We start from the raw sequence: 70,092 nt of genomic DNA on the forward strand, positions 1-70,092 counted from the left end.
TGGAGCCTCTTGTGGAGGAACTTCAACAGCTATGGAAGGGTGTTCTCACTCGAGACCTATATAGCAGCACACTAGCCGATTTCTTTCTGCGTGCTGTTATAATTTGGTGCATCCATGATTATCCGGCTTTGCGCACTATATCAGGGCGAACAACACATGGTTACAATGCATGTGTTCGCTGTGACAGGAATCCGCTGTCATACGCAATACTTAGCAAGATCTGTTACATTAGACACCGTCGTTTCCTTTTCAAGGACAAGCCGCATCCTAGAAAATACCGAAGACATGTGTTCAAGGCAAAGCATGAAAACCGTGATGCGCCAAAGAGGCTCACCGCCGATGAGTTGCAAGTGGAATTAGAGAAGGTCAGGCATATTACACCAGGAAACCATCCTGGTAATGGTAGCGGGAAAAGGAAGCGTGGCAGGGTAGAAGAGAGATTATTGTTTACCCACAGGTCCACTTTGTGGGACTTGGAGTATTGGAAAGATTTGGATCTGAGGCATAATCTTGATGTGATGCACATCGAGAAAAATATATGTGACAACATTATCGGCACACTTCTTAATATTGAAGGCAAGACGAAAGATACCTTAAAATCTAGGATTGATTTGACACACCTGGGTATCAGAAAGGATTTGCAGGTGCAAGATGAAGATAAACCACGGGATATGGCACCAGCTGTGTACGTCTTGGACAAGGTAAAAAGAAAAGAATTCTGCGAGGTCATGTCACGTGTGAGATTCCCACATGGATTTGCTTCCAACCTTGAAAGGAGACTCAGTGCAGATGGAAACAAGGTACAAGGGTTGAAAACTCATGACTACCACGTCCTACTTCAAAGGGTTTTACCTGTTATCCTTATAGGATTGGGCCGCCCTGACTTATACAGAGCAGTTGCAGAGTTGGGACAATTCTTCAGGGAACTCTACAGTAGGAATATCAGGATAGATGCTTTGGAGCGTCTTAGAGACAAGATACCAACTATCCTATGCGACCTTGAGAAGATATATCCTCCAGCATTCTTTGATGTGATGGTGCATTTGGTTGTTCATCTACCTGATGAGGCACTACTTAGAGGTCTAGTACAGTATGGCTGGATGTACCCTATTGAAAGGCGGCTAGGCACTTTCGAGGGCTATGTTAGGAACAGAGCTAGACCCGAGGGTTCCATTACAGAGGCCTACATTGCTACAGAAGCGTTGACATTCTGCTCAAAATACATTGAAACAGCTGATCAGCTTAGCAAACAGGTGGGTGAAGACAATTCCGGGCTCAATGTTTTCGATTATTGTGTTCGAGTTACAGGGAAGAGTCGACAAGAGGACAAACCTAAAGATTTGGACAAAATGGTTTGGTATGTGTTGAATAACTGTCCTGAGATACTACCTTATATCAAGTAAGTGCAGTACTGTAGCTTATACATCGTAATCTACTAAACTTGCAGCACATTCTTATATATTTAGATGTTTGACGCGATCACTATGTTGTGCAGCATCTACAAAGAGGAGTTACTGCCGCAAAATCCAAGAAACATTGACAAACTGGTTATGGCAGGATTTGTGAAATGGTTCAAGAACCATGTAAGCTTTTGAAGTGCACTGTCAGTTTTTTTAATATATTGAGTACATAAGATGATCAACTTGTCTATTTTCTAACCATAGGTTAAGAAGATGCAGGAGGATGGGCAGGCAGTTGATGATTCCCTTTTACTCACTAGCAATGGGTCCTGATACTCGGGTAAGACATTATGAATCTTGCGTTGTTGGAGATGTGCGCTACAACACCCTTGCACGAGACGAAGGCAGGAAGACACAAAACAGTGCCATCATGAGCACGGATACGTATGATAAAGAGACAACTGAAATGTATGCTAACATAACAGACATTATTCAGTTGCAGTATATCTCTAGTTTCGAGGATCATCGGTGTGTGGTTCTGTTGTGTTGTCGTTGGTATAACCTGTTTTCCAGGATCGCAAAACCCAGAGCTGATGATTATTTCAAATCCATCAATGTCAAGGCGGCGTACCAGACCAACGAGCCTTTTATTTTGGCAAATCAAGCAACACAGATATTTTTCTTGGAAGACACATTTGCACGTAGCGATGACTCGAGGGTATTGCAAAGGTTTGAGCAGAGGAATTCATTTAATGAAGTTGCACAACAAGATGATGCTTACACTGCTCCTGATGTACAAGATAACACAGATGTTCCTAATATCTTTGAGAACCATCACGTCAATGACGTCGGCGAAAAGATTGCCTGTCGTGCTGTGGACATACAAGAGTTGATCAAGAAGAAGCCAACGTTCGAGGACGTTGAGGACGAAGAAGAAGATGACACCGTGGGGAATTACGATTCAGACTGATACACATGGCGAAGATGTTGACGCTGCTGCTGCGGATGATGATTACATTGCTTTTGTCGTATTTGCCTGTCAGAAGACGTTTTTTTATCTACTATGTGAAATTGTGTTTGCTATGACAACTGAAACCTGATAAACATGTTATTTAGTATTTTGCTGTGAGAACATCACTTGTTATGTATGCTGATTTGTGTTTGGTGATTGTATGACAATTAAAACATAATGACATTGTTGTTTAGTTGTACTCATATTTGGCTGTGAAACTTGAATTTGATGACATAGTTTGCTGTTGGACTGCAATTTGCTCGACGTCTTCGAATGAGAACAAAGATGACCCGACAGGGCCTCTGCTATTTATTTATTTATATGAGCAAAAGGGGATAACCCATGATTTTCGTTAATAGAAATCATTAGATGTTCACAACACTACACCCAGCCTGCTACACAGGTTTCATTCATTACTAATTTCAGCAAAGTGCTCATGTCGTAGCCTCTGAATACATCACGAGTGCTACATACACTGCAAATAAAGAGACAATCATCCTACAGAGCACATCGATTTTGCCCATTATCTTCACAAGCTCTTTCATCTCCTCATTGCTGTCAAGGCCGTTCAGCAGCTGTTGCTTGGCCATGATTAGAGGAACTGCATCTTTAAGCTTCTGCTCTGCATCTTCCTCTTCTGTCGTTCCTTCAGTTACTTGTCCAACACCCCAACCTGCTGATATTGGGATTCCTCGGCTAACCAAATAATCAGCTTAGTTGCATTCCCCCACATCAGCAACTTCCCACAAATACAAATCACACGAATCTTCCCTTTTCTGCACGAATCAAATTGGCAGATCATCAACCAAACTATTAAAAAAATCAGCAACTAAAAGCAGCAGAACAACACTTAAACATATTATTACCCCATGATTCGGGCATTTGTAGAAGACTCGGACAGGGTTGTGGATTGTGGTTGAGACGCGATAGATGACTCTGCGTGATTTGCAGCAGTGGCACCACACCAACGGCAGCGGGTTGCGATGAGTAATCGGCTGCGGTGCGCGTGCCGGCGAGGGTGTGATGAGACCCACAGGCGATGGTACGGGTTGCGACTTGGCGCATATCTGGTTGTTGCCTGCTGAAGAGCAGGTGGACGAGCAGCCAGCGGACATGGTTGCTGCGGCCAGAGCTTCTTATGCTAGGCAGAGTAAGTAGAGAAGAGGAGAAGCGAATGTTGGATATGTCAGTTTCATTACTTGTAGAGTAGCATAGCACCATATATAGTCATAGTCTAGGTTTGGATTCGAACTAGCTACAGGAGCACGTCTTTCTTTTTTCTAAAACTCGGCAACGTCTCATTACTGGTACACTAGCTTGTCCTGTATGCCTTCCCAAGTCTTTGATTTTCTTTCCCTTTTTTTGCGAGGAAGGAAGGAGGACAAAATTGAGAGTTCCTAGGACTCGAACCCAAGACCTCTCAGTTGAAAACCAAGGGTGCTAGTCACTTATGTGGCGAACGTTCCCTGTGAGAAGGACGATAGACGAACGCATTTTCCTCGCAGTTTTCTTCCTATATATAAAAAAGTATGCTACTTGGTGTCCGCTTAGTCAACAAAACGATTGTGCCAACCTTGACCGTTGGATTGACATTCAATGTTTGTCGCGTTTCTTCAGTCTCTTCTTCCTCGAGACGCCAAAGCCAAACCAGCGCCGGCGGGACCGCCTGCACCCGCCTCCCACGACTGGTTGTGATCTGCCCCGGCTCCTGTTCGTTTCCGTCCGAGGCCTCACCATCGTCCTCCGCCTTGGTTCGCTCGCCGCCGCGCCGCCCTCCGGTGTTGTCAACATGGTCAACAACCGAGAGGAATAAGGAGATGACTGTACATGGTGAGGATGACAGTAGGGACCCAGCAGCGCGCGCAGTAATTTTGTTTTTTTGGGACGGAGAAGGGTATCAACTGGGTTGTGCGGGACCCGTGGCCCGTCTAGCCCAGGCTTTTATTTCACATGTTTAGCACATGACTAGCCCAATTTATTTTTTCCTTTCTGAAAATTGCTAGCCAGCTATTTTGTTTTTTTGCAGAATAACCAACGTAGGCCTACTTGCTTTTCTACGCCCTACTGGACCGGAAATCTTTCAAGACGAGGAGGGATGCATTTTGCCCAGAAAATGGGCTATAAGTAATAAGAAATGGGCTATATGTAATAATAAATGGGCTGTAAAATGAAAAGGTACAACAAACAGACAATTAGTTCCAAAATACTGTTTTCTTTCGGATTTTGATATTTTAAATTTCATTTGTTTTTGTGTGGGTAAAATTTCATTGAATTTAAATTAAGGTATATTTAGATTTAAAATTAATTTGAATCTGGCTAGAAATTTCGGGCTGTATGCTGTTTGGGACAGACTTGGAGGCTGACTTGTGGGTCTACTAGGTTGACGTGTACTTTGGCTTTGTCAACTTAGTCCACAAACGATTCTAGCAGCAGTGACCGTTGGATGTTAATCCAACGGCCGTGCTGCTTCTTCAATATCTGATCTTCTTGCTTCAGCCTCCCAAACCAGCTCCGGTGGGACTGCCTGCTCCCGCCTCCCGTGGCCGGCTGCGCTGCCACAGAGGCCGCACCGCCCCACCCTACTTCATTGCTGGCCAAGCCATTCCTCTACTCACCCACACCTCCTGTTATTTTCCGGCGACGGCAGCCGGACCAATAAACCCTCGTACTCCCCACCACGTGGGCAACCATTGCCGAGTCTTCCCCGGCTCCGTGTCGTTCCCTTCCTAGGCCTCGCCGTCGTCCACCGCCATGGTGCTCTCGGCGCGGCCTGGTCAACTTGGTTAATGAACGACATCCATCGGCCGTGGACTGTACGCGCAAAATAATGATTCCTCCACCTGACAGCTGGGACCCACCGGAAGGGCCTCTGTATTTCGTAAAAAAAACGTTTCCCCCGCTGCCATGTCGGACCCACCAGCTATATCTTCGCACGCAAGGAAGTGCCTCCTTATTACGCACAAAAAATGAATACCCCCTGCTAGTTGGGACCCACCATAGTGGGAGGATGACTTGTGGGCCAACAAAGTTGACGGGGACGGAGGGCTTTGTCAAGTTAGTCAATATGAACGATTCTAGCTCCAGTGACCATACGATGTCCATCCAACGGCCGTAGTGCTTTTTCAACCTCTCGTCTTCTTGCTCCAGCCGTCCAAAGCAGCGCCGGTCGTGTCGCATGCTCCTGCCTCCCGTGGCCGGCTGTGCTGTCACAGAGGCCTCACCGCCCCTACTATTCCCACCGCTGGCCAGGCCCTGCGGCGACGGCAGCCTCACACCGTAGCCGAACCAGTGAACCCTCGTACTCCTCTCTGTGCGGGCTTCCATTGCCGCGTCTTCCCCGGCTCCGTGTCGTCCCCTTTCTAGGCCTCGCCGTCGTCCACCGCCGTGGTGCTCTCCGCGAGGCGTGGTCAACGTGGTTAAGGAACAACTTTTATCGGAAGAGTATTGTACGTGAACAGACTGACAACTGGGTCCATGGCCACAGCCCAGTTTTTTTGTGATTTGCCAAGTAAATCGCTTTGTCAGGCCTGTTGGGCTGCAAATCTTTCAAGACGAGGAGAGCTTTCATTCGGCTGGCCGAAAAAATGGCCCATCAGTAATGAGAAATGGGTTGTACATTTTTAAAACACATCAGACCGACAATAGTTTCAAATATATTTTTTTCATTTCAAGATTTTAAATTACATTAATTTTTATGCGTGGAGAATTTGTTAGATTTTATATTGATATACATTTATTTCTAAAATCAGTTTGAATGTGAGTCGAAATTTCGGGATTAAAAACAGTTCGGACCGCACCGAAATATGCAAAATTTCGTATAATTTTTTAACCGTGGCCACAATTTGGGTTGTAATGCTAACAAAAAGAATATGGGCTTCAAAAAACCTTAAGAATTAGCAAATTGGCTGAAAATTATTAGAAATAATGGCAGATGGGTTGTATGTTGTTTTCCACAGATTTGAGGCTTTCCTAAAAAAATATTGACGCACAAGCAGTGACTGTTGGATGTCCATCCAACGGCCGTCGTGCTTCTTCAATCTCTGCTCTTCCCGCTCCAGCCGCTCAAACAAGCGCCGGCGGGACTGCCTGCTCCCTCCTCCCCGTGGCCGGCTGTGCTGCCGCGCAGGCCTCACCGCCCCATCGTACTCCCATCGCTGGCCTAGCCATCCCTCTACTCACCCACACCTACTGTTATTCTCCGGCGACGGCAGACGAATCAGTAAACCTCGTACAGTCGTACTCCCCTCTGCGTGGGAAACAACTATCGAGTCTTCCCTGCCTCCGTGTCGTTCCCTTTCTAGGCCTCGCGTCGTCCACCGCCTTGGTGCTCTCGGCGCGGCCTGGTCAACGTGGTCAACGACCGACATGCATCTGAAGTGGACTGTACGTGGAGAGGCCGACAACTGGGTCCACGGCCGCACGCAAGGAAATGCCTCCTTATTACGCGCAAAATAATGATTCCTCCACCTGACATCAGGGACCCACCGAAAGGGCCTCTGTATTTCGCAAAAAAATGTTACCGCCGCTGACAGCTCGGACCCACCAGCTATATCTTCGCACGCAAGGAAGTGCCTCCTTATTACGCACAAAAAAATGAATACTCCCCCTGTTAGCTGGGATCCAGTATAGTGGCAGGCTGACTTGTGGGCCTACTAAGTTGACGGGGACGGAGGGCTTTGTCAACTTAGTCAATATGCACGATTCTAACTCCAGTGACCGTATGATGTCCATCCAACGGTCGTAGTGCTTCTTCAACCTCTGGTCTTCTTGCTCCAGCCGCCCAAACCAGCGCTGGTCGTGCCTCGTGCTCTTGCTTCCCGTGGCCGGCTACGATGCGGCGGAGGCCTCCCCGCACCCTACTACTCCCACCGCTGGCCAAGCCATCCCTCTACTCACCCACACCCCCTGTTACTCTGCGGCGACGGCAGCCTCACACCGCAGCGAACCAGTGCCCTCGTACTCCTCTACGTGTGGGCATCCACTGCTGCGTCTTCCCCGGCTCCGTATGTCCCCTTCCTAGGCCTCGCCGTTGTCCACCGCCCTAGTGCTCTCGGTGCGGCGTGGTCAACGTGGTCAAGGAACGGCTTCCATCGTACGTGGATTGTATGTGGAGAGGCTGACAGTTGGGTCCACGGCCGCAGCAAGGAAGTGCCTCCTTATTACGTGCAAAATAATTATTCCTCCACCTGACAGCGGGGACCCACCGGATGGGCCACCGTATTTCGCCCCCCCCTGACTGCTGGGACCCACCAGCTACATCTTCGCACGCAACGAAGTGCCTGACAGTCGGGACCCATCTGGTCGAAGCGTACGTAGCGTTGTCATTCTGGTCGCGAACGTGTACGTACATATATACTGGTGGATGTAGAGGCGCGCACGTGTCATAGTAGAGGCGGCCAGGGTGCAAGAAAGAAAATACGGCCACGTATGTGTACATACGGGCGGGGTCTCGAATGCCTACTCGCGCATACGTATGGCGAGGGCTCGTTGACATGGCTGGGTCGGAACGGAGAAACATCGTCGTCGTCATGTTCATGGGGAGGCAACGGAATGCGTCGTTTTCATGGGGAGGCAACGGAATGCGTCGTGTTCATGGGGAGGCAACGGAACTCGTGGGAGCCAACCGGCTGGGTCGGAACGGAATGTGTGGTCGTATTCATCGGGAGGGCTTAGACGGAACAGGCGATGGAAACGAGGCCTGGCGTACCGCACAACGGAGGAAACGGACCTCCTACGTTCGGAACGGGGTCCTGTTGATCGGGAGGGGTCTGGCGTACTGCAAAACGGAGGAAACGGACCTCCTACGGTCGAAACGGGGGTCCTGTTCATCGGGAGGGGTGTGGCGTACCGCAAAACGGACGAAACGGACTTGTGTTGGAGCGCTACGGTCGAAACGGGGGTCCTGTTCATTCGGAGGGGTGTGGCGTACCGCAAAACGGGACTCCACGGGATACTGTTCATCTCCACCGTCGACCCCCTCCAGCCTCCATGAGCTACTGTTCATCCACCGCCGACCTCCTCCAGCCTCCACCTGCGACTGTTCATCCACGGGCTCCTGTTCATCCAGCCTCCACCGCGCGCTACTCCACCGGCTACTGTTCAACCAGCCCTCTCCACGGGCTCCTGTTCAACCACCCCTCCACGGGCTACTGTTCATCCTGCCCTCCACCGTCTATTGTTCATCATGCCCTCCACGGGGTGGTCATGTTCATCCAGCCCTCCACGGGGTCCTGTTCATCCAGCCCCAACCGGCTCGATCGATCGGGGTCCTGTTCATCCAGAGGCAACACCACGGGGTCCTGTTCATCCACCCCCATCGGGAACTGTTCATCCAACCCCCCTGCAACACTCACTGTTCATCCAGAGGCAGCATCGATCGGCTTCAGTTAGCAGCAGTAGCGAAGGAATCGCTTGATCGGGTTCAGTTAACAGCCATCGATCGATTGCTCGGGTTCAGTAACGCGTAGCCTGCAGTGCAATCGCTCGGATTCAGTTAGAGCCCAACACGTCGCTCGGGTTCAGTTAGAGCCAACGCCTCGCACACACGCGCGTACGTGTACAAGAGAAACGCGCATCGCTCAGCCCCTGACCTCCCACCGTAACCGGGAACTCCCCAAAATTTTCCTCGCCCTCGGTTCTACCATGGTTTTTTCCATCATGGACGGCCCAAAGAATGTCATGCAGCTGCGTCTCCGGCCCGCCTAGGACGAAAAGCCCATTTTCTGTCATGATTTTTTGTCATAGAAGTAGGAGCCCACCACATCTATGATGATACCGAGTTTTGTCATAATTATCGTCATAGAAGTGTCATATGTATGACAGAAAAAAAATTCGTTCGGCCCAAAATGTCACGGATGTGTCTTTTTTTGTAGTGCATATATAACCGAGGTGGAAGGAAAGAGGAGGGGATAGGGAAGGAAGTAGGAATCCTAATCCACACTTTCCTTGCCCTCCCTTCTTTCCTTCTCCTCCTCATAGGGCTGGCCTCTATAGGGGTGCACCAGGGCTGGTGTGTTCCCTCACTTGGCCCATAAGGCCCATATCTTTGCCGGGGGTGCCCGAAACTCCTTTTTCAGTGACCCGATAAGTACCCGGTACCATGCAGAACACTTCCGGTGTCCGAATACCATCGTCCTATATATCAATCTTTACCTCTCGACCATTTCAAGACTCCTCATCATGTTCGTGATCTCATCTGGGATTCTGAACAACATTCGGTCACCAAATTACATAACTCATATAATACTATATCGTCATCGAACGTTAAGCGTGCGGACCCTACGGGTTCGAGAACTATGTAGATATGACCGAGACACCTCTCCGGTCAGTAACCAATAGCGGAACCTGGATGCCCATATTGGCTCCTACATATTCTACGAAGATCTTTATCGGTCGAATCGTTATGACAACATACGTTATTCCTTTTGTCCATCAGTATGTTACTTGCTTGAGATTCGATCGTCGGTATCTACATACCTAGTTCAATCTCATTACCAGAAAATCTCTTTACTCGTTCCATAATACATCATCCTGTAACTAACTTATTAGTTACTTTTCTTGCAAGGCTTCTTATGATGTGTATTACCGAGAGGGCCCAGAGATACCTCTCCGATACTCGGAGTGACAAATCCTAATCTCGATATATGCCAACCCAACAAACTCCTTTGGAGATACCTGTAGAGCATCTTTATAATCACTCAGTTACGTTGTGACGTTTGATAGCACACAAGGTATTCCTCCGGTATCCGGGAGTTGCATAATCTCATAGTCGAAGGCATATGTATTTGACATGAAGAAAATAATAGCAATAAAACTGAACGATCAATATGCTAAGCTAACGGATGGGTCTAGTCCATCACATCATTCTCCTAATGATGTGATCCCGTTCATCAAATGACAACACATGTCTATGGTTAGGAAACTTAACCATCTGAACGAGCTAGTCTAGTAGAGGTTTACTGGGGACACAGTGTTTTGTCTATGTATCCACACATGTATCAAGTTTCCAGTTAATACAATTCTATCATGAATAATAAACATTTATCATGATATAAGGAAATATAAAACAATAAATTTATTATTGCCTTTAGGTCATATTTCCTTAAGGGGGGGGGGGGGCTGGTTTTCTGGATCCTTGGTGCGTGGGTGGGGGGGAGGGGGCGAAGGAACATTATGGCAGAAAAACCCTTAATAAAGAATCAAAAACGGGTTTGCGGGTATTTGCTTGAAGAACGTTGGGGCATGGAATGCGAAGATGCAGCGGTGGATACCTAGAGGGGACGAAAGCACGTATGGAGTCCCCTCAATAGTAGAGATGTTGGATGGGCATATTATATTATGAACGTCTCATGTAGATTGGATGCACGCCAATACCACTTGTATTTTTTAATACAGGCTTCATCTATATTCTGTTTTAGAAAATGGGCAACAACGGGTTGTTAAAGATGCACAATGGCACTAGCAAAAAGAATAGAGGACAAAATATATGAAATAAATGGTCAGATTGAGTAAGAGAAATCACTTTGTATAATATGAAAGATAAGATAGAAGGACAAAATAGGGGAATTTAGAGTCGCAAAATTTATATTTTTCATATCTATAATACCTAAATAAATAGTTCACCCTCACTATCTTATTTCTCTAAACATGCAAGTTATCCACATCATCATTCCTGCCACATCAGCAACGTACCTCCCACTATTAAATTTTTCTCGCATATGGTAAAGCCACATCATTCGTTGTTGTCCTCACCAGCGCTGCAGTTACTGCCACTGTAGCTTCGTACTACTTCCCACAAGCCACCAGTTGCATGCAGAGTTGACCTTTCGTCTCTCACAGTGCATGTAGACAAAACCGGCGAGGCAGACGGCCAGTTGGCTACTGATCTAAGCAGGCAACAGGCCACCCTCAAGCATGCTTTGTCCCTTCCTCTCCCCTCGGCACTGATGTTATCAAGTCATCCCAATGTTTCATATTCAACTCACATATACAAGATGCGGTATCCTTTGTTATTTCTTTGAGAATTTCCTTATAGACAACCTAACATGCTACATCATCAACAACGCATGCAGCTTCTTACAAACTAGACTACAGATTCTACCAAAAATTAGTAATTATAGGTTGCCTAAAATTAGAATTGCTTTATCACTGGAGCGACTGCCTTCATTTGTAATCAAGAAAAATGTCATTAGTACTCTTCGGCCAGCATCTACTCGCAATTGTGCCATACCAAATCCTTAACATATTTGTTCTGGTTTATAGGGTAATCACTTTGATCCATATATTTTTAATTTTCTACACTGTTTGCAACTATGAATTAACGTTTGCGCTGATATAAAATTTTCGCAGCAACGTGCAGGGTATCATCTAGTTGTACAAAATAGTCTGCACCTAATAGCCAATACAATTTTCTGTTCTATATAGGGACCTTTCTAGTAGGGAACTATTTCACCCAACAAGGTGTATACATAAAAGAAGCTTCAATACGTCCACGTTGGCCAGTAATATCATCGTAATCCTTTGGGCATAAGTTACCCAAGTCTTCAATCTTCGAGGTATTCAAATGGTATGCCAATCCCCTGCTCAAATTTCTGCTCAACTTTCTACTCAGAAAAACGATCTCTTTGAAAGGATGAAATCCAAGAATTGAATCATAGCCACCCTTGTTGATCGTATCTTCTGTATCTAAGACATCATTTTCAGAGTTCCATTCAAAATCCTCTTCTATTCCATTGGTTTCATCGTAATGCTGAATGTTCTTTTCTTCATTGTAGTTAACATCTTCTAGAATCCATGGACCATTGTTTAGACATGGCGATGGTAACTTGAGGTCCCTATCATGTTCTAGGATCTACTTCTTATGTCCATGTGATTCGTTAAGAACCCACACCTGCAACTTGCATCCATTTTCAAGTAGCAAGGCATAATACACCCCTTTCTTCGAATTCCCAAGATAACAATTCGGGAAACTCTCGGATTCAAGACTTTTTGGTGGTTTAATGACATGATATGTGTTACCTGATAATGACAACCTGCAAGAAATCATATCATTAGCTAACACGCTGGCAAATCAAATAAGTGAAAAAAGAACTACAATGAAATATTTGGACTAATAATGATGCTTAAGAAGTAGTTACCTTATAACAAAATATTTTTCGCAATGCACATATAATGCACCACACCAATAGACGGCGTGACGCTTATCCCATGAATAGTCTGTTGCCAAGTCAGACACAATCCCCGCAGCCTCCCCTTGTCGCATGAATATTCTTTCCTCCCATTGCCCATTCAACGATGAGAAGACCCGCAGGGTCCATGAAGTAGGTGGCCATTCCGATTCTAACACCACGGGGTCAATCTCAACCATGGGGTCTTCAAATGGCTCTATGTCAAGCTCGATATACGGAATACGAGGTATCAAGAACACATGATAGTCCGATGACACCGTAGGATCAAACACAAGATAGGAATCCTCGAAGAAGCACTCCGCCCATAGGCTTTGGGGCGGTGGCAATGGTGCCTCCCATCGTCTTATTGGGTTAGCCACCGCATCATAAAGCAAGAGAAGACCGTTGCAGCGATCCTTCACACGGTTGGCGAGCCTTTCACCGACACCAACAATCTTGGTGGGCGATGGGCGGGAGAAGAATTCTGAATGCGTTAGCTCATTGAAGTTGATGAAGATACCGGTCAATGAATTCGGGAGGAAGATGTTGCGCAACGCGCGGGAGCCGTCGGTGATGCCCCGCCACGTCTTGCAAACGCACCGGGACGTGGCAAGGCTGCGTGGAGCGAGGCGGGCGAGGACATCCGCGAGCACATCGTCGGGCAGCACTTTTGTCCGGTCGCTCTCCTGCTCCATCGCTTGACCGTTCCTATGCGTAGTCGCTAGGTTCTTTCTTCGAGGGGAAAACTGTGAGGCTTCTGTTGGAAAGTTGCTAAGCTTCTCGGAGCGTGGGCTCTTATAACGGAGGGACCCGTGCCGCTCGCGACTTTTTTTTTTTAGGAAAAGCCGCTCGCGACTGTTTTCCGAGTCGGGGAGCCGCAATATTTTTCCGTTGTTGTGGAGGAGGTCCAGATGGAGTCGGACTGGGCCGGCCACGGAGAAAAGCTTGGGCCACCAAGACACGCGGGCCGGATGCGAGAGCGAAGTCTAGGGGGAAGAAAAACCACCCGGGCAACCAGACAAAGCCCACCTTTCTTCCCCTAAACCCAGAACCCAAAGAATGGCGCAGTGTCTCCGGGGCAAGGGCGGCGCCGCCGCCGTCGGGGAGGCGCTCCGCAAGGCGGCCCCGTGGCGGCGGGAGGCCTCGGCGTCCTACCACCACACGATCCAGGCGGTGCCGCGGGAGACGGCCGGACCCCGCGCGGCGGCGCGCGAGCGTCGCAACGGCAATGTCCCGGCCGTGCTGCTCACCCTGGCCGGCGCCGGACCCGGAGAAGGGGTCGCCCACCGGAAGCTCCTCACCACCGACAAGAAGCAGCTCGCGGAGATGCTGAAGCAGTCGCCGTACTTCCTATCCACCCCGGTCCGCCTCCAGGTCCGCGCCGGCGAGCGGTCCACCGCCGTCGTGCACTCTGGCACCGTACTCCCAATCAAGGTATACCAGCTTTTCTCGCCTTTCCGGCTGAGATTGCATCCATTTGTTGAGCACGCACGCAGGATCTGCATCTTTGTGCTCCTTCCTGGCGGGGATGTTCTTCGCCCACCTTATGTTCGATGAAATGCACATTAGGGTAATGCTGCTCGTAGTTTGCTGATTGCGAAATGATAGGTAGTCAAAACCAGTGTGTACTTAATTGTACTTCCTTAGCAGAAATTGCTCGGACATACCCACTCACCTGATCATATCCCTCTCATTTATTTGTTGGATGGTCAAACAACGAGTACTTTTCATCTTTTTGTCTTGTGATGATCATAAGTGTAGTTCAACTTTGTAAGGTATCTTGCATCCCTTTTTAGCTTACTTGTTTCCTGCTCATAATGTATTCCTATCTCAGGGAATCTCTTGTGGAGATCAGTTTTAAGCCTGTCCCTATTATGTGTGTCGAGAACCTTTGGAGAAATTGGTTGGATCGGTTGTTAGTGAAGGTTTGTACCATTAATGCATTGTGGGTGATGTTTGTGCTCTTGCGTATGCAGGTGCAGACAGATGAATCCACAGGGAATATATTGAACTTGGTGATGGTGGAAGCAGATGAAGGAACGATGCTGAAGGTGAATTTGCCCGTAGTGTTCAAAGGGGAGGATGTCTGCCCTGGGTTAAAGAAAGGTGCGACCCTTCTCTTTTCTATTTTTTGGTAACATTCCTTTGGAATACTCGGTAGTTATGAACCGATGGTAGCTACACCCTCTGTTCACTAATGTAGGAGTTAACAGAGGGTGTAGAATGTAAGATGACATATGAACCGAAGCATGTTCATTTCTCATCAAAACTGAAATAGTTACGAAATAATTCAAGTTCTGGATTTATTGGCCAAGTCTATAGAAAAGTATATTAACAGAACACTAAATTAGTCTCTTGAGATTCTTTTTGAAATATATTTTGATACTATTTGTATTTGATGTTGTAGATCTTAGCACATTTTTCTAGAGTTTGTCAATTAAGCAAGTTTGACTTAGAACAAACCTAGAACTTTAAATATTTTGGAACGGAGGGAGTACATCCTAAGAATAATCATCTTGGTAGCTACTAGATGCAAATTACCACACATGTGCGGATCATATATTCATATTAGTTATAGTAGTAAGCACTTGGTGTGCATATATGATTCAATCCTATTTTATATAGCAACATAACCAGTTAAAGCTCAATCTGGCCATATTCAGCTTAATTCAAATGGTTTATTTCCTATTGCCCTAACATATACTCCCTCCGTTCCTAAATATAAGTCTTTTTAGAGATTCCACTATGGACTACATACAGAGCAAAATGAGTGAATCTACACTCTAAAGTACGTCTATGTCTGCACTGAAATCTCTAAAAAGACTTATATTTAGGAACAGAGGGAGTATGTGTTTAAATCACTATTCCACTGTTAAGTGCTTAAGTATGGATAAGTACAAATGTCTGGTATCCTGTAATCTCCTTATTTATTTAGTTTGTTGAGATGTTTGCCTATAAATACTAAATTGGTCCCTCCTTATCTGAATAGATATCCTTTAGGACATTGAGACAATTCAATCCACACGTTTGTGACCTTTAGGACATTGTTATGGAGCATGTCTTGTCGAAAATCATAAAAATATTATGGCATTGAGTTCCTTTGATGAAAATTCTGTTAATATCATTACCAGTTGAAAAATCTGAATAATTTCTAAAGTTTGATTTGACATTTTTTAATATAAATGGATCGATTTCTGGATATAAACAGATGCTGTCTTTATAGTTACGGTTAGTGAGAAATGACTATGGAAGTTCCATTATAACCATCATTTTCCATGGGCATTCCAGCAAATGAATGTTGAACAGTCTGGAAGTTCCATAACAATGTATTACTATGTGTAGGCACTCTAATAACACAGTACGCTTTTGGGATTCTCATTCTTTTTATCACAACAAGGGGCACATGTGTTCTCTATCATTTACTAGGCATCAACCGTGGATATGTGGTCCTGACCTGGCACTGTTTGTATTGAAACCTCTGATCTAAGGAAACAACCATGACTTTGGTACTTGTGCAATGATAAATGACACATTCAACATGTGTTTCCAGTTCAGCAAGTGTGGTCAGTTTAAGAGAGCAGCAAGTTTCTACTCAACTTCCACTTGCCTAAATACCAACTTCAATTATCTCATATTGCTTCAAAAGCCACTAAGCTGGCATTTTGAAGAAGTTTGGCCCTTGTCTTACGGCCGTTAGGAATTTGGCTCGAAGTTCCTATAGAAACCATTACATTAGCAATCTGGTTATATTTTATAAGTTTACAGCGAGCAGCTTATGCTTATGCTTGAAGATCTCCTGCCAAACTGACAGTAGTTGCAGAAAACATGCCAGCACTCCTTTTGTTGTAGATCGACCATTTAGCTCTCGCTTTGGTGTTCTTTGATGTACTTTTGTCTTGATGAACTAATTCTATTGCTGACCTAACTCTCAAATCCAATCGAAAAAGCAGGTGGCTTCTTGCAGAAAATCAGGACCAGCTTGGTGTATCTCTGCCCGGCCGAGCACATCCCTCCAAAAATCGAGGTGGACCTGACAAATGTTGACATTGGGGATAGAGTGTTAATGCAAGATATCCATGTCCATCCATCGCTCAAGTTACTGAGTAAAAACGAGACGATGCCCGTCTGCAAGGTCCTGTCCTCCAAGCCAGCCGAGTAGGAAGGCCGTGCAGCCGTCTAGAGCTGGAGACACCTACCTACCATAGGTGGTACGTCGGCCTAAGAATTTAATCCCTCTGTGTGCTTGCTTTTGGTATCTACTTGCTAGGCTCCATTTTGCTCATAGTAGATTCAAACAAGTTTATTGTGTTCAAGATACGATCAATCTTTGCTGTAATGTCATGAAATAATATCTTGGTTTTCTTGGCTCTGGGACATAGGCGACATTCTTGTAGGTTCTTGGTTGCTGTGTGCTGGGTGATGATTTTTAACTGCTAGAATGCTAGGGTTGGCCCATTCATGGCCTCTTGCTGCCAATCATGGCTGTTACAGACAGCTCTGCGTCATGATCAATCTTTGCGCGTCTGCACGTATTGAATGCTTGAACCACTGGAGTGAGAAGATGATGAGCACAGCGGGGAAGATCATGGTGGTGTCACTGAATCATTGGTGGCTGTGGTTGTTTCTTCTTTGCCTGTACGGCCACCTTTTCGAATTTATCTGGTCCTGGGTGGGATTCGGATTGAATGGGCTGGGTTTGGTTCTCCAGCAGGCCAGGTGCTTCACGATCGACATGTGTGGGATCTACAGTCACCGACCCTATTCTGCATTCTGGGCCTGCTGCCATTTGGACCACTGCGTTATATGATCATGCTGAGCCTCCTTCACAGGTTGATACTAGCATCTTCAGGCGTTTGGTCATGTTAAAAATATAGCTAGAGACATTCACAGGGCAATGCATAGCAACACAAAGTACCTAATACTACTACGCAGGCTCATCAAACAGTTCGGCAGATTACCACGCGTTACGCACCACTTTGTTCTCAACTATTCATGTTTCAGCAATCAGAGGCTGGTAGGTCAAAGCCGTAGTTTGCGCCCTGTAATTTTGAATCAGGTCAAGACAACTTTAGCTAGGAGCCTCTTTTCTTTCTAACCAACTTTAGGACATCTCCTTCACCGACCCAAAAATCTCTGCATCCGTCTGGACCATGAAAGCCATCCAATGGGTACTGTATCGGTCCGCGGTGCGGTTCGGACGTACTTTCTCGTGCAAACTGGAGACAAACGTGGGGGGTTTGGGAGAGTTCGGACCGTTGCCACGCCCGCTTCTGACCGCCCTGGCCTACCAAAAACCCCTCATCCCCTCACGCGCGCTTCTTGCCCGGCGCCAGCTACCCACATTCATGCCGCTGTAGAGCGCCTCACTCCACATTGAAGATGACTCAGGACGGACGCGATCTCTCACTGTCTCCGCCATTGAAGCGGCGCGCCTGCATGCCCGACTGAACATGCCTCCTCACCGCATTCAAACGCCTCCATTAAGCCAACATGGAAGCCGAGAAACCTACTCCGACCACATGTCCTTTCACGAGTGGGCCGATATTAAACGCAACGTTGGGCAAGCTCCTCCCGTCTGCCCTCTATTTAAACGAGACCAGACGCTGAGCAAGAATTGCACCACTCCGCCGCTTCCCATCTGCTCCTTCCACCATTTTCTCCACCCTTTCGATGGCATCTGATGAGGAGGAAGAGCAGTTCTCCGGCATAAAAGCCAGCTGGGTCGCAAACCGAGCCGGCGGGGTAAGAACGAGGCAGCTCGCTGCTCCACCTTCCTCGCGTGGTTCAGCAACTCACCGCTCCAAGCCAGCGCGTGGTTCAGCAACTCACCGCTCCAAGCCAACTCGTGGAGGAGTGGCGAGTTGTTCCAAGTTGGCATGGCGGGGAGCACGGTGGCACGGGCAGCATCGCCGCCGTCGACGACGCCGCTCGTACCACGCCACCCCCCCCCCCCCCCCCCCCGATACCTGCGACTGTGCCATTCGCCGTCAAAACACACGTAACCGCGCCAGCCAGCAGAGAAAGAAGACAGTTGCACGGAGATCGACGAGTCAGTGGCCAGCGTGCCCCGTGTCCACGCAACATCGAGGGAAAGTAGAACATGGGAGGCCGCCGCTGCTTGGCTCCAGGAAGGCCACCGCTGGCGCGTCGCCGGCTTGCACAGACGGTGACTTGCCTGGTTCTTCAGCGTAGACCATTGTCGACCCCTGCTTGGGCTCCACGGATGCAGAGGCGCGCCACTTCCCCTCCGGCCAAAGCATCAGCCGACGGTTTCACTCCGATGAGTGGTGGGGAAGTGAGCCGCCCTTTTCATTGAATCACATACCTTCAGGGCTCCCGGTAGTCCGGTGAGTGGGCTACCGACCGGGCATGGGGAAGACAAAGGGATCCGCCGCGGCCGGCCGTAGACTAGTGTAGTGTATCCGTGTTGTGGGAGTGGAGCTCCGCGCGACCGTGCGTGCACATAGTTTTACCTTTTTAGTTAAAATATGTCCAGAATGTAAATGTTTTCGTCCGGTTTGTACGAAATCCGTCATGTTTATATAAAATCCGGTGATGTTTGCATGAATTTCATCCGGTTTATTGAAAAGTGTTTGGAATGCATGCGTCTACGGTGGCGGCCTCTCGCATTAAACCAGTACGTAGGCTGGACCCTTCACTACTCTCTTGCTATGTTCCCTTCAAAGCAAGTCCCCGTGAGATTAGTTCAGAAGGCATAATATGTTTTCTTTGCTCTCACGGGAATCCAACGGTTTGGTGTGAGTTTCAGACAATCAGGTATCAGGTAAGTACTTTGGACTCAGGTGAATGCATGGTGTGGCGTCAAAAGCAAGGCAGGGGGGCGGCGGGAAAGAGCGCTGCTTTGTCTCTTTGGACGAGTGAGTCCAATGATTGACGTACGCGGCACTGAAATCTTGAATGCTTGGAATTTACCATCCATCCATCCATTCCACACACACACGCACAGGCGTGAGTCAGATGAGATCTCGACGCCATTGCCATGCAGGCAGGACAAGGGGGGCGAAGAAAGCGAGACAATTCCGACTGCCTCGGCGGTCGCGCAAGGTTGGTGCTGGTAGTGGTAGGAGTAGCTCGCAATAACTCCAAGCCGCGGGCAGGGCCGAGGAGGAGGACCAGGAGCTAGCAGCGACCACAATGCTCCACGTTCAGGCAGAGGTCCCCGGCTCTGTTACCATGGATTGGCAGATAGAGATAGAGCTACGCGCTAGCTCGGCATTCAAGATTCATCGGATTGCTCCAGCCCAGCCAGCGTACGTACGTGGGCGAAGAATTTCTTTCTCCTCCCCACTGGATTTGCTCGCCGGTCGGTCGAGCGAGCCCCCACCCCACGCCGGACGGTCGGAGCTTGGGGATAGATCGGGAGAGGGCGGTGGCCGGCCAGCGCCGGAGCTAGCTCGCGTGGGGGCCTTGCCCGGCCGGCTGGCCCCTCTGGTGCAGTGCTGTTCGAGTGGCTTCACCAGGACCTCAGGTAGATTGTCCGGGTGATGCATGCGTAATTCAGCTGCCGCGGCTGGTGAGGGGCGCAGTGAAGACGGGGGTGTGGATCCCGCCAGACCGCTGAGCCATCGAGAGAGGGAGCCGTGGTGGACTGGACGGTGGCCGGACCACGCGCCGGAGGCGACCAAGCTAGCCGGTCCTAGTCGTATCAATTCATTTCGCGGATTTTGCAACCAGTATTTCTTTACTGCGCATAGTGTGTCATGCATCGCCAAAATGCCAGCCAGCCACTCGCACATCTCTAGACCTGTACTACTTTCTGGTATAGATATAGAATTAGCGTTCAAAGTCATCTGACGTAGAGGCAACGGTTTCTAGCTAGTCAACAGATGCTACACGTTTTCGCAAAAAATAAATAAATCTAGATATGATAATACTCCCTCCGTTTATTTTTTATAAAACGTTTCGGACAGCTAAGATTGAACTGTTTTACGCACTGTCTGAAATGTCTACAACATTTTATAAAAGTGAATTAAGGGAGTAGCTTTTTTTGGCGAACAAAACAAAGACAGTATATTGAGTAACACATACCTTTACAAATACACTTTTACAGTTTTTTTATGTGTTGAAGTCTTATTCCTCCTGCATCCTTGTTGCCGCCTCTGGACCTCCGTCTCAACAGAGCAACCTTGTTGAAGCACAGGAATTTGTAAAGAGTAAAATGCATCATAAGTCCTAAAACTATTCGAGGTGTGTCACTTTAGTCATATAACTTCGAGACTGCAGTTTATGTCATAAAACTATTGGAGGTGTGTCGGTTAGTCCTATAACTTCAAAACTGCAGTTTTATGTCCTAAAACTTATGGAGGTGTGTCGGTTTAGTCCTATAACTTCAAAACTGTAGTTTTAGGTCTTAAAACTATTAAAGGTGTGTTAGTTTAGTCATATAAATTTGAAACCGCAGGCCATGAATGGCATAATGGTTTGAGCTCCAGCGAGGAGAGTAGACTGGTCATCTCAGCCTCACCCTGTAGTAACAGAATGATACGTAGCACAACGTCCAATTGCTACCCACATGTGGCTGCTATTGGGGCTGCATCACTCTCATCGACCTGTGCGCCAGCTTTGCGGTTTTTGCACACTCCTTCGCATCGTCGACATCAGCGATAATTCCCCCACCTGTGGCCATGCTCATGCCCAAACATGAGACAGAGTCATGAGAAGAGAGAGACAGAGAGGTGGGATGGCGTCCTCCATCCCGGTTGGCTTGGGGTCTCCTCGGCGGCCGCATCAAACCTCGACGAGGCTACACTGCAGCTCATGGCCACACAGGTGATGGGCGTGCAGGTTGCAACACTGCAACGTGGAAGCGTATGGACCACTTTTGGGGAAGTAAACACATATGAAGGAACTCATTTGAAAAAATGCAGCATAGATGCTAGCCATGCAACATTAGGACTTGAGATGGACAGACTTACATAGTTTTGGGACCGAAAACTGCAGTTTCTAAGTTATAGGACTAAACTGATACATCTCCAATACTTTCAGGATCCAAAACTGCAATTTTAAAGTTATAGGACTGAACTGACACACCACCAATAGTTTTAGGATTTATGATGCATTTTACTCATTTGTAAAAGCAACTGTAAATAAATCGTCAATGTAAATCAGAAGACGGCGATGGCCGCGGTTTGCTTAGCAAATCATCGTCTCAAAGAAGAAAACATTGAAGAAGGCTTGTAGACCGCCCAGGTCCGGCCAGACAGAGTCAAGAAACACAAATCTGACTAGGCCTAGGCACGCCAATCCTCGTTGGTTAGAATTGAAGCCGAAGAATCAAGATGTACAACCATGTTATCCGCTCTGCATGATAGTGTCACACCAAGAGAACTAGATTTGAGGACACATGATCCTCCACATCTCATATTGTTTTAGGATTCTTCTTTTTGGGGGGGCTATCTGTGGCATGCAGGAAGAGCACGAGCGTGCTGCAACAAGGGTTAGCCGGAGAGACCTTATTCCAGGTTGTTGTCGCCAATGCTACAACAAATCGTCTGATCCCTTTATGCCTCCCCTAGAGTGTGTAGGTGCTTAGATGAGATGCTATGTGTATGGAAGAGTTTAACAACTAAAGTTTTCAGTGCATAGACGTTTAGCTTCTTGTAGCTAAGCTTTCTTCGTTTAATTGTTTAGCAACCAAACTTTCCCATGCGTAGTTGTTCTGCATAGGTCTACATGCTTATGCTTGACAACATTTCCTTGTGGGATCATGCGATCATTCTCCTAAATTACTTTGCCAGCTTTCGCCCATGTAATATTCTTAGCATCTTTACACCTTGGAGCACTGTAAATTTTCCCTTCCATGCAAATCGAGCCGTACTGCCCGCCGTGGTACCTGATCCTGCTCGGTTGATGCCACGCATATATTGGCAATGCCAATTAATTGGTGCTGATAGTACTGTGCCGCCTCATGCGTTGTTTGCACCAGCCTTTCCCTGCTTCCGAGCTCTGAGGATTTCTGCACGTACGACCACACCACAGCGCTATAATGGGTCAAACGAGCCCATCACAGCTAGCTGAAGGCCTTACATGGGGACACCTGATTTTAATATGATTGCACGTACATACACCCAAAATAAATAAATAAATAACTCTTCATTGGTCCGCACACTACAGATAGTAGATAATTTATTTTTATTTATTTGAGAAGAGATAGTAGCTAGATGAAATTAAGCTTGCATACATGCCCCACGGGTCACGTACGAGATGTGCATGCATTGGGTAGATCTAGGAGTAGTTGATTGTTGTATGGGATCATTGAACAACGAAACACGCCACATGAGATATTTTTCATTAATATATAGTTTTTTACTAGGATACTAATTAATACTATATAGTTAAGAAAACTATGACTAGGTTGGGACAGACGAGAACTCATCCTAGTTGATGGAAAATGCATAGGTTTCAGCGCAATGCACAGAATTATGCAAGCCAAATTCTATCATGTGAATATCCCAAGTTCCCAACTACTCCTTCCGTTCTTTTTTTTGCGGGGAAACTTTTGATCTATTCATGTTCAATAAGGACGTATGTAGTCTTTATTGAAATCTCTACAAAGGCTTATATTTAGGAACAGAAGGCGTAGTACAAAATCATGGCCTTTCGCTTCGTTTTATAGACAAGGCCTAACGAAACTAAAGGAGGAGCCAGGGACAAGACCCCAAATGGGAGTAACAATACTGAGGAGCACGCATACAAGGCCACACTTATAAAAGGCTATGCGCAAAAAAGAGACGATTCTCGACAACGATGAAGTTGTTGTACATTGAAGCACCGTCTAATCTAGGTAGATGCGAATGCAATGCATATAGGTGGAAGAAAGCAAACTCACGAGGAAGGCCTTATTCTGCATTGCAAATGGTGGAGCTCGTCGTGGTACCATCCGTCCATTGCCGAAGAGGGCCTTCTGTGCCTTCGCCCTAGCTCGAAGGGCACTGATCCATCGGGCGATAGAAAGCTAGAACACAAATGGTAACTGGAAACCAGACCATCGAGGAAGAAGAGACTCCGAGCATGACCATCTTCTCAAGCCATGCCATGCCATGAGAACCGCCTCACTGATACACGAACCACACCCACACGACAACTCGCTGAAGAGGCCAAGGTTTAGAAGATCGAACCAAGGGTTTTCACCCAGAACCAAAGGTAGTGGTGGTGTGTGTGTGAGATGCACGGTGGCGCTGAGGGGAACAACGTTGGCCAACGTCATCATCACAATAAACAACATCATCTAGCACACCAGCCGCCGCACATCGGGTAGGGGAGGGGGAAGGGTCAAGATGATGCCTAGATCTAAACTGTGTCATCAGCGACGACTTATGATATTGTATACCTCGTCGCCCTCACGATCGAGATTGCATAACCATACCCATACAATGGCACCGTCCGCTTTGCCGTCACGGTGCACACCACCTAGAGCCATTGCACCGGACCAGAAGACCAACCATGCCAGCCTCCGGTACTATCAATAAGCACAAAAATAGTATGAACCTAGTTTTGTGAATGTAATGCCTGCAGTAGTACAATACCATTACATTGGTGATGAGTAATAAATATTTTTATGCATGTATTCTATAAAAGAATTAGTAGTCCAAGATTCACATATTGGACATTGTTCTAGAATGTGGATTGCCTAATTCTTTAGTGGGAGCTTTTATACGTGGAGTAAGATAGAGACATGCCCCTAAAAAAATGAGATATATACGTATATGAGACTAGACGACGAGATTGAGATTACGAGATATACCTTATTTCTCTACAAGATGGGAAAAAAAATGGAAGAATACTTATACTACGTAGTTATCTATGGAAGAATAAACTTGGGCGTAGCCACAACTTTCCCATGCTAAAAGAGATGTTTTTGAGAGGGTTGAGGGTCTTGTGTATTGATGACTGAACAGGCTGGGTGGGCATGTGTAATGAAAGTGGTCTGACTAGCTATGATCAGTAGGCTTTGGATTGTGGCGAAGAGGGGCACACACAAACACTCATGCATGCGATGCTTAACATTGGTTGTACGTTGCATGGTCATGATTTCAACAGCACAGCTAGCTAGAGATATATGCGTATGTAGCTAGACACAATCTCTGGCTTGGTTAATTTGTATCTTTCTGAAAAAGGGACTCGATCACCTATAGAATCATGCCATCCATAACAGCCGTGCTAGCTATCTTATGATATTCAAAGGAAACTGCATATAATTAACATAGGCATGAGCCGCATGAGCCTACGCAACACTACGTATACTCCACACAGTATTAAATCAGTAATATAATACCTCCTCTCTTCCTAAATACATGTCTTTTTAGAGATTCCACTACGGACTATATACAAAGTAAAATAGGTGAGTCCACACTCTATACTATGCAAGATTCCGTATGTAGTTTGTATTGAAATTCTAGAAAGACGTATATTAGAAACAGAGGGAGTATAAGATAAAATGGCTAACTGACCCCACTCTTTAGCTCAGGTAATGGTTCGCAAATATTTACCACTCAAAGAATATATCCTAGAACAAACGAACCAAGCAAAAAATCGAAGCGCAAAACGAAACAGCATGCTATATAGTGAATAGAAACAAATCGGCCGGAAGAGAAGAAATGTATGTAAGGAAGTAGCCACTATACTAGTCGAAAAGCATAATGCAGAAGAACTAGAAATCCTTTGCTGTTTTTCTTCCTGAACTCTGTGGTCTAGTAAAAAAAAACTTATGCTTGCTGGCTGCTAATTCTCCCCTGACTTTGCCCCAGCTGCATGCATGCTGCTCGCTTCACTATTTGCTTCCCTTTGCACACACACCTTGCATGCATGTTTCACTGTCTCTATCTGCACCTCCCTTCATAAGTTTCTCTTTGCTACCTCTGTTTCTGGTCTGCATTTATTTGGCTGTCACTCTTGTGAGGGATAAAGGCAGCTGATGAAGAGCCTGACAAAGCACATTTCCAGGAGTATGATATGTCAGTGGCTGAAATCGATACTAGAGTTTAGCAGTTATGCATATGCTCATGTCAAAATCTCTGAGATGTGCAGAGCTGGGCTTTTGTGTGTGCGCGCGCGTGCGTGGGTCATAGCTACAGGCTACAGCCAGCCCGAGAGATCATTTGTTTGATACAGTTATGCCAATCGTACTACTACTTGTTTGCATGCATTCTTATTTTTAAAACATGCATGCACTCTTATTATTTATTTAAGATGTCAGAGTGAATTACTTGGTACTTTGACAACTTGTCTACTTCTAATTTGACAGAAACACACAAACCAGCATGTGCAAATTCAGAGTCTGACAGTCAAAATATATAAATAAGAGATGCAATTCTAGATCTTGCAGATTTTTAACATGGCAACTACATTGTGCGTGTTCTCCAGTGCCTGTCAATTGCTGACTAATTAAAAACACAAGCATGCATGATTCTGTGACAAAACCTAGACCAGGAAATGATTATCGTGTAGATGCAGTAAATGAGTATATTAGCATCCAACAATCCAAATCTTAATACATCATCGAAATCACCATTAATTTCTGGTACATACATAATTTTTTATCCAGTGATGAATCGCCACCTCCATGTTCAATATAATCACGCTAATAATATATTTTCCCACCAAAAATCAAGGGTAACTTTTTTTAATGCACTCATAAATCATAATTTCCTGACCCAGATCTCTGAACGGTGGTAGTAAGGATTATCAGCGCTATAGGACTAGCTATACTACGCTCCTTGTTTACTGCTAAACCAATTTGGCAGGTGAAGCATTTGTATAACATTAGGGCATAGTAGGAAGTTAATTAGGGACTAGACTATTTTCTTCTCAAAATTTCTGCCATCCTGTGGAGTTGACTAGCACACCACATGTACAGGTCAGAGCAGTAATCTAAGCATATATATACTATGTGCAGTAACTTTGGAATTAGCACACAAGTAAACAAAGTAACTGGCGTGCGCGCACACAACCAACTCGATCGATCGAGAGTACTAGTAGTACTTTGACTAACAAATAACGAACCACGAAAATTGCATCGTTATCTTTCGAGAATCCGCATTTCTTTCTGCTATTTTATGGAGTAATGAATCGTTTCAAGGAAATTAACATGGTTGCAATAATGAATCCAAACACAAACTAATGCAACAGTGACATCGTTCTGAGTGTGCTATGTATAAGAAGAAATACCTTGAGCAAGATCACCAGCTTGTCCGCCTCCGGGAGCCATGGATATGCTTTCCGGGGAGCCATGGCGATGCCAGTTCGATATCATATGATCAAGAAGACGAAAAGACTCGTGCCCAACAAACGAACATCAAAGAAACCGTGGAAAAAAAGCTAGGGGGAAAATATCGACACAGGGAGGCGAAGGAGGCGGGAGCATGGCCATCAGGCCGTCGGGGCGCCCCCGCTCCCCTCGTCGCTGCCGTCCGTGTGCTGATGACGCTGCTGCTGCGGCGCGTGGGACATGTCGACGTGGGAGTGGCCCGAGGACTGCGGCGGCGGGGACGGCTCCTCCATGCGGTAGGTCAGGGCGGAAGGCGACGCTTGCTGCTGGATGAGGAACGGGGCGGTGCCGTCGTAGGCCGCGGCCTGCTGGGGAGGCTCGACGGCCACCGTTGGCCCGGCGGCGGCCCCGCCGTGGACGTTGGCGTAGGTCTGGCGCATCATCATCATCTCGTGCTGCTGGTGCTGGTGGTGATGCTGCTGCTGCTGCTGCTGCTGCCCGGCGCGCGCCACCTCGACGACGGCCGCCAGGTGCTGCGCCTCGGCGATCTGCTGCTGGTGGTACGGGTGCTGCTGCTGCTGCATCGCCATCTGCTGGTGCGGGTGCGGGTGGGGCTGGACGAGGCCCATGCCGGCGGCGGCGTACTGCGCGTGGGGGTGCTGCACGGGGACGACGGGCGCGTAGGCGGCCTGGCCGATGTAGCCGGCGAGCTCCTTGCGCGCGTTGGCGATCTCCTCGCGCACCTGCTTGATCTTGAGCTGGAGGACGGAGATGTAGGCGACGCAGCCGTAGACGGGGTCGCGCAGGCGCGCCTCGGCCTCGTAGGCGAGCGAGTTGACGGCGTCCTCCCGCTGCGCCACGGGGATCTCGTTGAGCAGCTTGGAGACGTTGCTGGCGCCGAACACCTTGTGCACGTTGGCGAACTTGGCCGGCTGGTCCGGCGGGAAGTAGGGCGCGAACACGCACCCCTGCGTGCACTTGCGCCTCAGCAGCTTGCACGCCGCGCACGGCGAGTTCGACGACGACATCCCCCGCCTCTCTTCCTCCTCCGGCCCTCCGCCTTCCTCCGCTCCTCGGGAGAGAGAGGGAGCGAGCGAGAGAGGGGGGAGATGGAACAAACCCTAGCTAGCCGCGCGTGGGTTGCGTCTCTATCTTCTCCTCCTCCGCCTCGCCTCCTGCCACGCTTAACAGAAACAGAAAAAGGAATAACAAACTCAGATACGCATCCTAACAGAAATGCAGATTAAAAGGGTTAGCTAGCGTTATTAATACGTCGCCCTCGTCGTCGACAAATAAATATCCCCCTTCGCTTTTTCGGAGGCTTTGCGCCCGCCCGGCGAGAGCGAACGGCGAACACATTATGCACCTGCTGCTGCGAGCGGCCGGAGAGGATCGCGAGCGAGTGGCGGCGGGACGGGCTGGATCAGATCCCGGCGGCAGCGTCGCGGCCGCGGGCGGACGGATCTTGGCCTTGCGGGCGCATGCCTGCGGCGCCGCCCTCGTCCGACGTCGACGGCGAGATCAACCAATGCCGCTGCCGCTGCATCAGAAGGACAAGTCGCGGTTAGGAATCGGATAGGCGCAAGCATTAACGGAACGAGACGACGAAACCAGGAACCAAAGGCGCTGTAGCGTCCCTCGGTACTCGCGTGGCTCGCGATCGACCGATCGATCGACGCAAGGGGACGGCCGGGAAATTAATGGGCGAGAGAGAGATTCTCGCGCGCGTTCCGTTCCGTTCTCGTTTTCAGCAGGGGGAGGGAGAGGGAGAGGGAGAGGGAGAGGGGAATAGAAAAGGGATTTGGAAATGGGGGGGGGGGCGGGCGCACGCACCTCGTCCGGTGTGGTGGACTTGGATCTCGGCGATGGATTTGCGCCGGGTTGGGGGGAGGAGGAGGAGGAGGGGGAGAGAGAAATGCACAGGAGGCGGCAGGCAGGACTACTCAGATCCCAATGAGAGAGGGAAGGGAATTGTTTAGAGATCTCCTGCTCGCTCGCTCTCCCTCCTTCCTCTCGTGCGTGCCTCGCTTGCCTTCCAGAACCGAATTTTACTATTGCGGGGAGGGAGGGAGGGAGGGAGAGGGGCAGGAGGATCGGAGGGAGGGATTTTTTTTTTGAGCATCACTACAGACACAAGCGCTCATATACACGCGTATACACTCATTTCTATGAACGCACGCACGTACACCCTATCCCTATGAGCACCTTCAAAAGACTGAGCCGGCATATCATCTTGAGATTTACGAAGTCACCGTAGGCGCCTCGTTGTCGACGGGAACGTCTCCTCCCACTGAAAGCGCATCGCCGGAAATTCTGAAATAAATCCAGAAATAATGCAAGCACCAGGATTTGAACCCTAGTGGATTGAGGATACCACTGTCCACCTAACCAACTCAACCACAAGTTAATTCACGGAGGGAGGGATTATAAGATCGATGGATGGATCGGCTGCTATGTATCGTATCCGTGTGCATGCGACAAAAGGTTGGGAGCCGTCCCTTTCTCGCCCGGGCATATTATTGTCAAGGGGATTTCTGTTTGTACTGGGGTCTTCTTTCCTTTTCTTTTCGTTATGACAATATACAATACTCACACGTTCATCCCAGCCTAGGTCTTTTTTGTTTACACAGTACGATGGAAATCGCTCACATACACGAGCATTCATTCAACCCTATGAACGCACACTCGTACATCCTACCTTTATGAGCACCTTCGAGAGATTGATATCGACGAAGTCACTACATGCGCCTTGTAATCAATGGGAATATCTCCTCACACTCAACGGACATCCAGGAAAGTTTGAAATAAATCCAGAAAAATGCAAATACCAATGTCAAGTCTAGGACTTAAACCTTGCAGATCTCGACAAAGAGTGCAAGTGGTGCCATCGGAGGAAGCCGACAACCTCAGAACAAGAATGGAAAAAGGATTGATTGCTCAGGATACCATTGTTCTCCTAACCGTCCAACTATAGATTGGTCACGCACGTGTGTGTTGTGGTCTTGTGGACGGACTTTGAATATTTCTTACTTTGAGGTGACAGTGTCAAAAAACGTTGTATACTCCTATCAAGTTACGGTGCTATGCAGCTGGACTTACTTTGACTTAAGCTTGTCTAGCAAGCATTCCCATATACTACTTCTTTAAAAAGTTTTCCAAGTGGGCAGTAGATATGATCAATACTCAAATGGCCAATTGCTCATGGAATGGCCTTGAGGGTCATAAGAAATTCCACTTAGCTAATTGGCCTTTGGTTTCTATAAAAAAAGAGTTTGGGGGCCTAGGTATTCGAAATATTCATGATCTTAACATTTGCCTGCTGGGAGCTTGGATTAAGAGAATGTAGTGAGGACAATTTTTTTTTGAGAATCACCGGAGGGGGAGCTCCCCCACCTGAATATATTGCTCAAAGGACTGCCGTGGCAGTAAGTACAGAATTACATAGGCACGGTGCAACGTGCAGAGAGGTAGGAACGCCACGAGAAAACGTCCTCCTTGTCTTGTGTTTGCACAAGACGATGAGACCAGAGGTCCAAAGCAGAAATAAGGTTCCTAAGGGTTATTACAGAGCTTTGATCGACCGTTCTAAATACCATGTCATTACGTGCTGCCCAAATCATCCATAGTAAAGCCAAGAGGACCGAAGGCCATGCCGTGGTGGAGAGGTGAGGAGGAGTAGTGACGTCCCATAGGTCCGTGATGTCGTTGGTTTGTGGCAGGAGCCCAAGTCGTTGCCAAATCCTATTAGCCAGAGGGCATGTGATGAAGAGGTGGTTGGAGTCTTCAGGTAGCCTAGCACACCGGGGGCATATATCTGAATCGATTATATGCTTGTGTGCAAGGTTGACCCTGGTGTTGAGGCGGTCTTTGAAGAGTAGCCAGGCGAAGACTTTGAGCTTCCGAGGAACCTTGGCACTCCATATGAGAGGAGCAATGAGATCGTTATCTGGCCGAGCCATGAGGGCACCGTATGCATGCTTGGTGGAGAAGCTAATGCCATGTCGTAGGAACCATTGATCTTCCCCTGCCGAGGGCATGAAATCCTGCAAAATAGCCACAAGCGACACAAGCTCTTGTTCTGCCGTGAGGGAGAGGCGATTACGAAGGTTAGCTTGGATACCGAAACACAAAATGTTAGCCACTTTAACTAGCTCTAAGGTGGACTGTGAAACTAGGTGGGGGAAGGAGGTGGCAAGGGGTTGTGGAACCAGCCAAGTGTCTAGCCAGAAGTAAGTATGTGAGCCACTGTTTGTTAGCACGAAAGAGATATTCTGTAGAGTAGGGATTTGCTGTGAAATTGTGTGGCATAGAAAAGAGGTTTACGGGGATGAGGAGACTAGAGCGTTATGGTGTTGGAGATCAAGCCACTCAAGCCAGGGTGTTTGTGCAGTGGAGAGTGCTTTGGCAGCAAATTTCATAAGGAGGACAAAATTTGGAAAACTATTATAGATAACAAATACAAACCTTACCCTAATATCTTCTGTTGTCAAGGAGCCGAGGCTTCTACCTTCTGGAAAGGAGTTTTTTGGGCCTCTAGGGCTATTAAGTTTGGTTATGGGTGGTCTCTTGGTAATGGTGAACAAATTAGGTTTTGGGAAGATTGCTGATTTGGTTCTTCCCCCCTTCCAATTTAGTTTTGGGACCTTTACTATATCTGTAGGGAGCAGGGGAAAACCATTAGGCAGGTTTGGATGGTGAGACTCTAAAACTCACATTCAAGAGGTCCTTCCCCCTATACTAACAGACTCATGGTATGAGCTAGAAGCTATTGCAAAAAGCGTTGTGTTCACCGGGATGGAGAGAACAGAGTAGAGGGGCACCGCAGGGAGGGGATGGGACAGCCGGCTCAGGGGAGGAATTGATTGATTGTGTGTGTGTGTGTGTGTGTGTGTGTGTGTGTGTGTGTGAGAGAGAGAGAGAGAGAGAGAGAGAGAGAGAGATGAGGGCTATGGGATAGAGCGGCGGCCCGGGCCAATGGGGTGGGGAGAGGCCGTGGCTCAATGCCGTCAAGGGAGGTCGGGGGAGCGGGAGCCGGGCAGCCCGCCATGCTACTTGCTTGCTCCTGCTGCCGACAGCGTTGCCATTACCTGGGAGACCCTGTTGTCATATTCGTGTTGTTTCGCGTGGGGAGATAGAGAGAGGGAGAGGGATTTTGAGACGAGGACGTGGTGGTAGGAGAAAGAGGCTCGGGTGCTTCGCAAAGCATCTAATTCGACGGCGAGAAAATATCACGGCGAACTTGTCAAAATAATCAAGACACACACGAAAAAACTTACCCTAATCTGTCCTAAAAAAGAGAGAACTTACCCCAATCTGCCTCTAAAAAACTGTAGCAAAACAGCTGTTAAGCTGTGATAAATCTGAATTGTTCTAGTAAGAAAAACTCAAAAAACTGTAAAAATTCAAATCCCACACCTTTTAATTTTTGTATTATTCACATTTGTGATTCAAAAAAAGGTCACTGTTATTCGTATTCTTGTCGGGTCATGCTACCTGTTACTGTGCTGAAGCTGGCGTCGATGTCGCGTATGATTGTTTGAGGCACCCTCGATTTATGTCACCGTATATCATCATCATTACCGATATGACAGGTTGGGTGTATACGTGCAATCCCTGACAACGACTATAGTAAATTTTGTCTTGACTTGCTTGCACACCTGCATAGTACTAGTAGTAACGTGTTTTTATTGGAGGGAAGAGGTAGTAAACGTGTTGCTCGTAGTTCAGATTATTATTACTACGGCGATCAAATATGTGTCCAATTCAAATAAGGTTAGCCTACACCAGTACGATAAAAAAAAAGGTTAGCCTACACCAGTTTGATACGCGGCACATTGCACATGCCACGGAGCGAGAGCAAGACCACTAATTCGGTTGATGTAGCTAGGTTGATTGGAAGTAATGATTGTTTTGATTAATTACAGAGGAATCAAGTAGTGCAAATCAATTGACCACAACACTTCGGGGGCAACTCTAACTTGTACTCCTATTTGTTTTTCCTGAAATGGAGGCGACAGAGTAGCCTCGTCTATTAATGAAGAAAAAGAAAGTTGTCTAGTTAATTAATGAGAGAATCCGGCAAAAATTGTCACGATATGCTAAGCGTCACACATAAGATACCTCTTATGCAACACTACGAAGAAAGCCTCACCGAGATAGCACAATAACATCATCGTCATCACTTATCCTCGAGTACACGTCATCGCCACCCTTTCTTCCTGAGCAAGCGACTCCTATTTGCCGTAGACGACCGCCGACACAGCCCACATCGTGAGTCACATGAAGGTCCATGTCAATCACTAAGCCGCCGACACCGAGGATAACACGTTTTCGATTCTAGCTGAGATCTTTGCACAGGAACTATTCAATTATGGCACCACTAAAGATCAACTGATCAGACCACTTACTGCTTGTCTTATCATCGTCACAGGGACTCTGCCCCTGCATCTCCGACTTCATAGCAACAACCAATATAAGGTGATTCCGCAGACACACCAAGAAGAGCTAACTTCCACAACCATTGCCACGATCCAACAACATCTCCAAAGACGATGACCACAAGGAAGGATACAACTCCATAGCGCCGCTATCGTCTAATTGAACAGACCTAGGGTTTCCCCCAAAACTGTAAAGGATGTGGCTGAGGGTAACACCTCGAAGTTGCCAACAAAAGGAAAAGACGCTCGCAAGCGTCGTCATCGTCGACTCCAGTCATGACCGGAGAAATGACTTTCACCCTGGTCAACCTCCCAAGCCACGCACCATGTATCCATAAGCCCACCTGCGAGCCCCCATGGCCAGATCCGGATCCAACCCTCCATCACCACCTCCACGAGCCCCGCCGAAGCGCACCCACTGTCACCGCACCGCCCGCCGCCTTGTAAATATTTAAGTCGGTGATTGTATGTCCACTCATTTTTTCCGACCTTTCTTGTTTCATCCAAACCACCAAACCTATGAACCCGTCGCCTTGTAAATATTTAAGTCGGTGATTGTCTGTCCATTCATTTTTCCGACCTTTCTTGTTTCATCCAAACCACCAAACCTATGAGCTACCAACAAACAACCATCTACCGTGTCATCCTAATTCCTATGTCTCCCTTCCTATTGCCTCCCACTATCCAATGTCTCTCATGTGATCTCCAGTCTCCAACAAACCGGTTCAAAATTCAAATTCAACAATAGCCACCTTTAGTGGTGTCAAAGCTCGAGAATGAACCTTTGCAACCAACCAAGGTCCATCTAGTCTATATGTTGGGGAACGTTGCAGAAAACAAAAAATTTCCTACGGTTTCACCAAGATCCATCTAGGAGTTCATCTAGCAACGAGTGATTGGATTGCATCTACATACCTTTGTAGATCACGCGCGGAAGCGTTCAAAGAACGGGGATGAGGAAGGCGTACTCGACGTGATCCAAATCACCGGAGATCCTACCGCCGAACGGACGGCACCTCCGCGTTCAACACACGTACGGTCAGCGTAACGTCTCCTCCTTCTTGATCCAGCAAGGGGGAAGGAGAGGTTGAGGAAGACGGCTCCAGCAGCAGCACGACGGCGTGGTGGTGATGGAGCTGCAGTACTCCGGCAGGGCTTCGCCAAGCACTATGGAGGAGGAGGAGGTGTTGGAGAGGGAGAGGGAGGCACCAAAGATCAAGGTAAGAAGTCCTCCATCTCCCCACTATATATAGGAGGGCCAAGGGGGGGGCGCCGGCCCTAGGAGATCCAATCTCCTAGGGGGGTGCGGCCAAGGGGAGGAATCCCTCCTCCCCAAGGCACCTAGGGGTGCCTTCCCCCTTTGGGACTCTTCCCTCCTTGAAACCCTAGGCGCATGGGCCTCTTGGGGCTGGTGCCCTTGGCCCATGTAGGCCAAGGCGCACCCCCTACAGCCCATGTGGCCCCCCGGGACAGGTGGCCCCACCCGGTGGACCCCCGGGACCCTTTCGGTGGTCCCGGTACAATACCGGTGACCCCGAAACTTGTCCCGATGCCCGAAATAGCATTTCCTATATATAATTCTTTACCTCCGGACCATTCCGGAACTCCTCGTGACGTCCGGGATCTCATCCGGGACTCCGAACAACATTCGGGTTACTGCATATACATATCCCTATAACCCTAGCGTCACCGAACCTTAAGTGTGTAGACCCTACAGGTTCGGGAGACATGTAGACATGACCGAGATCGCTCGCCGGTCAATAACCAACAGCGGGATCTGGATACCCATGTTGGCTCCCACATGCTCCTCGATGATCTCATCGGATGAACCACGATGTCGAGGATTCAAGCAACCCCGTATACAATTCCCTTTGTCAATCGGTATGTTACTTGCCCGAGATCTGATCGTCGGTATCCCAATACCTCGTTCAATCTCGTTACCGGCAAGTCACTTTACTCGTACCGTAATGCATGATCCCGTGACCAGACACTTGGTCACTTTGAGCTCATTATGATGATGCATTACCGAGTGGGCCCAGTGATACCTCTCCGTCATACGGAGTGACAAATCCCAGTCTTGATCCGTGTCAACCCAACAGACACTTTCGGAGATACCCGTAGTATACCTTTATAGTCACCCAGTTATGTTGTGACGTTTGGCACACCCAAAGCACTCCTACGGTATCCGGGAGTTACACGATCTCATGGTCTAAGGAAAAGATACTTGACATTGGAAAACTCTAGCAAATGAACTATACGATCTTATGCTATGTTTAGGATTGGGTCTTGTCCATCACATCATTCTCCTAATGATGTGATCTCGTTATCAATGACATCCAATGTCCATAGTCAGAAAACCATGACTATCTGTTGATCAACGAGCTAGTCAACTAGAGGCTTACTAGGGACATGTTGGTGTCTATTATTCACACATGTATTACGATTTCCGGATAACACAATTATAGCATGAATAAAGACAATTATCATGAACAAGGAAATATAATAATAATGCTTTTATTATTGCCTCTAGGATATATTTCCAACACTATATACATCATCTCAATTCGCCATGCACTGTTGCACATAATATTAGCTACAACATCACCTATAGTTCAAAAGAAAGAGAATGAATCAATTTGAAATATAAATTGAATAAAGTAGTGTCCACTTTACTTGTTATGGTTTCGTAGCATATCACAAGCATCTCACTCCTCATTTTCATCAATCACGGTCTCTTCAACCAAATTGGTGGTTTCATTCTATGGGGTACATCTATCGCACCAAAAACAAGTGAAACTTTTTTGACAATGAGAACAAGTCAAACTTCATGTAATACCGTTCCACAAATCCTCCTAGGATGCAACTAAAATATAGTTCGCATCAATTGGCAAGAATAAATCACAAAGTAATATCATCCATTATACCATTTCTAGGTTAATCAACACATCTACCTTCGCCATCATAATCTTCCTATTTTGAGTAGCCGGTGTTCATGGACCTTTCCAAATATTTATCACCCTATACCCGCAAATGAAATTTCTTAATGATGTGTTTTTTCTTTACAGATGTCCATATTATTTAGAGGGTAGTATCTTTTGAATGTTGGTTGCTTCGGTCTGACACGTCACCTTGAGGTGTTTATTCTCACTCCTCCCTATTTTCTGGGGATTTTTCGCGCCTAGCAAAAGGATTGCAGGGGAATTTGGGACATCCATACATAGCATATGGCGCTTAGATATCTTATTTTTTGAGTTTGGCGCTTAGTTATCTACTTATCTTTGTTTGCCCTTATAACTGGCTCCTCCCAAAAAATGGAGGTCTTTTTTTTATGGAAAAAATGGAGGTACTTGGTAAGAAAAGCCCAAACGCAGGTCTATGTGTATGCACCTCAAGGGCCGACCTAGAAATTTTGTGGAGTGGGATAAATCATTGGGGCGGGAGCACTTATTGTACAAATTTGAAGAATTTCCAAAAAATCTTTTAGGATGCAAACAATTCCTATTGAAATTTTAAAAATTAATTTGTGGCCTGGCACCCACTCAGCACTATATAGGTCCGCCCCTGATGCACCTGATGCTAGTTTTAAAAGGCCAATGATGAACCCGCATACAGTCACACAAAAAGAGGAAGAGAGAGGAGTTGAGAATTTTGTTTTTCTTTGTTCTGAAAGGCCCACTCTTTTCCCAAAAAGGTTCTGAAAAAAAAGAGGGTCTGAGTTTAACATGTTTTTTTAGAATTCGGCCCACTCCTTATTCATCAGAAGTTTCAACAAAAAAAAAATCATGGAAGGCCCGGTAAAGCAAAAGGCCCACAAGGCCTCGCACTCTAAAAGTCCAGAAACCAATCGGGCATTCCCCAATCCGGCCGGCTGGACAGGTATGCTGCGATCCCTCGCCGCCGCCGCCGCGCGCTCGCCGGCGGCCGCCGCGTGGCGGCGCCTCCTCCACCATGGCAGAGGCATCGGCGGAGGGGAGGAGGCGGAGAGCATGGCGTACCGCATGTCGATGCTGCGGGCTCCTCCTGTCGCGCGTAAGAAGGATATTGTCAGCTCCAACTCGTGCAGCCTCATCGGCCGCCTCAACGCGCCGGTGCGCCTGCACCGGAACAGCTCCGAGGAGGACCCGAAGGCTTACACCTTCCTCTGCGTTACGCCCTCTTCCGCGTCCTCGTCGACCTCTGCCAACTTCCAGTTACTGTTCCCTCTCATACTCCCCACCTCCCCCCACCCAAATAGGTCGCGGCTTTCTCTTGTTCATGCTCGCTGTTTTGGTGCAGAAGATCTTGATCTTTGCGGGGGAGAAAAAATGGTAGCCTTCATTACCATGTCTGATCGATTGGATTATATTCTGCTTTATATTACTATGTTCTTGCCTGGTTAACTGTATTTTGTAGATAGTAGTAATAAGTAATAACTATCTGTTGCTTCAACTGAGGATTATTGGTTCTAAACATGGTAGAAACATACAGCTTTGTGGTATTCTCGGGTTAGCACAAATGTCTACTGCAGTATCAAGCAGAAAAGTTTTCATTGTCCAATTGCGGTAGGCGTATTGTTCCATGTAGGCACAACAGAGTAACCTTCTTATATGAAAGAAAAGGAAACACAGGTGTATGAGTAGACTGTTGGACATTGTCATACCCAAGTTAGTAGGATGTACTTAACTTAGGTCCATCCTGTCAGGGAGCAAATTCAATGCTTGTGGTGGTAGAAACAGCGCAGGTAGAAAGTTGTATTTCCAAAATGTAATCTGCAAGGACTATATTAAGAGAGACATATTCATGCACGGTATCTTTTGGAGCTTGGGATGACTTACGTGCTTCACTCCGTCAAAAATTTGTGCAACTCTTGAGAGGTGAAACATAGAAGCACCTCGGGATGTAACTCTAGCTATATCCACCAAGCAAAACATTAATCTAATAGTACAAAGATCATGTTTTCATAGAGCCTGTAAACTTAATTACATCTTCGCAATGTTATATGATTGTTCCAACTCATGATTATTGTAATTTTGTGGTCTCAAATTTCTATCACCATACTTACAGTGTAAACAATTTGAACAGTGTGACATTGCAGATGAAGGGCGCTATGGCAAATGTGTGCCTGAAGCATTTGAAGTACAATGACCTTGTACATGTATCTGGTCTTCTGAACTCTTATCATAAAGTCAGTGGAACTGGTGAAAAGTATATGTGCTATAAGGTTAGTCAGTTGTTGAGCGATTGCAACTTCTTACGAACAGATGATGCTGTACCATTCTGAGATATACAGCTTTCTTCTAGAGATCATTTAGAAGATCGGTTTGGTGCTCTTACCATTAGTGGTCCTGTCCTAGCCCTGATTTTATGTTACCACATCCTTCCTCTTGTGTATACTTGTGTAGTCGTAGTTACTTCCACTATCTTTGACCATATACGACGCATACAAAATTGTTTCTACTTCAATAACTACAAAATATGTTACTCCCTCTGATCCAAATTAATTGTCGTAGCTTTAGTACAGACTTGTACTAAAACTGCGACAATTAATTTGGATCGGAGGGAGTAACAATTGTTTCCCTGTGTTGCTATGTGTTATTGTTGGTCTTGAAAATACTTTTGTATGCTTTGTATCGTCTATACTTTCCTAATACGAAATCCATTATTCCATAGATCCACGTCAAGGAACTGAATTACGTTCATGATCCCAAGAAGCCTAGGAATGATAAAGACTCGGTAGATCCGGCATCAACACCATCTGCGGATAGTATGTACTTCTCAGTTGACTTTGTTCATTCCTGTTCTGTATTGTAGTCCTTTTGTCTCTTATCTAATCTCTTACTGTCTTCTGTTGTATCAATTAGGTCAAACACTTGAAGAAATCAAGTACAGAGAAAGGCTTCGTCTGTGGCAGGTCTTCTTTGCCAGCCCTTACGAGTGGTGGGATAACCGGCAATACAAACCATATGCCAGTTGCCCTGATTTTAAGCACAAGGACACCCGTGAGCAGCTATGGCTTCATCCAGATGACCCTCCTTGGGTAAGAAAGCAGCTCGAATTGATTGACCAGCAAACAGCAGAGAGTGGTCGCAGGGATGGCAGAGGGCGCTTGACAAACCCAAGATGGAACGCTCAAGCCTTCAACTACTCTGACGAATGTGACGATGATGAGCAGGACACACAAAGGCAGGCGAATGGATGACTGAATTCTGCAAGATGACTGATAAGGCGGGTCTCCTGCACTGATTATGCTTGACTGTAAAACTGAATGGAAGTGTGTGTGTGTATAGATGGTAGAGAACTCAATCGCATGACTCGTCGGACTATGGGATTTGGTCCTTGTGTGCAAATGCTGAATAGTGTGGGTTGTAACTCGTGTGCATTCAGTGCTGCAATGGAGGGAATCTGGACATCCGATGCACTTTATTAACTCTTAGCTAGTAATGTTTATCCAGAACAATAATATACGCTAACAGCTAATTGCTATATGAAATTGCATGATAGCAAACTGTTCCCTTGGTCTGTATCCACTGAGGGTTGCTGTTATTTGCTTCAGAGAAAGCTGAAAAACCATCTAGAGGACTGCTGGGTCTCTGTATCTCTTGAAAACAGTCTCAATGTCATCAAGAACTTGTGGCGGCAGAGGCCGTGGAGCGCTGGTGAACGCTTCGATGTTCTCCTTCAGCTGATCCATGGTGGTCGCTCCGATGATGGTGCTAGCTGTGAATGGGCGGTCACGGACGAAGCCCAGGGCAAGCTGGACCGGAGTTAGCCCATGCTTCTTCGCGACCTTGAGGTATTCCTTCGTTGCTTCCTGTCAAAACAACACAAGAAAATTATTTGCACATAATTTCGAATGGCAATATACTACTCCCTCTGTAAACACACAAATGTAAGACGTTTTAGGTCACTATAAGAGGGAGTACTTGGTTGTAGTGGTCCAGAGTGTGTGTGTGTGTACCTTAGCCAGAGGGGCGTTGTAGCGCTGCATGTATCCAGGGAAGAGATTTAGCCTGAAACTCTTGCTGTTGCCACAGCTATCATCCAGATACTTTCCGGTCAGAACACCGCTGCCGAGCGGGGAGTAGGCGAGCAGCCCAATGTTGCAGTTGTTTGGGTGGCAAACCTCAGCAAGATCAACTGCGACAAAACAAAGCGTGCAGACTCCATTATACCATAGGGTTCAAGTGACTGAAAATGAATAGATCTTGGTCGACATCTCTGCTTCACCTTCGAAGCTGCATCTCACAAGTAGACTGTAACCGTTCTGGATGCTCACAATCTTCGGAAGTCCATGAAGCTTTGCAGCCTGTACAAACCGCATTACCCCGTACGAGGTTTCATTGGAAACGCCGATGTATCGTACCTATATTAGAAGAGACCAACAGGGAATTATATACTGGTCTGCGGTTACCAATCTGCTATCTTTGGCTGTCTTCTGCATATTCAAAATGTGCGCCCATGAACGCATCAATCATATATGGTCATAATCTAGAATAAATCTAGGCTATTATTACAATAAAAAATACACATGTTTTTTTATAAAAGTGCAAAATACATGCACCAAATCCTAGGGGAAGATGAATCCATACTAAGGTTGTGTTCAGTTAATTATTTTGTTGTTTCAAAAAAAAAGTATTACCTTTCCTTCATCAATTAGTTCCTGAAGAGCTTTCAACTGATCCTCAAATGGGACGCTTGGCCTCCATTTAGTTGAATCATAACTGAATTCGCCATATAGTGCCACATACCTATCTGGCCTGAAGACATGAAGCAAACCTTTGGAGCTAAGGTTGTCTTTTTTTCAAGTAAAATAATAATGAAAACATATTAGTACTACAAACAAAATAATATCCTACCTGAAAAAATTGTATGTGAATAATGAAAGAACTAACACAATTATGCTTAAATGAAGGATGTGTGCTGAAAACAGTCTATATAAGACGACAAAAAGACTCCCAAAGGATGGAAAATAGAACTCAGATGTACAATTTTCCAAGTTATATAAGGAAATGCAAAGTATGCAATATGATTGTGTATGGATCAATCTGGAACAAGATGTGGAAGTTATTCTGATCAAGAATAATCTTCAAAATAAACACTTACCAGTGTATGTGAAGCAAATCAATGTAGTCTGTAGATAAGCGTGAAAGGCTCTTTTCGACACTTTCCTTTATATTTGGAGCATCAACACGCACCATTTCTGCATTGTCCCGAAGAAAAGTGCGATCTGAATAACCAGAAACTTTGGTGGCCAAAATTACCTGGTCAGAAACAGAATATAAATTGGGCAGGTGCCGTGTTTCAGTGACACCATTCAAACATGCTATCTGAAGAGGAAATCAGGGGACTACAAATGGATTCGGAAACTACAAACAAATTATAAGGCTGTTCTAGGTTGTTTTAGGTTACTTTATCTCGTGGCTTGGATTTCATCCACCTGCCTACATATAGATCAGTCCTCCCTTGAGTCTCCTCCTTGGGTTGAATTGGGTACTAAAAGGCAATGAAAATATTTCAATTACAATTGGGATCAACTTCAGAAAATGAGACAGTGGTTGAAGGGAAGCAAGGAATGTCGACTGACAATTTCTGCGGTGTCGAGTATGTTGATGCCCTGATCAAAAGAATAAGATAGCATATCATGTGATTCCTTCTCTGTGCTTTGTTCTCCAAAGGTCATCTAAAAGAAGTAATATTCAGACTAGGATGTAAAGAGAAATGTGACAACAACGACAACATTAGAAACATGATAGTTCAACTATGCACATACTGTTCCAAGAGTTATCTCGCTGATAAGGAGATCTGAATCTCCCAGCTTCCTGTACTGCAACTTCGCCGGTTCCTGCGCGGACCGAACTCGGCTGCGGACGCGTCTCCGGTGCCATCGTCGGGACTGTCGGGCACCCAACCCTGATAAGTCATTTCCAGAGGATGAGGAGATTGCCGCAAACGAGGATAGCATCATTTGTCGCGTATATACTGTTGTCGAATTTTTTGTTGTTGCATACACTCAAACCCCTGTTCTTGCACATTCCAACAAACACATCAAGAAGCAAAAAAACACCAGTATGCAGCCACTTTTGTCTGCCAGATGTTTGGAAGTTTGAAAGAAATACCCTGGTCTCTCTTGTGCCGCCTTCTTGGCCAACACAGCTCTTCAGTTCACCGGCGAACTAGAGACCGAAGCACGGGACGAGGGAGGGAGGGGAGGAGAGCTCGCGAATGGAGGGAGAGGGGCGCAGGTGGGGCGAAAATACTAGGAAGCCAGCGGACGGCGGAGGTTGATCCGGACGGCGGTCTTCGTCAAACGTTGTTTTGCGGGGTTGATGCAGACGGCGGCCAGCGACAGGGCAAATTTGTGGCGAAGATCCATGAAGGAAAAGACGGTCATCGGTCACCGTCTGAGCAGGACGAGAAGGCACCAACAAAAATGGGAGTGTGGCTGTAGCCCTGAAAAACGTATGTCGGCTCCTTCAGAACCGCACGAGCACCCACACGTACTAAACGAGCAGCAATGGATCATCGTTCATGGATCCTTCATTCAAGTCGATCGCTCGGTCCTCAAGGATGGTAACAAAGCACATCGTTTTCTTACAGGCCATGCGCACCTTTTCTTTGGAAAAATATCCGACGCATGTGCGGGGGAGTATAAAATTTCATCAAAAATACGAAGCACCTCAACCATAATAAAAGCTACATCGAGGTCAGTAGACTGTTGAACGGCTTTTACAGCCATCAACGTGCACAGCTTACGTGTGATTTTTAGGCATTTTCGGGTGCAAATGAACACACAGATCACGTTGTGAATGAATGGTGAAGTAGGGCTGAGCAGGTGCGTGCTCATCAATCTCAAGATGTTGTGCCGACCCAACATCTCGAAGGTGCATGTAGGAATAGTGTGTGCGTATGCGTGTTCATGGGGTGTGCATGAGCATCTGTCATTGTATTGTACAGTGTTCAGAGAAAAAAAACTGAACCAAGGTTCTGTTTTATTATCCCTTATATATGTTCTGCGCGATTTCCTTGATTATCTCAACTTTCCTGGTTTGCCCCTGCGAGCTGCCTCTTATCTCTTCGCATGCGTGTGTATTTTAAATTTTAAAGCCCTATGATTGAGAAATACAGGGATTATTTACACGGACACACGGCGCGTACGCCTCAAATACCAACTCGCACGCCACGTTTCCTTCGACACACACAAAAAAAAACTCGCACGTCACGTCGATTTAGGTTTCCAGAGTAAACTCGCGCGTGTGGCGGAAAGAAAAGAGTTAGGGTAAAGCCTCGCTCGTCGCCGTCTCTCTTCCCCCAATGGCACAGCGGATCTCCTCGACGCCGTGCGACGCGTCCGGCTGCGAGGCGGCGCCGCTGCTGGACGTCGAGAAGGGCGTACCCGAAGAACACGGCACGGCGTCGCCGGCGGACGATGGGGGCGTGGAAACGTCCGGCTGCCGGCGCTTTTTCCAGGTAACTAACCACGAAGCCCCCCCACAAAAAATAGCAAGTCGTGATGCGTTCGATGTGCTACCTGAAACTGAATTTGCCCGGTGTGTATATAACTAACTGAATTCTGCAGGGGTTCTTGGCCGTTGTGTGGCTGTTCATGGTGAATCAGATGAGGAAAGATTATAGCGCCTGCGATAATGCCGAAACGAGACCGGTCATGGCGCTTCTGATGGTAGTGATCGCCTTTACTGTTGCCAACGTGTTTCACTTGATCAGCACACAGCCTGCGTATCCTCCGGCATAATCTACCTCCGTGTTTCACTGATTTATTTGGTAGCCCGCTTTTACCTGAAGTACTTGTTCGATAAATAAGTGCACATTATAAAAAAAATTATGACACATTATGGAGTGGGGTAAAAAAAATGCAGTGAAAAGGTGCAATCCATCATCTTTCTCCTTTTTAACTACCTCAACCTCGGTGAGTTAAGTACATGTATGAAGTGAGTAAACCATGTGTTAAATGTTATTGATCTTGATTACTGTGTGATGTGAGATCAATTTTTTCTACTTTAGAGCAAGTATAATAGGTCCTAGTTAGCAGACTATAAGATGTTCCACGTCAGCAAAATCTTACCTGGAGAAAAGAGAAAATAAAAGAGAAAGGAGCCGGCGCTTCATCAAGCGCCCGGCAATAGCACAAGCTTCGATGAAATGGAGCTGCATGCAGCCTGCGCAAGGACTAAAGGCAGGTGCCAGCCAATCACTATGCCCTTCGTTGCATCTCTCGCCACGGAAGCACTAAGAGCATCTCCAGCCGTTGGCCTTTCAGGGAGCGCCTAAAATCACCCCCTGGGGGTGAGCCGGCGCAAAAACTCGGCCTAGGGCCGAGTTGGTCCCCAGTCGCTGTCTCCATGCGCGTTTAAAAAAAATAAAAAATATAGCAAAGTTCAAAGTTTGGCGAAGTTCGGTATATATTACATTTAAAAAGCGGGTTTTTATTACATAATATATATAATTAAAAAAGAACTGGTTAAAATCGGAGTAGTCGCCATCGTCGCCGCCGTCGTCGTCGTCCGGCTTCTCCTCCTTGACGCGGCCGTCCCTGGTGGACCCTTGACCGGCGTCGCCTATGCGGGCTGGCGGCGGCGGCGCGGCGTCGTCGTCGCTGTCCTCGATGACGACGATTCCTCCCTCGGCGCGGCCCCGGTGGCGCTGTGCGAATCGCCGCAGGGCGACGCACTGGCGCTCCCTCGCCATCTTCAGGGAGTCCGCGCGCGCCTATTCTAGGGCCGCGTCATCGTCGAGCTCGACGTCGCCGCCGTGCTCCGTCTTCACCGCGGGGAGGCCCGGCTCTGTCTGCACCGACGCCAGGCCCGGCTCCGTCTTGGGCTTGACGAAACGCGGAGGAGCCGACGAGGGGGCGCGCCGGCCGCCCTCATTGATGACGATGCCGGCGCTGCGAGTGCGCCGGCCGAGCGGCGTCTCCGCCGCGGGCTCGGCCTTGACGCCGAGCAGCGCCGGAGCGCCGGACGAGTGTGAGGAAGAGCGGGAGGAGGAGGAAGAAGAGGAGGCGCCGAACCTCCTGGGCAACCATTGCCCGTCGCGTCGGCGGTGAGCCGTGGCCGTGGCGGCCGCCTTCGCCGGGGGTATGCCAACGACGGGTCGTTGCCGCCCTCGAGGTACGTCAGAACGCCCTCGAGGGTGCGGGCGGGGACACCCCACCGCAGGTGGCGTCCCTCGCTGTTCTTCGGTCCGCCCACCACCGGCGCCTCGTTGATGGACGCCATCCTCTGCTGCTGCCGGCGCTGGAAGTACGCCGTCCACACCGTTATGTTGTCGACGGCGTACTCGGGGAGGGCGAGCTGGGCGTCGGTGAAGGAGGCGCGCACGACGTCGACCTCGTCGGCGAAGTAGCCCGGTTTCGCCACGGCGTCGGGCAACGGAGGAATGGGCACTCCCCCGTTGCTGAGTCTCCACCCCGTTGGCCCAGCGCGCATGTGCGTCGGCGCCGGGATGTTCGCCTAGAACAGGAGCCAAGACTCCTGTTCGTGGAGCGATCGGCGGCCGAAGCCGTTGGTCGCGGCCTCATCGCCGGGGAATCGCTCGGCCATCGGGAGAGGGAGGGAGGGAGAGGGAGGGCTCGGCGGCGGCGCTCGGGAGATGTAGATGGCAGGCTAGGGCTGGTGTGGCTGGTGTGGCCAGAGGTGAGGGAGGCCACCGGCTTATATAGCGGCGCCGCCCCGTGTGTACGCGTGCGAGGGAGGGGAGGCGTCGGCATGCCGCCCCATAACGCGCCGCCCGTGAGGAATCACTGGTAAGGCTGACCGGCGGCAGCCTTGCCATTGATTTCCCGCAGGAAACCGAGGCGTTCGGGGAAGAAGACGCGCGGTGTCGCTGACGTGGCGGACCCGCGGCTCTTTCGCGCCAAAACCGCTCGCCATGGCGCCCCCGAGCGCCCCCCAGCGTGCCAGGTTCGGCCTAGGGGTCCGCCGGCGCTAAATTCGACCCAGGCCGGCAAAAATCGGGCTCCTGGAGACGCGACTGGGCCGATTTTTCTGCGCCGACGCGAAAAAAACACCTGGGAAGGCCTTTCTAGGGGCGCGGCTGAAGATGCTCTAAAGTCTATAGCTAACGTACAGCTAGTTTATTATATGAGTAGGCTATATAGCTCGCGTGGCACTACTACATAGCCGGCTGCAGACTCTTCTATTAGCTTTGCTCTTAAAGCGTACACACTCTTTTATGAACAAATTTCGATTGTTAAACTTATACTTATTCATGGACGAAGAGAGTATATAGGATTCGAGGTGCTTCTACATATTTTGACTTGGGCAACTTGCCAAACAACACTGCTCCTATAGCTTGATCATAAGGGCAAAGCTACATGTCACCCTGTAGATCTCTCAAAAGATTAGCCGGGATCCACCGCGTCGTAGCCACTCGATCCAATTGATGAGCTTTGCAACATGAGTTATGTTGTGATCGGAGGTTGAAACATCGTTCATGTTGCAATCATATTTGCACTAATGAGTGTTTTGCAACATGAGCCATGTTGCGTTCGGAGGTTTGCAACATTACTCATGTTGCGCTCAGTCGTCGCTGCCGCGCAACATTTCTCGTCCTGAGGTCGTTGCCCACAGAAACATCTCCGATGAGCTGGCATCATCAGCACCTCCCGCAACACCTTAGATGTATTAAAAAAGTGAGTTGTTCCTGCTCACAACCTTAGCTCGCAACTTCGGTCGGTCGTTCCTCGCTCATAGCGGCGGAGTGGTCGGTGTTGCGACCGGAGCTCCTTCGCATCTTTGGCTGACCGTCTTCTCCGACAGTGGTGGTGTAGCGCCTTTGTGCAAACTTCACAGTGATGGCGCGTGGCTCCAAGGAGATGCTATGCAACAGTGGCAACATCTTCGGAAGCATCATGCACGGTGACAACTTGGAGAGAAATTGGATGGGCGCGACCTGCAAGGAACAAATATGGGGAAAGGGGGGATGTGTCGATGGCTCGAGAAGATTTTTTTCGAGGGGGGGGTAATAAATTTGGGGGAAATGGGATGTGTGGCACTCGGCTGGTCGGTCCGCAACACGCCCTACGTTGCGCTCGGCTATTTGCAACATCGCCAATGTTGCAAACACGTGTGGTGGGTAGGGTGTTGTGTGCCGCAAGATCAAGCGCTGATCGGACAGTTGCGGTCTCACGGAGGTGGTTCACGCGCGTGAACGATCAGTCAATTGAGGAGAAGCATTTTCCCAAAAATAAGTACACAACTGAATTATCATTTTATGAACTGAAACCAAAAATTGTAAGAGAAAGCTTGATTGTCAAGTACAAGGCAATGCAATGCCTTTCTCAAAGCCTCGATTTTCTCAACTCTTTATATATAAAAAATTACTCCTGTAACAAGAATTGCAAGAACTTGCACAAGAGTAGAGTATCATGGTTACCACGAACACCAAATGACGTACACTTTCTGCAAATTCCAGTGTATCCTGGATATATGTGCAAATACCGCACCCCTCTCTTGTCCCCTAATCAAGAAATTAGGGAGTAAAAGGGCTATAAATAAAAAATAAATAGTTTTTTGAAGGAGAAAGGGAATATCCTATCAAGCAAAAATGACATATCCAGGAAGCCAAGATTATCACAATGGAGCTTTAAAAAAAGATGATCACAATGGTTGCATGGACCCATGAGTTCCTAATTGAGGTACGTTGTGAGGGAAACAAACAGTCACCAGTTAAGTACGTAGTAGTAAATAATCTCAGCAAGTTGGTGAGCATCTAGGGCATTCATCTACAATTTGCGTTTGGGTTGTGTGAAGGAAGGCAGAGTCAGGTGAGCATCTATGGCATTCATCTACGGCCACGAAGTATATCACTGTCGTTGTTAAGGTTTAGGATGCGGAGGTAATTCGAGGTGACAGTAAAAGCCTATCGCTCTTAGTATTTGCAATTGACAGGGGAATAATGGAGAACCCTAGAGAGGTCGCATCCATGGGGAGACCTTTAATTATCATGAGCTGTAACCCTCTAGGGGAGACTATGATATTGGAGTGCGTGGCACGAAGTCTACCACGAGTAGAACATGTACTGTACCCGGCTCCGCCCAGCATAGTCGTCAACAGTGACTCGAATATCTGGTATATACTATGCTTATGCATATGTGCGTTAGAAACATACCAATGGGGATTCCAAACTCCCCGAGAGCGCCATTTTGTTTTGTTGTTTCACTAGTCATCACAATCCTCACACTTTATTTACTTTTTATGTTATTTAGTTACAAGTTCCAAACACTACTCAACAATCCTTTTCATTCGCCCTCACTCTGCTTTGAGTCTACAATTGTTTGCGGGCACAAAAGTACATAATTCTCTACAACAGGCAAAAGTCTGATTCATGTGCTCCCTGTGGGATCGATACTCTTACTTTAAAAAGGTTACAATTAAAACATGTGCACTTGCAGGCAATCAGCCACCCTACTTAAGCACAACGCGATGAAGCCAGAGGTATCCAGAGGATCACGGCGGCAAGGCACGGACGCTACCTACCCGATTCCCCTTTCTCTCCCACGTAAGAGCTAGCCCTTCTCCCAAACCAAATGTGTGTATGTCCTGATTCATACCATCGAGAGGAACGAGTTCATCTTAGCACCTAATCGACCCACGGTGCTAACATCAACCATAATAAAACTACATCGAGGTCTCTACCATCGAACGGCTGCTACCGCTGCCAGAACAAGCAGTCAATGCGCCATTGTACACAACTACATGTGATTTTTAGGCATTTTTGGGTGCAAACGAGTGCACGGATCACAATGTGATTGAATGGTGAAGCAGGGCTTAGCAGGTGCGTGCCGTGTGAGTTTTTGGATGATTTCATCAATCTCAAAATGTTGTGCCGACTCAGCATCTTGAAGGTGCTCGTAGGAATAGGATGTGCGGGCACGTGTTCATAAAGATACGTGTACGTGTCGGATGTGGGGTTCCGGCAAACCCTTAAGGTTCGAACACTGGGGTGCGCGTGAAGTCTTTCCCTCCTACCGATCTACGCTCTAACTCGCTAAGATCTTACGGACGAACTCGACGGAGTCACAACATAGAAACACACAGGGTTTATATTGGTTCGGGCCACCGTTGTGGTGTAATACCCTACTCCAGTGTGGTGGTGGTAGATTGCCTCTTGGGCTGATGATGAACAGTACAAGGGGAAGAACAGCCTCCTGAGGTTGAGGTATTCTTGTGCGTGTGGACTTGTGTGTATCTCTGAGTCTGATCCCCTTTCTCTCTCGGCCTCTCTCTCTTTCTCTGGGTCTCTCTCTCTTTCTCTCTTTCTCATCCCCCCTCTACTATGGTGGTGGCTAGTCCTATTTATAGAGGCCCTGGTCCTCTTCCTAAATATTGAGCGGGAAGGGAGCCAACAATGGCGGGCTAATTTGAAGGGGGACAACTAGTACGAGCTATCCTGACAAAAGGTAGTCTGCGCCTATGGAAGGCTCTGGGGTGACGCTGTCTCGGGCTCCACGATGACCTCCGCCTTGCCGTCCATGTGGTCATGGTCTTGTTGCACCGAAATGGCAACCTTTGCCTGAGGTCTTGGTACTCCGTGGCTACGCTTGCCTCCCTTGCACCAAAGAGGAAATAAGGACACTGCGCACGCTGGCGCCCGCCTAGTGTCGATCGTCATGGCTCATGTCACGAGAGCCTCCTGAGGTTCGCCTCGCCTTGATATCTCCGCTCCTCGTGAGCCTGCCTAGCTAGGCCACTCTAGAGGAGGTCTTGCATCGTCCGCCTCGCGAGGCTTGACCCCTCGCGAGGGTCTTGGGTGCCTTGTTGGTGAAGATGGGCTGTACGGCCTGCTGCTTGGCCATGCCGCGGGCCGCAGGCAGGCAAGTCTGGGCACCCCCATTCCCAGAACGCCGACAGTAGCCCCCGGGCCCAAGGTGCGCTCGGGCTTGGCTTCGCGGCGAAGCCAAGGGTCAAGTTCGGAGCACCGCGGGCCCCCAAAGCCTACAACCTTGGTTGACGCGTGGCGGTTTGATTGGACGTGGGCGTCTTTGCTTCCCCACGCTGCCTTGGCAACTGCTTGACCTGACAAAAGGCCGGTGCGGGCGGCACTTGCCTTCATTGCTTCTTCCTTGCCTCGCTCTAGATCCCCTTTCTCGCTCTTCGCCGCCGCTACCTACAGATCTGCTCCGGCCTTGCTCTGCCTCTGGCGCCCATGGCGCCGCGCAAGGTCATGACTTCCTTGGCTCCGGCTTGGTATGAGCCCGCTCTTGAGGCGCCCACTGTCACGGAGAAGAGCCTTGCCTCCGTGCACTTGCTGACGGCGGGAGAGAGCAACGAGTGGGGGAAGACGGAGCTCCGGCTTGCCTCCGACGAGCCAGAGCCTGAGGGGAGCACCTTCCGCAGGCGATGGCGACATCCAGGGGTGACCTATTCTTCTCGTTTCATTCCTGCGACATACATCAGGCCTCGTGGAGGCGTTTAGACTTTTCATTTGGTGTTGTGAGAACGATATGCTTGTAATATTTTCTTCGAGATTTCGCGTTTTCCTTCCTATTTGCTTTGTTCTGCGTCGGTAGAGCCTGGCCCCGCGCATACCTCAAACGCCATTGGGTCGACCGGAGACCAGGACGGTCCAAGGAGTGAGGGGCTACGTGACCAGTTAGGCTCCCGAGTCGCGATGCTCAGGAGTCCCCCTTGACGTGCGAACAACATATAGGAAGAGTTCATGAGGATAGATTAATGTTCTACGTCGGCAAAGCCCGGCCCCGCGCGTACCTCAACCGCCATTGGGCCGACCGGAGACCAGGACGGACCAAGGAGTGAGGGGTTATGTGACCAGTTAGGCTCCTGAGTCGTGATGCTCAGGAGTCCCCCTTAGCGCCCAAGCAGCCATGGTAAGGAAATAAAGGAAGATGACTTGGTCGCAACGGGGTTGCGACATGGTGTGAGCGACTACTAGGCCCAAATATTTAGCCGATCGAGGGTGAGACTTATTTTGCTGACTTCGCGGTGATTCCTGATGTTGCGCTAGGGCTGCGCGCCAACTTATGCGACATAGCTAGGCCGGTTCGTATGAGTTTTCCCTCTCCCGAGCTCTTCTTAGTGCTCTACGTCCTCAAGTCCCGGCCCTTGAGCGAGCTCGGCCGCCACTGGTATGCCAGGTCGCGATGCCATGGTCAAGGCCAGGGGGTGAGGGCTAGAGAGCCAGTTAGAGCTCCTGAGTCGCGATGCTTAGGAGCTCCCCTTTTAACGCGCAAGCGAATCGCACGAGAGAAAAGGAGACTCGCGGTGCCGCCTGCTATCCTTCCCGCGGGGTCCCTGTGGATAGGCACAAGAAGAAACATGGTTTGCCATTACTGCCGCCTGCCTGCCGCTGGTTGGTCCGGATGATGTGAAGGCACTAAGGGCCTGGTAAGGTGACGTGCACGGCGCGTGCCGCGAGCCAGAGCTCGACCACTCAGATTTATCGGTCATGGAAGGGACGGACCCATGCACCAGCGTCGTGCCTGTGTAGAGGCCCCGAGGGAGGCGATGATCGAGCAGGTGATAGCAGTTGGCAGGTTAAGCATGAAGAGCAGGTCGACTTGGATAAATGCAGGAAGATACACGCCACTGTGTCTGGCCCAGACGGCGTGGGGATGATGCAGCCCGAGGGGCGCTCCTAATAAGGTAAGCTAAAGACATAAGGAAAAGGGATACATGACACAAGGACGGACCCGTGTGGCCTGGGAATAATGCAGCCTGAGGGGCGCTCCCAGCTTAAATGAACTTGGAAGATGTCACCTGGTTCTGTAGATGAAGTAGAGTTGGTGCAGCTGAAGCCACGCGTTGAAGGAATGGCTTCTCATGGGCCACCGGAACCCTGAGCCTCAGGAGGTTTCCTGAAGACCGTTCCCATCTCCTCCTGAATGATAACTCACAAGTATAGGGGATCGCAACAGTTTTCGATAAGAGTGTCGAACCCAACGAGGAGCTAAAGGCAGAACAAATATTCCCTCAAGTTCTATCGACCACCGATACAACTCTACGCATGCTTGATGTTCGCTTTACCTAGAACAAGTATTGTCAGGACCCCGATTGCAAGTCACATCGATCTAGCCGGTAACACCTCATATCACTTTGCGGCCTCACGCACGGTATCCCCACAGGTGTCGCCTTACCATGGCCCGGGACCGTTTGCGCCTTTTGGCTCACGTATATGATAGTGTCGCGAGCATCCATATGACAGAGAACCCGGGCCGACATGGCTAGTCGTGAACCAAAAGCGGCACTAACCTATGGGGACCGGCATACATGAATCACATCGAGCATGTCGGTCATCAGCGAGTGAATCCGAGTTGTAGCACTGGGCTAACAGGACTCCGGGGAACCCGGGCTGTAGCAGGCTAGGCCAGACTCTGGATGTCACCGCGTGACATTTCCCCGAAGGGACAGACATAGGAACGAAGTGAAACACATGCCGGCCAGTCAAGTGTCCTGAGCAGTAGTGCTAGACTAGCAGGACTCCGGTGAACCGGGCTGTAGCGGACTACTATGGCTCAAGGAGCACTAGACTACATTTCCCCATAAGAGAGGCTGCCAAGGATAAACAACTAGATTGTCGGATCCCACACATACCAAGCATTTCAATCATACACACAATATGCTCGATATGTGCAAATACAACATGGCATCACAACAAAACTCTATAACTCAAGTACTTTATTTAAAGGCTCCGGAGAGCCATACATAACATGTTCATACAGGTAGGGGTCACATGACCCGACACTCAAGTCATACAAGCATACAAGCATACAAGCACATGCGTAAGCAAATAGTCTGAGTACAGACACTAGAAAGAAAGAAGGCTTGTCGAAGCCTGACTATCTACATAGGGCCCTCCATGGCCAGAATCACCACCTGGGAGGCAAGTTACTCATCGACGTCGAGGTCTACATAAAACCCATCGGAGGGGGCGGTGTTGTCGTCTGAAAACAGTAACTAAAGCAACATGAGTACAAAGGTACTCAGCAAGTCTTACAACAGAACCTACTATACATGCTCATTCTCAAGAAGGTGGTGGAGTTATTGCAGCAAGCCAGCTTTGACTCTTGGCTAAGCTATCCTACGAGACACCACTATAAAATAGTTTCCGCACACGAGTCCACTAATCACCAACACAATACTCCACCGGGGATCCTCCCTCGTCATCCTACGAGAGGGCCATCCTCGGTACTCACACTTATCTTGAGTCTTCTAGTAGTAACCATTAACTTGTCTATGAACTGTATAGGCAACCAAGTAGTCCTTTACCGCGGACACGGCTATTCGAATAGTTTTATACCCTGCAGGGGTGTACTTCGTCACACATGTTTCCACCACTTAGCGTCTACACACGACATGTGCTCGGCAGACTTCAAGCGAAAGCCGACGTGGGTGTAGACCACGACCTGACTAACCGCACAAGTCTCTAGTCCAGGTTTATCGCCTATTCGGGTTCCATCCGCAAGGAAATCTGGCCGGCGTGTCCTCAACGGCCCCAAACGATGTGTGCAGGGTTCCCGAGATACCAAACGGGTGACTCGGTACACCATGCCACGGTGTATCTACCGCATCATAGCCCACCCCTAGGGTCAGCGCTACCCACGGCCGCCAACACATAACCTACAAACACCAGAAACTAGTTGCAACTCCTGGTCAGAGGACGAGAGGGGTCAGCAAGTCGAGCGGGGTCATATTTCAGGGCCCAATGTGTGGTAGTAGCTGAATCTTAAATCACGCTTACAGATCTCAGTTCTTATGGACGGCCTTAATGAAACAACCCACCATGTACTCCTACATGGCCTCTCATCGATGCCTTTACCAAGGCATGTTCAACACATCCCTCACATTACCGACATAATCATTTCACTCTAGCCCATCACCCAGATGAACCAGACCTGACACAACTCTAAGCATAGCAGGCATAGCAAGGTAGGAAACACATACATGGCTCAATCAACTCCCACACATGCTAGTGGGTTTCATCTAGTTACTGTGGCAATGACAGGTCATGCAGAGGATAAGGGTTCAACTACCGCAGCACATAGCAGTTTGAAACGTTGTTGTCTTAATGCAGTAAGTGAGAGCAGAAGCGAGAACATGGGATTGTATCGATATGATCAATGGGGCTGCTTGCCTGATGGAGTAGTAGTAGGGTACTGCCCTTCAGTTGGATACTCGGAGGCAGAACCTACCATGAAAGACACCACAGAATACAATCATCACATGGCAATATGCAACAATATGATGCATGCTATGACATGGCAAAATGAGGTGTCCTGCCTAATGCAATGTGAAACAAGTTGAATTGGGTCCATTTGAATCAAAGATTCAAATGGGAGCTTATGTTATTAAGCATTATAAGTGTATTATCTTGTTTCACCTAAACAGCAAGGTTAAAGTGTTTTGTCATGCATGAAACCATTACAGATGGAAATATTGAATTTTTCTGATCAAATTTCATATATAAATCTTTGCATTTGGAGTTATAGATTAAAAGTTATGAATTTTAGAAGTTTTGGTTATTTTCTGGAATTTCCTATATAAGAATAAATCCAGAAAAGGATTTACTGCATCAGCCTGGCGTCAGTGTGACGTCAGTGGGTCAAAGGCGCCAGCCCAGGTCAAACCTGACTGGTGGGCCCCATCTGTTAGTGTCACAACTAACTAACAGAGTTAGTTAGTGTTTCGTTAGCACTAAACTAGGTTAGTTAGGCCCTGGGCCCACATGTTAACTAAAATAATTAGTGTTAACTAAACTAATTCTAATTAGACAGGTGCATGGCCCACACGTCAGCGACTCAGGGGAGGTCAACCTGGGCCCACAAGGGGTCAAACAGGGTCAAACTCGCCGGCGGAGGCCAGACGCGGCAGAGCAGCGCGTGTTTCACCTACAAGGCGCCGTTCGGCGTGCGGAGCACAGCTACGGGACGCCGACGCTCGCCCGCATCCAACCAGCGTGGTGGCGCGGATGGGGAGTGGCCGGAGTGGCGCCGACGACGAGCTTGGCGGCGGCCGAAGCTCGGGTGCAGGTGGGGATGAGGCTGTGGTGCGCAAATGAGCGCGACGAGGTGCTACGGGGGCTCTACGTGATGCGGGGAGCGCGTTGGGCGCATGCCCGGGACCAAATGGTCACCGGAGCATCGCCGGCGACGAGCGCGGGCGGTGGCGCATGCGGGTGAGCATGGTGCAGTCGCTACGGAGTGCAAAAGAGGAAACGAAGAGGATGGGGAGATGGCTGAGCTCATGGGGGTCACGACGAGGCAGTCAGCGAGGTCGGGGGTGAGCTGATGCGGCGGGGACGACGAAGGGGATCTCCGGTGGCCGGAGTTGGGGAAGACGAGGTCGGGGCGATTCCAGAGCGGGCAAGCGCTCGGGGCTCGGCCTGCTCGACGTAGTCGACAACGACGGAGCTTGTGGACACGACGGCGCGATGCGAGGATGACGGAGGGCGCGGCTACGGCGAGGGTGCGGCGGCAGAGGCGTCGGCCATGGTGGGAGAGGGCGAGGTAGAGGCGTTGGGGGTGAATGGAGAGGTCTGTGGGGTCGGGGCGACGACGTGGAGGTCGTCCAGGCATCCAGGGGCGCGGGCGGCAAGCAGGTGGCGCCGTGGGGAGCGCAGGCACGCCGGCGCTCACCTCCTTGCCTGCCTGCCTGGCGAGAGGAAGCAGCTGACTGGCCATGGGCCAGCACAGTGCTGGGCCGCCAGGTGGGCCGGCTGGGGGGTTTAGCCAGGTTAGTCCCTTTCTCTCTCTTTTTCTCTTTTTATTTATTCTGTTTTATGTTTTGGAATAGTAAGAATACTATTTCATTTAGAAAAACCCTGGAAATAATCAGAGGCACATTTGAAAATATTCTCAACAGCCTAAAATTACTTTCAGTATTATTTGGGCATTTAAATTATTTTATAGCATTTAAATGCCCAAATGCAAATACTATATGGATTAATCCAATGACCTTAGGATGTCCTAGAAAAATGTGCACTATTTTTGTCAAAGGTTTTAACCCAAAACAAAAAGGGTGGACTTTTTAGAAGGGCATTTCAGGTTCAGTGGAAAAGTTCTTAGTAACCCTAGTTGTTCCAGGGGGGTGCTGGGGGTTTTGTCATCCCCATTTCAGTTTTCTGGAAATTTAAACATGATGCAACACTCTAATGCATGAACTAGCTAGGGTGTGACAACTCACCCCCACTCAAAAGAATCTCGTCCCGAGATTTAGGATCCGTTGGGAAGAAGGTGGGGTACTCGAGTCGAAGACGATCCTCCCTTTCGCAAGTGGCTTCCTTTTCGGAATGGTGTGACCATTAAACCTTGAGAAACTTGATGTTATGGCATCGAGTGGTACGCTCGGCTTGATCAAGGATACGAACGGGATATTCCCGATAAGAGAGATTATCTTGTAGATCAAGCGTTTCGTGGTCCACTCCACGGATAGGATCCACGAAGCAACACCTGAGTTGAGAAACGTGGAAGACATCGTGAACTCTGGAAAGATGTGGAGGTAGTTCCAATTGGTAGGCAACTTCCCCTCGTTTGGCAAGAATGCGAAAGGGTCCAATGTAACGAGGAGCCAATTTGACTTTGATACCAAATCGATGGGTTCGCTTTAACGGAGTGACCCGAAGGTAAGCCTTCTCGCCGACTTCATAAGTCATGAGCTTATGTTTACGGTCATATTGGCTCTTTTGACGAGATTGGGTTGTTTTCAATTTCTCACGAATAACACGAACCTGCTCTTCTGCTTCCTGAATCATATCCGGGCCAAAGAGTTGTCTTTCCCCAGTTTCTGACCAGTTAAGGGGCGTTCGACATTTTCGTCCATAGAGAACTTTGAAAGGAGCTTTGCCCAAGCTAGCTTGATAACTATTGTTATAAGCGAACTCCGCGAATGGAAGGCATTTCTCCCAATCCATTCCGAATGAGATGACAGAAGCTCGGAGCATGTCTTCCAGAATTTGATTTACTCGCTCTACTTGACCACTTGATTGGGGGTGGAAGGCGGTGCTAAAAGAGAGACGAGTTCCCATAGCATTTTGGAAACTTTCCCAAAATCGAGAGGTGAAGAGACTCCCACAGTCTGAGTTAATTTCCAATGGGACACCATGAAGAGACACTATTCGGGAGATGTATAAGTCAGCTAGCTGGCTAGCGGTGATACTCTCACGAACAGGTAGAAAGTGGGCCACCTTGGAGAGACGATCGATCACGACGAGGATGGCATTATTCCCTCTCTTGGTCCTGGGAAACCCAGTAATGAAATCCATACTGATTTTATCCCATTTCCACTCAGGAATAGCCAAAGGTTGAAGGGTGCCAGCAGGCCGTTGATGCTCTGCTTTAACACGACGACAGACGTCGCAACTAGCAATGTATTGATCAATTTCTCTCTTCATCCTAGTCCACCAAAACCTCTGGCGTAGGTCTTGATACATTTTAGTACTACCGGGATGAATGGTCAGAGGGGAATCATGAGCTTCCTTAAGAATCAACTAGCGTAGATGTTGTTTCTTGGGAACCACCAAGCGGTTCTCAAAGAAAACAACACCTCGCTCATCCATGGAAAAACATTTAGCAACTCCGCTAGCGATGTTTTCCTTAATCCGGGATATGCCCTTATCACGCTTCTGGGCAGGTATGATTTGATTCGTAAGGTTAGGCTTCGCCACCAGGGTGGATAGGAATCCTTGAGGAACAATGTGAAGGTTAAGCTTACGAAATTCCTCATGGATAAGTGGTTGACTTTGTTGTAACATCAGGCTGTTAAAATAAGATTTACGACTTAGCGCATCAGCCATGACATTGGCTTTGCCCGGGGTGTAAGTTATTCCTAAGTCGTAATCCGAGATCAACTCGACCCAACGTCTTTGCCTCAGATTCAAATCCGGTTGGGTGAAGATATATTTTAAACTTTGGTGATCGGTGGAGATCTTGCAACGATTACCGAGAAGGTAATGTCACCAAGTTTTAAGTGCATGGACTACACCTGCAAGCTCTAGATCATGTGTGGGATATTTTTCCTCATGGGGGTGTAATTTCCATGAGGCATAGGCAATTACCTGACGATCTTGCATGAGTATGCAACCTAGTCCTTGTCGCGAGGCGTCGCAATAGATAATAAAGTCCTTGGAGAAATCTGGTGGTACCAGTACAGGAGCAGATGTCAGGCGTCTTTTCAGTTCCTGAAAGCTGAACTCGCACTATGGGGTCCACTTGAACTTTTTATCTTTCTTGAAGAGTTCAGTTAGGGGTTTAGCAACCTTGGAGAAATTCTTGACGAAGCGGCGGCAATAGCTCGCTAAGCCAAGGAAGCTCTGAACTTGCTTGACCGTTTCAGGTGGAGTCCAATCAAGGACGGTTTGAACTCGCTCGGGATTGACAGCAATACCCTTACCAGAGATTACATGGCCTAGATAGGTCACTTCTGGCAACCAAAATTCACACTTGGAGAATTTGGCATGAAGGCGATGCTCTCGAAGTTTCGTCAATACCAGCCTTAGATGTTCGGCATGTTCCTCCTCATTCTTGGAGTAGATGAGTATATCATCGAGGTATACCACAACGAATTTATCCAAATACTCCATGAAGACCGAGTTCATTAACCGAGAGAAGGTGGCTAGGGCATTGGTTAAACCGAAGGACATGATGGTGTACTCGTATTGGCCATAGCGAGTAACAAAGGCCGTTTTGGGAATGTCCCCATTTCTGATTTTGATTTGATGGTAGCCCAACCTCAAATCCATCTTGGAAAAGACTGAGGATCCAACGAGCTGGTCATACAGATCGTTGATCCTGGGGAGCGGATACTTGTTCTTGATAGTGACCAAGTTGGCAGGTCGGTAATCTACAACCATCCGATCTGTTCCATCCTTCTTGATGAAGAGGACGGGGCAAGCCCAAGGAGAGGAACTAGGACGGATGAAACCCTTTTTCAAGGACTCATCGAGTTGGTTCTTAAGCTCGGCTAGTTCTAAGGGTGCCATCTTATAGGGTCTTCTAGAAATTGGGACGGTTCCTGGAACAAGGTCTATCACAAACTCGACATCCCTGTCAGGTGGAACACCTGGCAGTTCTTCTGGAAAGACATCCAGAAAGTCTCGGACTACCGGAATATCTTCAAGGTCTGGAAGGGGGTTGGCATTTAGGGAGTAAAGCTGGCGCTTGGCCACTCGAGTTAAGACATTGACTGTGTTGCCCGATGGGCGAGTAAGTTGAACGGTTCTAGTGGCACAATCAATCTTAGCATAATGAGATGACATCCAGTCCATACCCAAGATGATGTTTATGTCTGAGGACTTGAGAGATATTAAAGATGCAAGGAAGACAAGTCTATCAACAAGAATTTCATTCCCATGGCTTACTCTAGAAGTTTTCCATTTGGAACCCGGAGTTTGAATTACCATGGAAGTGGGCATGTCACAGAATGTCGTGTTATGCAATCGAGCATAGCTCTCAGATATGAATGAATGAGATGCTCCAGTATCGAAAAGAACAGATGCCGGATGGCAATTAACAAGGAGCGTACCAAGGACGACGTTAGGATCATCATGAGCCTCCTCAGCTGAGACATAGTTGACATGGCCACGTGCAGTGGTGGCTGGCTTGGCGTAGAATGTCTTTCCCGCTGGCTTACCACGGCCAACGGACTTTCCAGACTGATTGGGGTTGTTGTTCTGGGGACACTCTCGGCTGTAGTGACCCGGCTCTCCATACTTGAAACATGTCACAACATTGGGGTGTGGAGCAGCACTAGCAGCGGGGCCACCATAGGGTTTAGGTGGTGCAAACTGCTGGTTGGGGCGAGGCGCCTCAAAGGATGGCCTCGGAATGAACCTGGTTGCAGCGTTGTGCTTGGAATCCACACCCGACGCTTTTGAGATCCAGAGCCGGATGAAGAGCCAAAATCACGAGAGTGCTTGCATGAAGCGTCATAGTCAGACTGGCCTGTCTCAGCACTGATTGCCTTATTTACCAACTTCTGGAAGGAGGTGCACTCGTGCAGACGAAGATCGCGGCGAAGCTCGGGGCTAAGTCACTTGCGGAACCTTGCCTGCTTCTTAGCGTCGGTGGATACCTCTTCAGGAGCATATCGTGCTAGATTCCCAAATTCACAACTATATGCATCCACAGTCAGTCTGCCTTGGGTAAAATTGCAGAACTCTTCCCTCTTGCGATCTATGAGACCTTCCGGGATGTGGTGCTCACGGAAAGCCTCACTGAATTCAGCCCAAGTAGCGATTTGACCGACCGGGCGCATAGCCTCAAAGTTTTCCCACCAAAGGCTAGCAGGGCCTTCGAGGTGGTAGGCAGCATAGGTAACCTTATCAGCTTCGGCCACGTTGGTAGAACGTAGCTTGTGGGTGATGCTGCGAAGCCAGTCATCCGCATCGAGGGGCTCAACGGAATGATTAAACTTTGGTGGGTACAACTTGATAAAGTCATTGATTGACACCAAGTCATTTCGCTGTTGACGTGCAGTGTTCTGCTCAATCCGCTCCAGCAAGCGGTTAGTCTCACGCTTGTTTCTTTCCGCCTCCAGCATAACTTCGGCCAGAGAAGGCGGGTGAGGCAGATTTTCACCCCTAGCTGCACTAGCTTCTCCCTGCTCTGGGGCAGCAGGGTTGCTGCGGGTGTTGACCATCCTAGGAAAAACAAGACAACGGTTTAGACAAGGATGGCACAAACTTGGCAAGGAAGTGCAGAATGTAATGGATAACATGGAATGCTAAGATATTCATTGCACGACATGGTAATATAGAAACTGCCATATATATACCATTGGTCATACACACCATACATAGTTTAGTACAAGCCCAGGCTAGAGTACAACTACGGTGAAAGACATTACATCTCATCGGAGGCATTCCAAGCTCCTATACATTATTTTTCTACACCTCCGGAGCGTGATACACACCAAGTCGTATCCCACGGTCACACGGGATTGTGGAGGATACAACTATTAGTTTATTACAGTACTAGTGAAACTACTACTAGCTCAGACGGCTCCGTAGTAATCCTCATAAAAGTCACCACCAAAGCCTGGAAGTGGAACATGATCATCTGGGAACAGACGGTCCTGCGGAGTCTGCGGACAATAGGGACTCGGATGTGGCCTTGGTCCCACAGACGGTGGCAGACGGGGACCATGAGGAGGGGTGATGCCTCCTACATCATGCCACTCCATACAATCTGGCAATCCAGACCGTATAGGATATAGGTCCCTCAGGTCCATGTATCATGCCTGCACCGCAGGTGCAAACCGAGTCAAAGTGGCCTAGTGATCAGCACGAGAGTTGAAAAGCTCCATACGCAAGGCCTGATTTTCGCGGTCCTTATACTCGAGCATCTGGGCAGTGGTGCGGAGTAGTGACTCCTCATCTGTAGAGTCATAGTACAAAGCCTGATAGTACCCCTGTGCTCCAGGAAGTGAGGCTGGCATGTAGCGGAAATCAGTGTTCTAAAGCAAGGTAGTCCTGGCTCAAATGATAGTCATCATTGAGTAAGCTGCATCCTGCACAGACATCTCAATAGTGACCCCAAGTCCATAGGAATAGTGAACGGGCTCAGTGGCTCCAGGATAAGAGGGATATATCCTGACGGTACAAAGGTACTGGATCTGGTTGAAGTCTCGGAACTGCTCCTCGATGGTATATTCCGGATACCACCGATAGCCTGACTCGACCATCACTCGAACCAACATGGCCGTATGACCGGGTACATCGAGGCACCGGGTCAGACGAACCACTTGGTTCTGGGAACGGGTGGCCATCTGAAAGCACAGAATAATGCAAAGGCATTAGAATTTCCTAGGAGAAATCGGACAGCATAACGGCTGTAAATGCTCAGAGAAAAGATTTGAGACATCCACAACAGTTTGCAATACCACTCAACAACATCATATCAAGGTTCTGGTTCACTGACAACATACTAAAAGTAGTAGAAATTGTATTGAGGCTTGTAACAACAATCCTATAAGCTACTACGGAATAGTAACATGTGAACCTGATAGAAGGAAGAGAGCCTAGTCCTTAACCCACGTAGAAAAAGAAGAGAATGACTCAGATCAGAGGGCATAAGGTAAAGGAGTAAAAGAGCCTTACGTTCCCTCCCACAATCAATTCCCCTACATATAACTAAAGCATTTCTAGACTCGACATCGACCAGTTTGGCTCAACGAACCTATAGGCAGTCTAGCTCTGATGCCAACGCTGTCAGGACCCCGATTCCAAGTCACATCGATCTAGCCGGTAACACCTCATATCACTTTGCGGCCTCACGCACGGTATCCCCACGGGTGTCGCCTTACCATGGCCCGGGACCATTTGCGCCTTTTGGCTCACGTATATGATAGTGTCGCTAGCATCCATATGACAGAGAACCCGGGCCGACATGGCTAGTCGTGAACCCAAAGCGGCACTAACCTATGGGGACAGGCATACATGAATCACATCAAGCATGTCGGTCATCAGCGAGTGAATCTGGGCTGTAGCACTGGGCTAACAGGACTCCGGGGAACCTGGGCTGTAGCAGGCTAGGCAGGACTCCGTATGTCACCGCGTGACATTTCCCCGAAGGGACAGACATAGGAACGAAGTGAAACACATGCCGGCCAGTCAAGTGTCTTGAGCAGTAGTGCTGGGCTAGCAGGACTCCGGTGAACCGGGCTGTAGCGGACTACTATGGCTCAAGGAGCACTAGACTAAATTTCCCCATAAGAGAGGCTGCCAAGGATAAACAACTAGATTGTCGGATCCCACACATACCAAGCATTTCAATCATACACACAATATGCTCGATATGTGCAAATACAACATGGCATCACAACAAAACTCTATAACTCAAGTACTTTATTTAAAGGCTCCGGAGAGCCATACATAACATGTTCATACAGGTAGGGGTCACATGACCTGACACTCAAGTCATACAAGCATACAAGCATACAAGCACATGCGGAAGCAAATAGTCTGAGTACAGACACTAGAAAGAAAGAAGGCTTGTCGAAGCCTGACTATCTACATAGGGCCCTCCATGGCCAGAATCACCACCTGGGAGGCAAGTTACTCATCGACATCGAGGTCTACATAAAACCCATCGGAGGGGGCGGTGTTGTCGTCTGAAAACAGTAATTAAAGCAACATGAGTACAAAGGTACTCAGCAAGTCTTACAACAAAACCTACTATACATGCTCATTCTCAAGAAGGTGGTGGAGTTATTGCAGCAAGCCAGCTGTAACACCCCGGATGTAACTTTCCCAATTTGTACTCCAACTCTTGCCGTTTCCGGCGTTAAGTTATTTTATTTTCTCGGGTTCGGGTTCTTTGTCTCCGTGTGTTGTATCGTTGTCATGCATCTCATATCATGTCATCTTGTGCATTGCATTTGCATACGTGTTCATCTCATGCATTCGAGCATTTTCCCCGTTGTCCGTTTTGCATTCCGGCGCTTCGTTCTCCTTCGGTGGTCAATTCTACCTTTCTTTCGTGTGTGGGGATTAAACATTTCTGGATTGGACCGAGACTTGCCAAGCGGCCTTGGTTTACTACCGGTAGACCGCCGGTCAAGTTTCGTACCATTTAGACTTCGTTTGATACTCCAACGGTTAACCGAGGGACCGAAAAGGCCTCGTGTGTGTTGCAGCCCAACACCCCTCCAATTTGACCCAAAACCCACCTAAGCTTTCTCCATCATCTAGAGCGTTCGATCACGATCGCGTGGCCGAAAACCGCAGCTCATTTGGACTCTCCTAGCTCCCTCTATGCCTATAAATAGGTCCTCGTCGAAAATCTCGGATCCCCCTCCCCGAAACCCTAAAAATCCACCTCGCGCCGCGCCGGACGTGTCCGTTCCGACCGGACACGCCGCCGCCGCCCGCCCGCGCCTATCAGACGCCACCACGTGTCCACGCCGCCGCCTCCCACCGCGCGGCCCGGGAAGCCCAAGGCCGGCCCCCACGGGCCCAGTCGCCGCCGCCCGCACCCGCGTCGCCCCGCCGCCGTCTCCTCCCGAGCCGGCGCCGCGCCCCGCTGCCTCTGCCGCGAGCTCCGCCGCCCGCCATCGCCGCCGTCCGCCAACGCCGCGGCCGCGCCGCCCCTGCCTCCCCAACGCCGCGGCCGCGCCACCCTTGCCTCCCCGACGCCGGGCCCGGCCGCTCCCTCGCCTCGGCCTCTCCCTCCTACTCCGGCGCCGCCCTGCGCCCTCCTCCGGCGAGCTTCGGATCCGGCCTGCTACAGTGCCCCGACCATGCCTCGATTTCCGCGCCAGGTCAAACCCTAGATCTCGGGGTGATTTTTTTCACCAAGTCCCGGAGATTTTCTAGTCCAAGTGCTCATGTTCATAGCACCGTAACTTTGCATCCGTAGCTCCAATTCAAGCATATAGCATATCAAAATGGTCATCTCAGAGAGTACATCATTTCATTCCATTGCATCATTTTCATTTGAGTTCATCTTGATGCCCGAAATGCTATTATAAGAGGGCTACTTGAGTTAATTGTCAGATCTGCTACTCCATTTAGCTTTTTGTCATTTTTTCCATGATTAATGTGTGCATGCTATGCCCATGAGTTCTACATATGTTTTGTTAAGGGTTTTGTCATCTTTCCAGAGGTGCAACCCACGTATTTTTGTGATGAGTGTGGTGACTAGTGCAAGCTTGCAAAGTGAGGCACTCGGTAATTCTGTTTTCAGGGACTTAGCATTTCCACTAAGTCCTTGATCTGTTTATCTCATATTGCCATATGTTCATGTTGTTTCCTAGTGATCCGTGCCTCTTTTGAGGATGATCAGTAAGGGAGTTTTATTAATCTTGTAGTGCTCTATCCATCTATGCCTTCGTTTGCAATTATGGAGCACCCTAGCTTGAGTCAATCGAGCTCTACTTTTGCTACTTTGTGAATCTGGGCAGATTGTCAACTTGTTTGCAATTTTGCCGATGATGTTGTAGTTGATCCGTGCATACTATGTTATTGTTCTTGCCATGTCTAGCTTGCATTTTGTGTGTTCTTGATGGGTGTATGCTTTTCTTGCCATGACTTGCTCCGTAGTGAGTGCATCGAGCTCGTAAACATGCCCACTTGAGATATGTTTCAGCATGTGCCAGTTTTCACTAAGTCTGAAAACTGATTATGTTTTTGCTATGTTCATATGCTTGCAATTGTATTTTCTGATCCCTTTTGGCTCAAGGTCACTAAGGTACTTTTGTTAAGCTCTTTGAATAGTTCCATGCCATGCTTTACTTTGCCATGTTCAGGTCCTGTAGCATGTAGTTTTACTGCTCCGAAGTGGGCTACCTGATCTGAAATTCTAGACAAGTGTTAATTTCACTAAGTGCTCCTCTTTTTCCCTTGGGTTTTCGGAGCCCGAGGGTCATCTTATTTAAACCCCCCCGGGCAAGTGCTCCTCTGAGTGTTGGTCCAAATAGAGCCACTTGCAGCGCCACCTCAGGGCAATTTGAGGGTTGGTTTTAGTTGTACGTAGTGTTCATCTGAGTGTGCCCTGAGAAAGAGATATGTGCAGCTCCTATCGGGATTTGTCGACACATTCGGGTGGTGTTGCTGGTCTTGTTTTAACCTGTCGAAGTGTCTTGAAGAACCGAGATACCGAGTCTGATCGGAACATCTTGGGAGGAGGTCTATTCCTTCGTTGACCGTGAGAGATTGTCATGGGCTAAGTTGGGACTCCCCTGCAGGGATTTGAACTTTCAAAAGCCGTGCCCGCGGTTATGGGCAGATGGGAATTTGTTAATGTCCGGTTGTAGATAACTTGAAACTTAACTTAATTAAAATGAATCAACTGAGTGTGTTACCGTGATGGCCTCTTCTCGGCGGAGTCCGGGAAGTGGACACGGTGTTGGAGTAATGTTTGCGCAGGTTGTTCTCTAGTTTCTCGCTCGCGCTTTGCCTCCTCTTCTCTCTCTCTTTTGCGAATAAGTTAGCCACCATATTTTGCTAGTCGCTTGCTGCAGCTCCACATATTTTTTCACCTTGCCTTTACCTATAAGCTTAAATAGTCTTGATCGCGAGGGTGCGAGATTGCTGAGTCCCTGTGGCTCACAGATTACTATTACACCAGATGCAGGGCCTGATGATTCCGCTCCAGCAGACGCGTATGAGCTCAAGTGGGAGTTCAACGAAGACTCTCAACGTTACTATGTTTCCTTTCCTGATGATCCGTAGTGGTGCCCAGTTGGGGGTGATTGGGACCGTGTCGCATGTTGGGTTATCTTTTATTTTGGCACCGTAGTCGGGCCATGAGTGTTTGGATGATGTAATGTTATTTATGTACTTGATTGACGTGGCGAGTGTAAGCCAACTATGTTATCTCCCCTTTTATTATATATTACATGGGATGTTGTGAAGATTGCCTAACTTGCAACATATGCCTTCAATGCGATTATGCCTCTAAGTCGTGCCTCGACACGTGGGAGATATAGTCGCATCGAGGGTGTTACAAGTTGGTAATCAGAGCCTTCCCCGACCTTAGGAGCCCCATTGTTTGATCGTTTTTAGCGGCCGAGTTGTGTCTAGAAAAATGTTTTGAGTCATTTAGGAATTATATATCGGAGAGTTTAGGAATTATTTTTACTTCCCAGGCTCCTCATCGCTCTGGTAAGGCATCCTGACGTAGAGTTTTGACTCTTCTCTTCTCAAATTTCACTAAAAAAAATTTAGGATCACGCGGGTGTCTTGGAATCGTTCCGATGGTTTTATGATGAGAACATTGTCTTGGTGCCTCCTGTCAGGGGTTTAGTGGAAGTGTACCGGGGAGTTGAGCTCTGAGGTGTTGTCATCATAATTTTATCGTTGCAGTTCTGGAATACCTGAATTTAGTACGCCGACATCAAAAATCTCTTTTATGCAGTTCGTCGGTGAGATAACCTCGACGCCACCCAGTACTGGGGCGGGAGTTCGGGAGTATCGCCATAACTTGTATAACGGATGCTTTTCGAAGGTTGAGGTAGATGGTTTCCGAAGGTTTCTTGGTTATGTGTTGAAGGATGGATACAGCTGGATGTAGGATTTGCTAGTTTGGGTGAGATACTATGCTTCCCCTGTATCCCCAACACCTGGTTGCATAACCGGAAAGGTTCGGGAGTTTCATAGGTGGGAATTCTTGTAGCTCTAGTTCTTCTTCCATGGATATTGGTTTGAGATTGGGATTTCTTACCGATTATTCGTTCTTCATCCGTACCTTGTTGATTTATTTCTCTATCTTAATTCTACGTGGCTTCTCAATTTATGGATATGTGACCATTTCAAGAGGAATGCATTCGTTCATTTTGTTCGGATGTGAAGACTATATGTTGCAATTGTCATTCCGTTGGATTCATCTTCAATATTTATCTGTCAATGTGCTAATGGATGTCAACCTCTTCAGGATGGCTCCTCCAACGCGCACGACTCCGAATCCTGATCCGCCACCACCTCCACCTCCTCCGGAGGCATGGCAAGCTATGATGGCCGCAACCAATGCAAACACACAGTTGATCATGCAAATTCTTCAAGAGCGCTATCAAGGCAACCAAGGGAATCAAGGCAGCAATCAGAATCACTTTGCTACACTCAACCAGTTCCTTACTAACGGGCCAACGACTTTCAGCAATTGTGTTGAGGCAACCGATGCTGACGATTGGCTAGTGGATCTGTGGAAGCATTTCGAGTGCAGTAACGTTAGGCCTGAGGACTTTGTCAAGTTCGCTTCCTTCCAACTCAAAGATCAAGCTGCAGAATGGTTCCAGCAGTACAAGGACTCCAGAGGTGGACGTGTTATCACTTGGGATGAATTCCGTCGAGATTTCCGAGCTCATCATATTCCCCAGAGCGTGGTTGAAAGCAAGCGTGAGGAATTCCGCAACCTGAAGCAAGGCTCTTTGTCTGTCTATGACTACAACAAGTTGTTCCAGAAGCTCGCCCGCTTTGCCAAGCAGGACGTCCCTGATGAGAAGAGCATGATATACCAGTTCAGGGGTGGTCTCAGAGAAGAAATTCAGCTAGCTCTTGTTCTCTTTGAGCCCTTGAGATACAACATGGCGTTGAAGCAAGAGGCTGCTCAGTTGAAGTGTGATGCTTCCAAGAAGCGAGTTAGAGATGTTACTCCTTCTTCTACCCAAGTGGCCAAGCAGCAGAAGTATTGGCTTCCTCCTCCTCCGTTTCATCAGCCATATCAGCAGAAGAGCAAAGGTGGCAGTGGTTCTTCCCACCCACCCAACCCTGGCTTTCAGAACAAGACTTCGTCTCAAGCTCCAAGATCGAGTGCTCCGTATCACCATCCGCTTTCAGAGGTCACGTGCAACAAGTGCCAGCAGAAGGGTCACTATGCCAACAAGTGTTTCAACCAGAGGCGTCTTCCTCCTCCTCCTCCTGTCAGATCGGCAAGTACAGCTGTGGTCAAGCATAATCCCAAGAACGCCAAGGTCAATTTGATGAATGCAGCTCAGGCAGAGGACTCGTCGGATGTGATCATGGGTAACCTTCCTGTTAACGATGTTCCTGCAAAAGTTCTTTTTGACACTGGTGCATCGCTTTCTTTTATTTCAACTCCATTTGTAGCCAAGCATGATTTTGTGACCGAAAGGATTCCTGTTCCGTTGAAGATTGTGTCTCCGGGCAAGGAAATGACTTCTAACAATTGCGTTCCGGATGTCTCTATCACGTTGGGCGATTACAAGTTTCTCTCTTCTCCGGTGGTTCTTGGCAACTCGGATATTGATCTTATTCTTGGAATGGATTGGCTTTCTAAGCACAAGGATCAGCTTGATTGTGCAGCCAGGCAGATTCAATTGACTCATTCGTCTGAGGATGTAATTGTCTTTGCCGCTCGTGATGATACCATCCGTCTGTTTTCTCTCAATGAGAAGGATGAATTGGATGCCATCTCGCAAATTCCAGTCGTTTGCGAATATCAAGACGTCTTTCCAGAATAGCTTCCAAGAATGCCTCCGCACCGGCCAGTTGAATTCGTTATTGATCTTGAGCCTGGCACGAAACCTGTGTGCAAGCGTCCTTACAAGCTCGGACCTGAAGAGTTGAAGGAGCTGAAGAAGCAACTCGATATTCAAGAGAAAATGGGTCTCATCCGGCCTAGTTCTTCTCCGTGGGGTTGTGGTGTTCTTTTTGTGAAGAAGAAGGATGGAACGGACCGACTTTGTGTTGATTACCGTCCAGTGAACAAGAAGACCATCAAGAACAAATACCCACTTCCCAACATCAATGAGCTGTTCGAACAACTCAAAGGTGCCCAAGTATTCTCCAAGCTTGATCTCCGTATGGGTTATCATCAGATTCGTATCCGTGAGCAAGATATTCCCAAGACGGCTTTCAGGACAAGCTTTGGTTCATATGAATACACTGTCATGTCTTTTGGTCTCGTCAACGCTCCTCCGACGTTCTCTCGCATGATGAACTTCATCTTTAATGCCTACACCAATGACTTCGTTTTGGTCTATCTCGACGACATTCTGGTTTTCTCGAAGAACAAGGAAGATCATGCCAAGCACTTGCGTTTGGTTCTTGATAAGCTCAGGGAACACCAGTTCTACGCCAAGTTCTCCAAGTGTGAATTTTGGCTCGATAAGGTTCTTTATCTTGGTTATATCATCTCTGCCAAGGCATTGCCGTGAATCCCGAGAAGGTGTCTGCAATTGTGAATTGGGAACCTCCTCAGAACGTGAAGCAACTCCGTAGCTTCCTCGGTCTCGCAAGCTACTGCCGAAGATTCGTTGAAAACTTTTCCAAGATCGCGAAGCCTCTCTCAAATCTTCTTCAGAAGCTCGTCAAGTACGTTTGGTCTCCGGAGTGTAATATTGCTTTCAACACTTTGAAAGAGAAATTGATCACTGCTCCAGTTCTAACTCCGCCTGATGAATCCAAGCCGTACGAGGTCTTTTGTGATGCCTCTCTCCAAGGT

At 48.2% G+C, this 70,092-nt stretch overlaps 6 protein-coding genes across 8 annotated transcripts; 3 read left to right on the forward strand and 3 right to left on the reverse strand.

The window, feature by feature from the left end:
• Positions 1-11,854: 11,854 nt before the first annotated feature.
• Positions 11,855-13,273, reverse strand: LOC125554599. Its single transcript, XM_048718111.1, has 3 exons — positions 12,549-13,273; positions 12,277-12,443; positions 11,855-12,195 (listed from the first exon to the last, which is right to left on the reverse strand). Exons 1-3 carry the CDS (start codon positions 13,271-13,273, stop codon positions 11,855-11,857), a joined length of 1,233 nt encoding a protein of 410 aa, XP_048574068.1.
• Positions 13,274-13,594: 321 nt separating this feature from the next.
• LOC125550655 (50S ribosomal protein L25) lies at positions 13,595-16,947 on the forward strand. Its single transcript, XM_048713699.1, has 3 exons — positions 13,595-14,012; positions 14,555-14,684; positions 16,529-16,947. Exons 1-3 carry the CDS (start codon positions 13,638-13,640, stop codon positions 16,735-16,737), a joined length of 714 nt encoding a protein of 237 aa, XP_048569656.1. The 5' UTR covers positions 13,595-13,637; the 3' UTR covers positions 16,738-16,947.
• Positions 16,948-25,132: 8,185 nt separating this feature from the next.
• LOC125550656 (LOB domain-containing protein 36-like) lies at positions 25,133-28,811 on the reverse strand. 2 transcript variants are annotated; one of them, XM_048713700.1, is made up of 4 exons: positions 28,639-28,811; positions 28,172-28,345; positions 26,766-27,980; positions 25,133-25,521 (listed from the first exon to the last, which is right to left on the reverse strand). In XM_048713700.1, the coding sequence occupies exon 3, from the start codon at positions 27,831-27,833 to the stop codon at positions 26,967-26,969; it is 867 nt and encodes a 288-aa protein (XP_048569657.1). In that variant the 5' UTR covers positions 27,834-27,980; positions 28,172-28,345; positions 28,639-28,811; the 3' UTR covers positions 25,133-25,521; positions 26,766-26,966. The 2 variants fall into 2 exon arrangements, with proteins under 2 accessions (XP_048569657.1, XP_048569658.1); XM_048713701.1 differs by having other exon boundaries at positions 26,766-27,988.
• An 8,271-nt stretch (positions 28,812-37,082) lies between these two features.
• Positions 37,083-39,643, forward strand: LOC125550658 (protein OSB1, mitochondrial-like). The gene is made up of 4 exons (XM_048713704.1): positions 37,083-37,431; positions 38,304-38,442; positions 38,892-38,985; positions 39,083-39,643. The coding sequence occupies exons 1-4, from the start codon at positions 37,121-37,123 to the stop codon at positions 39,418-39,420; spliced, it is 882 nt and encodes a 293-aa protein (XP_048569661.1). The 5' UTR covers positions 37,083-37,120; the 3' UTR covers positions 39,421-39,643.
• Positions 39,625-42,496, reverse strand: LOC125550657 (protein tas-like). Of its 2 annotated transcripts, none has more exons than XM_048713703.1 (9): positions 42,338-42,496; positions 41,992-42,239; positions 41,806-41,835; positions 41,631-41,714; positions 41,325-41,482; positions 40,861-40,978; positions 40,449-40,584; positions 40,180-40,358; positions 39,625-40,032 (listed from the first exon to the last, which is right to left on the reverse strand). In XM_048713703.1, the coding sequence occupies exons 2-9, from the start codon at positions 42,184-42,186 to the stop codon at positions 39,793-39,795; spliced, it is 1,140 nt and encodes a 379-aa protein (XP_048569660.1). In that variant the 5' UTR covers positions 42,187-42,239; positions 42,338-42,496; the 3' UTR covers positions 39,625-39,792. The 2 variants fall into 2 exon arrangements, with proteins under 2 accessions (XP_048569660.1, XP_048569659.1); XM_048713702.1 differs by having other exon boundaries at positions 41,806-41,901; positions 42,338-42,495.
• A 933-nt stretch (positions 42,497-43,429) lies between these two features.
• Positions 43,430-44,162, forward strand: LOC125550659. Its single transcript, XM_048713705.1, has 2 exons — positions 43,430-43,688; positions 43,798-44,162. The coding sequence occupies exons 1-2, from the start codon at positions 43,533-43,535 to the stop codon at positions 43,969-43,971; spliced, it is 330 nt and encodes a 109-aa protein (XP_048569662.1). The 5' UTR covers positions 43,430-43,532; the 3' UTR covers positions 43,972-44,162.
• The last annotated feature ends 25,930 nt before the right edge of the window (positions 44,163-70,092 follow it).

The sequence above is a fragment of the Triticum urartu genome, chromosome 4 (genome assembly GCF_003073215.2).
Source record: "Triticum urartu cultivar G1812 chromosome 4, Tu2.1, whole genome shotgun sequence".
Lineage (NCBI taxonomy): Eukaryota > Viridiplantae > Streptophyta > Magnoliopsida > Poales > Poaceae > Triticum > Triticum urartu.

Coding starts and splice junctions, on each gene's coding strand:
- LOC125554599 (XM_048718111.1), bottom strand. CDS start 13,273: ATGGAGCAGGAGAGCGACCGGACAAAAGTGCTGCCCGACGATGTGCTC. Junction 12,444..12,548: donor GAAAAATATTTTGTTATAAG/GTAACTACTTCT, acceptor GATTTCTTGCAG/GTTGTCATTATCAGGTAACA. Junction 12,196..12,276: donor GGTTCTTAACGAATCACATG/GACATAAGAAGT, acceptor CATGGATTCTAG/AAGATGTTAACTACAATGAA.
- LOC125550655 (XM_048713699.1), top strand. CDS start 13,638: ATGGCGCAGTGTCTCCGGGGCAAGGGCGGCGCCGCCGCCGTCGGGGAG. Junction 14,013..14,554: donor GCACCGTACTCCCAATCAAG/GTATACCAGCTT, acceptor TTGCGTATGCAG/GTGCAGACAGATGAATCCAC. Junction 14,685..16,528: donor CTGCCCTGGGTTAAAGAAAG/GTGCGACCCTTC, acceptor TCGAAAAAGCAG/GTGGCTTCTTGCAGAAAATC.
- LOC125550656 (XM_048713700.1), bottom strand. CDS start 27,833: ATGTCGTCGTCGAACTCGCCGTGCGCGGCGTGCAAGCTGCTGAGGCGC.
- LOC125550658 (XM_048713704.1), top strand. CDS start 37,121: ATGCTGCGATCCCTCGCCGCCGCCGCCGCGCGCTCGCCGGCGGCCGCC. Junction 37,432..38,303: donor TCGACCTCTGCCAACTTCCA/GTTACTGTTCCC, acceptor CAATTTGAACAG/TGTGACATTGCAGATGAAGG. Junction 38,986..39,082: donor ATCAACACCATCTGCGGATA/GTATGTACTTCT, acceptor TGTATCAATTAG/GTCAAACACTTGAAGAAATC.
- LOC125550657 (XM_048713702.1), bottom strand. CDS start 42,186: ATGATGCTATCCTCGTTTGCGGCAATCTCCTCATCCTCTGGAAATGAC. Junction 41,902..41,991: donor GCGAGATAACTCTTGGAACA/GTATGTGCATAG, acceptor TACTTCTTTTAG/ATGACCTTTGGAGAACAAAG. Junction 41,715..41,805: donor TACTCGACACCGCAGAAATT/GTCAGTCGACAT, acceptor ATTGCCTTTTAG/TACCCAATTCAACCCAAGGA.
- LOC125550659 (XM_048713705.1), top strand. CDS start 43,533: ATGGCACAGCGGATCTCCTCGACGCCGTGCGACGCGTCCGGCTGCGAG. Junction 43,689..43,797: donor GCTGCCGGCGCTTTTTCCAG/GTAACTAACCAC, acceptor TGAATTCTGCAG/GGGTTCTTGGCCGTTGTGTG.